The 71,689-nt window shown below is 42.2% G+C and overlaps 1 protein-coding gene and 2 long non-coding RNA genes across 3 annotated transcripts; 1 reads left to right on the top strand and 2 right to left on the bottom strand.

The window, feature by feature from the left end:
• Positions 1 to 24,643: 24,643 nt before the first annotated feature.
• LOC147653910 (uncharacterized) lies at positions 24,644 to 31,358 on the bottom strand. The gene is made up of 2 exons (XM_086879655.1): positions 29,168 to 31,358; positions 24,644 to 24,937 (listed from the first exon to the last, which is right to left on the bottom strand). The coding sequence occupies exons 1-2, from the start codon at positions 29,864 to 29,866 to the stop codon at positions 24,644 to 24,646; spliced, it is 993 nt and encodes a 330-aa protein (XP_086735781.1). The 5' UTR covers positions 29,867 to 31,358.
• A 14,280-nt stretch (positions 31,359 to 45,638) lies between these two features.
• Positions 45,639 to 52,314, top strand: LOC147653909 (uncharacterized). The gene is made up of 3 exons (XR_015284048.1): positions 45,639 to 48,167; positions 48,775 to 48,879; positions 49,023 to 52,314. It is a non-coding gene; the product is annotated as an uncharacterized LOC147653909 (long non-coding RNA).
• A 10,849-nt stretch (positions 52,315 to 63,163) lies between these two features.
• LOC147653908 (uncharacterized) lies at positions 63,164 to 68,052 on the bottom strand. Its single transcript, XR_015284047.1, has 2 exons — positions 67,972 to 68,052; positions 63,164 to 66,345 (listed from the first exon to the last, which is right to left on the bottom strand). It is a non-coding gene; the product is annotated as an uncharacterized LOC147653908 (long non-coding RNA).
• Positions 68,053 to 71,689: the final 3,637 nt, after the last annotated feature.

Genomic DNA, 71,689 nt, shown 5'->3' with positions numbered 1-71,689 from the left:
TGTTTTGTGTGGCTTATGTTTATTATTGGCCCCTTAAATGATAATGAAATGGCCAAACAGGAAGGGAAGGATACCCAAAGCTTGGAGCTCGCTGTGGAGGTGCTGCCAGTCCTGCTGTCTGTCTGGGAAGCAGCACAGCTGCATCTTTGCTGGTGAAAATCTAATAGCTTGAGTTTGGGGCTTGCCCAGGTGGGGCTAAGCTGTTAAAGCTGTTTGATTTGCACCACTGCAAGCTCAGGGCCCGCTGAATCACTGAGTTGCAAAATAAAGACAATTGCAAGGTTTTTGTTTCCTCTAACAATGAAGGTTTCAATGGTTAGCTCTTCTGAACCTTTCCTGGTGGGCTCCCACCTTGTTGCAGAGGAACAAGAGAAGAGCTCAGCTGTGAGCTCCAGTGGGAGGATTGTGTTCTGCCAGAGTTCTTTAATTCCCCTGCTCTCCAGGGAGAGCTGCTGCTTCATTTTGAGATCTTTCAGGCCTGGGGCTGGGCACCATGCTGTATTTTCTGTATTTCTGCTTTCAAATAAATTAGTTTTACATAGTTGAGAAAAGAAAATAGTGGTAAAATTTCACTTTGGTAGCTTTTAGTAGCAGTTCTTTTATGCAGACAACAAATACTGATTTCATCCTCTGCCTGTGTACCAACATTTGTCTCTGAAACACTTCAGCTACAGCACCAGAAATGGTGTTTCAGTGTTAACCAAGGCCCACCAGTGCAGTTGTGAGCCTCTGCTTCACAACACTGCTAAAAATACAAACGTTTGTGGTGCATACGTACTTTGTTTATAATCTCATCACTTCGGCTACAGCTTCCATTGCAAACTGTGGGATATATCATTCTGTCTCTTACAGTGTAGAAATAGTGTATAAAAATCAGATTGAGCCCTTTATTTATAGTTGTCAAGAACCAGATGACAGAAAACATCTTCTGCCTGGAGAAGGATTACTGCTGGTGCTTCCTGGGTACACTCCCCATCAAACAGTGGGAATGTTCCTTGTCTTTAGCATCACATCTGCAATGCTAGAGCCAAGAAAATGTCAATAACTCTGTTATTATGAATCCCTGCTTTCAAGGATTAATAATTTCACACTTACTCACACACAGGCAAAAGCATCGGAAACTGAAATTTGGCACAAACATTTGTAATCCAAGAGCAAAGCTTAATTCTGCAAAACGATCTCTGCAGTTTTGAGTCTGAGAGAATTCTCAAGGTGCCTGCATTTTATTTTTTTTCTTTGAGTCAGTTGTTTGGAAATGATACAATCTCACTTGCTATCTGGCACTAACTCATTTGTATGCCTGAAGCTCTCAGTAGGGAAAAAATTGTGGTTTACTTTGTCATGCTTTCTTGCTTTTCTAATGGAGTTTTTTCTAGATGCCAAGGAAAGGGAGATGCTGAAGTCCAATTGGTACAGTGAAATGCCTCCCTCCCTTCTAAATTTGTCCATTAAATATTCCAGCCTCCCCTCATTGTTAAAAAATCCCTTTATATGTAGCTGAGTAATATGTGTAAAGAATTTTATGCAGGAAAATGTAATTGCATAAAGAAACCAAAACCCCAAGTATCTCCCCAAGCATTGGAATAAAGACAGTCTGGTTACCATGGGTTTTGTTTGAATTTGATCAACTTCAGTTTTTCTAAGATATGAACTGCAACTGAAGTTTTCCCTTACAGATAGTCATTTATAATCTCTCCATTTATAGTCTCTCTTATTCTTTCTCTCCTTCTTGATCTTTCCTTTCTCTCATGTAGATTTTAATTAGCTTTTTTCTCTCTGTTTAAGTGAATTTGGCTGAAATTTGTATCCTTGACAACTTTTCCCCTCTTCCTGTTAGATTTTTTTTTCTTTTAAATAGGTGAACAGGTTCAAAAAGCATTGCCAGGTCTCAGTTGCACATAATAAAAATATACATACACTGGAAACAGATAAACCTCATTAGCTTAGAAAAGTGGGTTTAAAAAAGCCCTCTGGCTCTCTCAGCTTTTGTGTGACATTATCTCAGTTGTCCAAGAATGACTAATAATCCAAGAACCTGCAGCAATAGTGTGAATTTCTCATCAGTCATTGCCCAATGATCTTTGGGCACCTTTGCAAAATGTAAATAAGCCAAAGTGCCAAGCGTAAGGCAACGTGCCCAGTTTGGTTTTATTATGCAACTGGCAAGTTGCTAAATTACAGAAGTGTTGGTGAAGAAAATTTGAACAGATGTTTTTTTCTAGTGATGCACAATTTCATGTCAAAACCCAAGACTTGGTGGCATTCAGAACACCCACGCTGGTATTGCTGATGACAAGGGAATACAGTCCAGTTTAGCATCTTCCAGAGACTTGACATCCCTCCTTTGCATTTCTGGACTGCTGGCTTAAATAATTCACTCATTCTGAAACCATGCACTTGCTTCCTCCCTCAGTCACCAATCCAAAGCATGAACAAACTTCCTGAAGTTATCACTTCATATTTCATCTTGTAAAACATGGCATTTCAGGCCTTTTGCACAAGCTGCCTTGGCTGCCGCTCCTGCTGTGGGCCCAGGGCATGACTGGTGCCTGGAATCCAAACTTCAAGTGGAGGAAGTGTCAGGCATTTGATCCTCCTGTCCTTGCACGTAGCGCTGCAATGATCGTCAGTGGAGTGGAATATTAAACATTGCAGGCGAGACAGCCTGAGTGGGAAGCCTGTGGTTTCATGAGGAGTGCTCCTCATTCTCTTGTTAAAGTGATGCAACTGGGTCAGAAACTCCCAGTGTCACTTTGTGATCAATGTGTTAAGGGCAGCCTACTCTAACTCTGGCAGAGAAGTTACCTTTCTCCACTTGAGGGAAAGGGCTGATTAAGTTCTTGAGTAATCTGTACATAGAACTCTTCTCTTCTCTTCTCTTCTCTTCTCTTCTCTTCTCTTCTCTTCTCTTCTCTTCTCTTCTCTTCTCTTCTCTTCTCTTCTCTTCTCTTCTCTTCTCTTCTCTTCTCTTCTCTTCTCTTCTCTTCTCTTCTCTTCTCTTCTCTTCTCTTCTCTTCTCTTCTCTTCTCTTCTCTTCTCTTCTCTTCTCTTCTCTTCCCCTTCCCCTTCCCCTTCCCCTTCCCCTTCCCCTTCCCCTTCCCCTTCCCCTTCCCCTTCCCCTTCCCCTTCCCCTTCCCCTTCCCCTTCCCCTTCCCCTTCCCCTTCCCCTTCCCCTTCCCCTTCCCCTTCCCCTTCCCCTTCCCCTTCCCCTTCCCCTTCCCCTTCCCCTTCCCCTTCCCCTTCCCCTTCCCCTTCCCCAGAATATCAACCTCCACAGCATCTGCCTGGTGTAGACCTGCATGCCGTGCCAGGCTGGTTCTGTGACAATACATAGAAATCAGAATGTGACATCAAAGGTGATCCCCAGATAACCTCTGGGGCAAAAGCCTGAAACAAAGACACTGATTGAACTGAGTTCCTGACTACTTTGGCTTCAGAGTATCCACATACTTAAACAAGCTGGAGTCTCCTGCTAAGTGGTGACCTTAAAAGGAAAAGACAAAATATGACATTTGAGTGCTAAGTAGGGTTCAAAACCTACAGTAGGTGCCCTATATGGCCTTTTACCTTCCCAGAGAGTGCTTTAAGGGCTATTCTGGCATTAATTGAAACCCCTCATATGCCTCATACTTTTATTCTGCTGTTAACAGGAACTCCTAATATGCCTAAGATTTTTGGTAATGACAAATCTCCTGTTATTATCAGGTCAGAGGAATTTGCCCTGTAAAAATAGCTTCTGCTGCAAGGCTGACAAGACACCTTTAGTGTAATCAAGGCAGGTAATTCTAGACCTGGACAACTGGGAGAAAGTGTAAAAAGTCAAGGCAGTTGTTTATTGGCTGATAAGTAATTTCTATGTACATCAATGAGAGATAACAGTGCTCATTTTCTCCAGGACTTTTTCAGCAGGCTATATCTCTGTTCATTCTGCAGAAATCACCCCAAAACCTGTGTGAGACATCCTGCTTGTACATTTTTCCCTGCATGAATTATAATGGTATAAAACTAATGGAATAGAGAGGAGCATCGGGACGTCTGCCATCAATGTCCATAGCAATATGACAAGCACTAAAAAGCGCCGGTTCCTCAGTAGTGCAGAGAATGAGGGCTGGGTGGATTGTATTTCTGGAACTATTATTACAGAGAGACTTGTAAGAAGGATACACGCTGTGAATGAAATGGGTATGGAATCACAGAGGCTAATGATAGAAAAAGGCCATTTATGTCAACTGCTGTATTTCCCTGCTGCTATAGGATTGTTCCCAATGAGATATGGTATATTTTTAGTGCTTTGTCCAGTCTGGTTTCATATGTAAATAATAAAGATTGTCATCCATAAAAGATCCTGAAATAGTTTTGTTCTAGTTCTGTCTTTCCTCTTCCTTCCCTTTTCCCCTCCTTAATTTCTTATTCAGGCTAAATGAGAGCAGGAAAGAAAGCCATCCATTTTTTTTCCCTTTCTGTTCTCTCTTCTTTCTACTGTTTGACCCTCTTCATAGGCAGGATTTACCTGACCTGGTTTTTAAAAGATTGCATTTGGAATGTTGAGTTTTGTATGCTCTTCTATCACAGGGCTCTTCGAAATACAGTGGCTCAGCTTGACAGGAAACAACCTTCTTGCAAAAAAACCTGGAAAACAGGTAATAAACAAGCAGTAATTTCTGCTCAGAGAGGAACTGGACTGAAGATTTTGCATTTGCTTTCTTATGTTCTGTGTCTCACATCATCTTATGAGTTGTCAAGGGTTTACTCACTGCCCACCTGTCCATTGTGCGCAGCATTCCAGCACAATGAGCCAGGATGTAGCTGAGATTGAAATCGAGTGTAGACCATGCCACAAAAAGAACAAGCAATGTGACAATGAAATAAAATCATCTTTTTGGTATAAATGACAGTTACCCTTTCGTTCTTAGGGAGACTATTTCCCTTTTTTTGACTTTGCAGCCTTAGACAGTTACATCTCAATTAGACATAAACTGGTATGGCACGGCTTTCATGCAAATGAAGTTTTTGGCTTGCAGCTGATCTGTTTTAGGAGAAAAACTTGTCCTCAGTGGTTTGTCACTGCACGTGCCAGCAAGTCAAGTGTGGAGAGGGAGGCTGAGGGAGCAGCAGCTGAGGTGCTGCTGTCTTGAGTGAATGGCCCTCAGCAAATCTTGTCTTTGATCCATATGCAGTCACTTCTCTGCTCTGAATCTGGTGAGCATTAATACCTTTGAATCAGTGAAACAGTGGACAAATTAGTTGCCTCTTTGTTCCTCCTGGGAGAAACCCATCTAAGTGGTAGCCTGAATGGGAACACAGAGAACAAAAAGATGTAGGGACTGAATTAATACCAGCTGAGTGTGCATGCCCTGTCTGCAGGAAAGGAAATAGAGAGAGATGGAAAATGAGGACATACCAGAAAATTACTTGTCATCTGCTGTTCAGATAAAGCTGTGGAGAGAGAGAGAGAGCAGGGGAAAAAAGAAGTTCTGTTATGGATTGTGTTGGCTAAAAAGAGTCTTGAAATAGAAACTGCGTCCTATTGTCTGTCCATGCTGAGTTCAGGGAAACAGGGCTCCTGACATCCTTTTTCAATAATAAGCCTTGCACAAAGCACCCAGCTCCTGCAATGGCTTCTTTTCCCAATAGAAGCAACCCTCAAGGTACCCAATATTGGCTAACTGCTGTGGTTGCTTTGAGGGAAGAAAAAATGAAAGGTGCTTTTTCTCAGAAGGAAAAGAGAGGTGAAGCTAAATGTACTTACCTAACCCATGTTATGCCCCAGTGACAGGCTGCCACATCCCATGACTTTGGGAAGTCCTCCCAGAAGCTGCTGAGAGCGAAAGAAACCTCAGCCCTTACTCACTCCATCTTATTCCTGATTTACTCCAGGGAGAGAAGAAAAAATATCCAACAGGTTCTGAATTTATAGCTGTCCTGCTCCGTATGTAGTTCCTCATATTTGTGACATTGATTTCTGTGTCCACAGTGAAATAGTCACTTTATACATTTATTTCTAATAGAAAACTCACTGGTAGTCATGTTCAGGCAATCAGAAAAATCACATCTGTGTCTTAGCAACAGAAAGCATTGCTAAATTGAAAAATGGCCAGCAACAACCTCACACTGCTGTCCTTCCACTGTCACAAGAGAAGTGAACAATATTAAAATCAGTTCAGATTTGTGAATTTTTTTTTTCATGTAATACTTACTGGCCCAACTTTTTACATAGCATGGTTTTTATTTTTCCTCATCTTCTTGTCATACTACCTTACAACCTTCCCCCTCAACTTGCTGTTGCATGTTGAACTTTCTGAGTGTGGTCTTAGGGTTTTAGCAGCGCCCTTCCCAAGAAATGTGTCTTTTGCTGCCTTCCTCCCATTGCAATTAAAGGATGCATCTTACAGGCTGAGTCCTTCAGTCTTTAAAAAAGTTCTGTCTGTAACAAGTTTTTTTTCTTTTTAAATTAATTTTTAACCATTCATTTCACAGCCCTTGTGTCCCATTTTTTCCTCTATCACACAACAATCAACATTTTGATTTCTTCATTGTACTTGTGTTTCCATGGTGAAGGGAATATGAACATCTTTTCTTGTGGCCTTAAACATTTGAATGGCATAAACTATGGATACACTTTTTAATCTTTTGAATTTTTTTTCTTGAATCCTTTGTGTTCAAGCTAAATGCATTTTATAATCAGGTGATTATTAGATATCAACACTTCAAGGCCAAGTAAGCTAGTAGTCTGACATTCAGAAAATTTCACCCAATTACCTTTACCTGGGTTCAACATCTTGTATTTGCCTAAAGCATCTCTTCCAGAAAGGCACCTGGGCTTGAGATAAAGGATTCATCTCTTCATGCAGTATTTGGAAAATAATTAGTCATTATCTTAGAACACTCTGCCTTGCTTCTCATTTGAATTTTTTTCAGATTTAACCCCCAGATATTGATTCATGTTTGGCTTCTGTTTGATTAAAGTACATAAGGTACTTATAATAAAAGAGTATTCGATCTTTCCTTTGACAGGCTAAACATATGGAGCTCTTCAAGTCTCCTGCTTGGTGCTCTTCATGAACCAAATCAGGGAAATGAATGATGCTGCACTCTGTCCTACAGGGGAAACACAGGGAGCATGTTTGGCACAGAAACACTGTGCTTCACTGGGGCTTGGAAGAGGAGGAAAAAGAGGAGGGAGTAGAGGTTAGGGCAGGGCAGGAGACAGATATTCCCAGGTGACCTGCAAAGAAAGTCATCTGGGGATGAGGCACCTGTGCGTGCCACTGCTCTGCAGCTTCTTACCTGCTCTTCTGGAAAAGTGGTGAGGACCAGTGCCTGGTCTTCAGCTGTCTGCAACAGCCTGGCTTGGACCTAACAAACCCTGAAACCCACCTGGCAGGGACAAGATCCAGATTCCTCTGCAATCATGACCAAATGATCAGACAAAATTATTTAGTCTTCATCATAATCTGCTTTATCTAGAATGAGGAGACCGTGCTAGGGAGAAAAATAAAATAGTTTTTATTTTATTCTTTTGAAAAGGATGTTTTGGCAGTTGTGTATCACAGAAGGGTTTGGGTTGGAGACCATAAAAATCATCCAGTTCCAACCCCCTGCCACGGGCAGGGACACCTTCCACTAGGCCAGGTTGCTCAAAGCCCTGTCCAACCTGGCCTGGAACACTTCCAAGGACAGAACACCCACAACTTCTCTGGGATAAAACTCATAGCATAAAACATATTTGGGAGAGTATAAAACCTCTTTCTATATCATACCAAAAAAGCTTCATTAGAAAAAAAAAAAAATTAAGTTGAAAACACTATCTCATTTCTATATTTTCTATATCTGCTTGGGTATTTTTAAGTAGGTGCATTTTGTTAATACATATTTGAGTTTTATATGCTTAAACAAGTAAAATTAATACTTATTTTTAGCTTTTAAAAATTGTATAAAAACCACAAAATTAAGGACAAGATTCATGCACAGCATATATACAGCTCCCACAGATCATTACAAAAATCTGCTTCAAAGGAAGTATATTAGGCTGATTTGGCCCATGTTACAGGTTTAAGATTACAATATTAAACTTTTAAATACCACATTGCCAGGTCTGAAATAGCTGGTGTGGGGTTAATTCTGTGTCCTTGTAGAATTTTAATGCAAAACAAAAAATGAGTTTGGTGAGCCTAGGCAAATACCTTGAAGCACATGAGATTTTTCCAAGCTGGGCCAACTTGTTTTTTCTGGGTTGTATTTTACGTCAGATGCACTGCATTAAATGTATAAATGCATGGAAAACTATAAATATTGCCAAGACTGATGTGATAATCTATTCTTCCTGACTGTTGTGAACCCTTCCCATGTCTTGCATTTTGTTAAAATGGATATATTTATTGTAAGCTCGGCGATTCGGTGCTTCAGAGGTAAAAAGCTCTTTACTCCCATCCATAGGTAAAAAAGGAAAGAACAAGCCCAGCACTGCTTTTTAAATAACTGTAAGCACAGCAATGCTTCAGAGAGGAGAGGTCTGCTATCAAGTAGTGGTGGCCAGGGCAGGACATGCAGATCCCATTTCCAGAGAGCTGCTCTCCAGACTGCACAGCGCAGAGGTGATCAGTGTCTGCTCACCCACAGCAGGTGAACCATTTTATTTTATTTTATTTTATTTTATTTTATTTTATTTTATTTTATTTTATTTTATTTTATTTTATTTTATTTTATTTTATTTTATTTTATTTTATTTTATTTTATTTTATTTTATTTTATTTTATTTTATTTATTATTGTTTGCCACCTCCAAAAACACCACCTGGCACCCTTCCTCCTTCTCTGCTCATGCCATACCCTGCCCCATTCCTGCCTGCATGGTCCTGACCCTTCATTTCTTTTCCTCAGTTAACTCAGCTCCTTCAGTTGGGAAACAGCTACACTTTTCTTTCTTTTTAACAAGTTATTTTTCTGCCTGGCCAGGGAACTGCACAATGAGTCCAACAAGCCCTGGAGCTGATGCTCTGGTGCCTTGTTACGAGTCTGGGCTCCTGACTCCCCTTTCCTAGGGAGCAGCCATGTCTCACTGCCCCTCAACACTGCAGTCCAAAATTCCACAGAGTAACAGGGCAACACTTGCTGAGCCTGCAGTCTGATCTAGGATGTGGCAATAGTTGCTTGAGGAATTTAGAAAAGCACTGGTAGCTCCTCCTGAGGATGCTACCCCACCAAAATCTCTTCATACTGGGTATAAAAAATGCATCTCAGCAGGCTTGGCCTTGGGGACTCCTATGACAGCATGGTACCTGAGGTGTCAAAAGACCTGTCTGCCAAATGAAGAAAAAAATCCCAGACAGATCCCAGACTGTAAATCTTGCAGCCAGGAGCAACAAGGAGAAAAGTGTCCTTTGCTCCCCTTGCTGGTGAATGAAGGAAAAGCCTGAATGCAGAGACCTCACACAGGCAAAGTGCAGCTCTTGGGAAACAGCACAGCTCCCAAAGGATGGCAGTGGGGTACAGAAACCTCCTGGGATGGAAGAGTTTCTTCCTAAGCTGTGGTAAGCCCGTGCAAGCTTCCTACACCCACTAAACACTGGAAGAACTGGCCTCTAGGAAGGTGCACACGAGTGGCAGAGGACCTGCTGTGCTTTTTTAGTGTGTGGAAGATGGGAAGATGCATGTGGATCATGTGTAGAAGTTGCATTCACCTGTTGGCCATCCACACATGGAGAGTGTGAAATTATTTATTAACTTAAGTAATTTAATTTAACTTAGGCTTCTGCTAAAGGTGTTCCTGGTATTCGTTTGTACAGAGTGGCTGTGCTTTCCCAAGCTGATGCTTCTCCCCCTTTAAAAGATTCTCCCCTCTTAAAAGATTTTTTCCTTGCTTGTGAAGAGGGGAAGAGCTGCTTATTCAGGACACAATGGAAGAACATCTGCCTGCAAGGCTCAGCTTGTGGAGACTGGATGGATTCTTCTCAGGAAAAACCCTCGTGTTTGACATGGTCAGGTGCTGCCTCCCACAATTTGCTGCACAATTGTGTCCTCCTACACAAGTGGGGCCTGACAATTGCTCTTCACCTTTATGAATTTAATTTGAATTACCATGTGCCAAGTTCAACAAGAGCTTAATAGATGCTTTATTGCTGGGGATTTTTGATACCAGATCAGACAGATGTCTGTTGGGTGTGGAGAGTCAAGCCCTCAGGAAAATAATAGATCAGTGATTCCTGAGGAATCATCCAGCCTTTGTTTCTGCTTTTCTTTGTTGACTTCTGAAGAGAGTAAAATCTGGAGGTAAATTATGGTAATATATAAATTCTGCCCAATAAATGTTTGATACGGTGTTTTGCAGACCTTGCACAGCTTTTCAAGACTGCTAGATGCTCTACTACTGCTATCTGGGAAAAGTTAGGTTTTCTTCATTATTTCAGTATTACCTCATTACTTCATTATTACTTCACAGTATCTCATATGTTACTTAAGAATAAACCTGAATGCATGTATACCAAAGATCAGAAATCAGACTGTTGGCACTGACTCAGTTTTCAGTACCAATTTACTCTTAGAATTAAAGTTTATGATTTCATGCTTTGGTCTTTTCATTGCCCCAAATGGAATTGTGATCAATCACCCTCCTAGTTCATTAAGAAACATTCAAAATCCCTTCCACTGAATATTCTTTTTTTTACTTCTTACTAATGTGACCCTTTAAATAGTGCTGAAATCTAAAAAGCAGAAAAAACATAATATCAAATTTTATGCCTTTTGTGCTGACCCTGTTAGAAATGTTTTGTGTATCCAAAGGCAAGTATAAGTTGCAGTCTTCAGACTGGTGCTCATTAGTGGTTTCAAAGGCCCCACTTTATTTGGCCCCACTTTATTTGGCCTGCACTTGAAAAGATACAGTCTGGGCACAATAATCACTTTATTGGGACTAAAGAGGACACCATGAGTCCCTTGTAGCACCTTCTGTTGCAGTCAGTGGATGGCGTAAGGGCTTTGCTGCCCTTTGCAAGCACGAGTGTCTTCCACATGAGGCAGCTCAAGAATTCCTCCTCAAAACACCCAGTATTGGGTATGAAAAGACCAGGTGGTAAATCCATCCCCACCAACATGACTCTTGGAGGGAAATGTGCAATGCTCCTTTGGATGAGACATACATGAATTCACTAAATTCAAGAGCTCAAACACCTTCTCCCAGTGCTCGCTCTGCTCGATTCCAGTTGGCTCCTTCAGCACGGCTTTGCAGCAAGCCAGATATTTCATTTACAACACAGAGGTGTATGCCTGAACATATTTGCAGGCCAGGAGGGGATTTTGGCTGGAGAGATTTTTATTTTTTTCTTTTGGAAGAAGGAGTCATAAAATTCCTGCCTGGAGCTGGCAGCGGTGGTTTGGTATGGGTTAAGGTGCCAATTCAGCTGTGCTCAGCCTCTGGTGGGTGTGGGCAAGAGCTTTGCTGAGAGGGTTTCTGGGTCACCTCTGAGGTGTGCCCTGCTTGTAAAGAGGCTGTATCTCCCAGGAAGAGCTGGGGATGCATGCAAGCTGCTGAATGTATGAAACCAAGCATCTGATTGAAGTGGAAGTGCCAGAATGAGAAAGGATTGTGTTCTTCTGAAATAAATTTTTCTCTGTCCTGGATATTCCTGGGATGTTTTGTTGTTTTTTGGTGTTTTTTTTTTTTCCTTAAACTGTATAGGGAATGAGAGAAGAGTGTGATGTCTTTTTTACTGATGTTAAGTTCGGCTTGTGGATGAAAAGCTGGCCCAGGTTTCAGCTTTCACAGCAGGTTTGAGAAGTCTGTATCTCATGCTATTAAAAGTGACTGAATCTTGGAGGTTTATCTCTATTTCACATAAATTTGAATAACCCAGAAATTTAAATGAAGTTGCAACAAAAATTTAAAGAGGTTTTTGATTCATGGGAAGTTCTGTTTATAGAGTCACTTCCAAGCAGATTACAGCTCATGTTGTTCAACTCTCATTTTGCAAGTATTTTTAAAGAGATTTTCCCTGCTTTTTTCCTAGTTAATAATTGCCTTTTCAGTGGAGAGAAGACCCATCTGAGAATACTGTAGACCCACAAGCTGATCCATATTATTTGAGGGCATTCAGAACTAGACATCTGTCCTGGATCATATGCAGAACAGAGATCTGAATTCAAATCTCAAGCAATCCAGAAGTCCAGAGGTGCCCATATTTATGGTTTGGATTTGTGCTGAAGTTCAGTTTTACAGGAATAGTAAATGAACTAAAGCATGGAAGGGAAGTATTACCAAAACCAACTTTCAGGAAGCCACTATTAGCTTCTTCTGTGAACAGAGCCAGGAAAAAAGATGTATTTTAAATTACCATCACTTTTCCCCTCCTTTTATCCATCACATTCCTGTATTCCTCTCTTATAATCTCTCTAAACTTATATATGACTCAAAAATAATATTTTTGTCACATTCTTTTCAACAATATTTTATTTTGAAACATGGTAAAGAGTTGTGTTGCACAATAAAAAATGTCGCTCTCTAAACACCATTTTCTAATGGGCTTTTTTATGTCCCATAAAATCTGCTAATTTTTACTTGTCCTCTCTTGTCAATGAAACAAACTATTATTTCTTTCTGCAGAACCAAACTGCAAACAAGAATGTCTGGAATATCAAGAGTAATGATGTACAAAGTCCCTTCTGGCCCCGGCTTCTATTGAAAAATAATTGGATGAATTGGTGATGCTTACATTTCATCTGGCCTGCCACTGTGAGTAATTCCATGGTGCCTTCTTGGCCAAAGTTCAGCCATTTAAGCACTTGGTGAAAATCTGTTTGGATGGACTGTGGGTAGGAACGTGACAGATAACAGCAGAGTAAGAGTGAAAGCTCTTTGGAATCGTGCTGCATATGTTGTCACAGCATCTAACCCTGAGCAAGCAGCATCCTGGTTGTGACTTCAAGTTTCTGCCACAGTGTGAATAACAAACGATGGGGATGTTAACCATAAAAGTCAAGCTGGCCTGGATACAAGCTGCAATGTGATGGGCAAGGGAATTCAGATGGTGGAATAGGCCCTTGTGTGGTATAAATTATTGTGGTACCATGTGATGCCAGGGGAGTTATGATTTACCCAAAGAACTGCCTCTTTGCCTTGCCAAGAAATCATTATATGGGCTGTCACCTCTCAGAATGGATTAATGAACCAGAGCAAAATACATGCCAGCTTGCCAATGCTCTTTTTGGGATCATCATTTGCTACAAAATTTTAATAGGAAACAATTCATAGAAAAATGATTTTGTTTTCTTCCAAATCTCTCAGACAGGTTTTCTAAAATACGTGTGTTTCTTTTTGTCTTTTAGTTCACTTGTTTTCAGTGACTTTTTCTTCTGTTCCTTTTCTTGCCTTATTCTTGATGGGTTTTGGAAGGTTTTGTCAGATTTTCCCAGACTTGAGTGGATCATCAGAGAAGAAGGAGATCTGGGAGAGGACAGGTGCTCCAGAGGTGAGAGCAGGGCTGGTTGATGCTGTGAGGTGGGGACTGCTGGGATCCCTTTGGGGGTCATTATTCCAAACCCCTTTGCACAACAAGATTTTGGGCTGATTTCTCCTGGATCTGGGCAGTTCAGGCTGCAGCCAGAGAAGGAGAGAAAAAGGGAATTACAAACAGCAGCAGTTCCCCAGGGCTCCCCACTGCATGATGAAGTGACAGGGTGAACTTTAGAAGGATTTCTCCTTGACTTCTTCCTCCTGCTCTTTGGAAGATAAAGGTGAAGAACCATGCGTGAGGTGGAACCAGCTCCTTGTTTCTCCTGAGCAGGCATTTATTTCCATGTGAATAGTTGTATTTGAACAATTTTTTTTTTTTTGGTAGCTCAGAGTTTGTTTATTTTTTAACCAACTCTCCCATAATGAAGTATCCCATGGTGACAACACATCAGGCAGCAAGTGCACCCCTCAAGGGATGTGAGGCACTGAGCTTTGCCTGTTCATGCCTAAGGTGTGCATGCAAGGCTGACAGGCACAGCCTGGTATGTGCTTTCTCAGGGCAGTCTCAGAAGACAGGGGCTTGACTTCACCCCAGCAGTGTGGTAACTACAAAAAAGGGAAGTGGGAGGGCTGGAAAGGATAAGTCTTGTTTGGAGTGGAGCTTTCTCAGACAGCCCCATGACTTCATATGAACTTGTCACAGGCCAAGTCATTATTTTGGACAGAAACACAGCCCAGGCAAAGTTGTGGTCTGAGCTCTAGACACTACTGCAACAAAATGGGTATATGAACTTTTCTCTCTACCCAAATTAATGAATTCTAAAACCAAACACACACACACAAACTGTTAACCCCAATGGTTCAGACTGGGTAATGCAGGAATTAACTAGAAGGATCTCTAGTCCTTTTATGGTGCTCCTCATCATGCTCATGAATTCAAATTATTTTCCTATTCTAGTAACTTCCAATGTAGAGGAGAACCCACACTCCATGTGACTTCAAATGCAATTAGAATCATAAAACAGCAGGTTTGAAAGGACCTCAAAGATCTCTGGTCTAACCTCTCTGGGTAAATGCACAATCTAGACAAGGTAGCCCAGCAGCCTCTCCAGCTGCATCTTGAAAGTGTCCAATTCACCACTTCCCTGGACAGATCATTCCAATGGCTGATTGCTCACATTGTAAAAATTCTTCTCTTGTTTGTAATCAAAATGTCTCCAGGAGTAACTTGTATTATTTTACCCCTTGTCTCTTCCATGTGGAAAACGGAGTTCTCATCTTCATTGCCACCCTTTAAATACTGGAACAAAATGCTTAGTGGCTGCTGCCTTTCAGTAATGTACTGAATTCTGACTGACTGAGATTCTCCTTTCTTCATAAACCATCTCTTGTTTCCTTCACTTAGTTGCAAAAACGTTTCCTGTTAAAGGCTCTTTCCCTGCAAGTCGTCTATAATAATATTATCCAGATAATAATCTCAGATGCATCTTGGGATTTCCTGAAATCTCACGATTAGATGGATTTCTGCAGTGGGTCTGAAGGACTGGGGATGATCTTTTCCTCAGGAAGAGACAAGACTTTTACCAAAAACCAGTAACTGCAAGAGCTGACCTATTTGGTGCTGAGGAGCTGCCAGAGGAGGAGACAGTTCTCACTGTTAGAAAACAGGGTGTAGAAGGATGTGTAAAGGTAGCAGCCAGGTGGTTTATGTTCTTGTTTATTCTATATGGGAGCTGTAAAGAAATGGGATAGTGTGTCTTGGCACGGAATGAATAAGGAAGCTGAAAATGTGATTTTGGGGTGGAGAAAGAGCTCGCAACAATGAGGTTGTAAAAACAACTCCCATAAAATATATCTTGGTCAAGTTCAGTTCTGCTTTTTGTGAAATTAGAGAGAGCTGATCTTACAAAAACAAGTGCTTGTTGAGGTTGCTGTTGTATGGAATTGGCGTGTGCTGTTTTTCTAGCAGACTCTCTTCACTGTCATCAGAGTGCAATTTCTCTAGAGTCGCTGTGGGATGCAACAGATTTCTTGGAAAAGAAGGCTGTGTTGACACCCACAGGCTAGTAATGTTTTCACAAGAAGGAACATGACTTTACATTTGACTCTCTTGAAAAGAGATTAGCAACACTGTGATTTATAAGAATTGCCAGGATTTGAGGTTGCTTTTTCTCCCCTCTCTCTGAATCTAAGCTCCAGCAGGTAGGTGTTAAGTGAGTGAAGCATTTCTGGCAAGATTTATGTGCCCATACAGTAGAATGGGAGTGAAATCTGACAGTCTAAAGGAGGGGGAGCAACTGACAAACAGAGGGGGTGGAAAAGGCAGATTGGCTTGGATATTTTCTTTCCTTTTCCTTTGCAGTCAAAACCCTTTGAGACTCTTCACTCTTAGGTTGAAAATTTCCTTTGCACAGACACTTCCCTCCCTTGTCCTTTTGTTCTAGCAGTGAATATGGGTCCCCAGCATGTACATGGAAAGCAGGCACAGCCAAGGCTAAATCTCTCTGAAATAATGTCTTTCCTAGAAACAGATGACAAGCATTTTCCCTAGAAATGAGATATCTCCAATGATGAAGTTCTCTTAGCAGAAAGAAGCCCTTTCTCACCATGGAGCCTTGCAGTTAAATAAACAGTACTAAAAGACAGTGTCCTCATACAGGAGGGTGTTCCAGCCTAAGCAGCAACAAAAGCCTTTGCTTTTCAGAAAGATCTTCCACCATCCTGTTTGGTTGTGTGGATCAAATGCTGCTGAGCAGCACACGATTGCTTTTGCAGGACCCTGGTGGTCAGCAGTTCCAGGACTTCTTGGATGTTAGACAGGGAGCAATCTAGAGGTGTAAGATAGTTGATATAGTTTGTAAAATCCCCAGAAGCTCAACACTTGATGAATAACAGATTACAAAAACCAAAATGAGCGGGAATAGTTCCATTTGCCCCACGGTTCCTACTGAGCGCTACTACAGGAATACAAAATAGGGATATAGTTCAGATGATAATGAAATTCTTCTGGCTGCAAAAAGGAACATTTTCAATGACTAAACTACTGAATATATACTTAAATATCAGAATTTAATCTAAAGTTTACTTCTGAAACTGCATCTGAAAGACATATCCTGAGCCATGGGTGAAAACAGAGGGAAGGAAAAGCCACACTTGCTAATTGAGCTGTGCTTCTATAGCCCATGGGAAAACACAGACACATGGGTAATGGACAATCTACTATCTGAACAAAATCCAAAAGTGCAGTTATGCCTAGGTTTGGGGTGTCCATCGGTCACAGAAACCCATCACCTCACTCATCAGAAATTTAATAAATATAAAGGACTTCAGAGGAAACACTTTGACTCATGTGGTTTCTTTTATGATGAAGGTACATCACAAAGAAATTTGCCACCAGTCCTGAAAAAAACTCATTGCTACAGCCTGTGTGTTTGTGACGTGACTGGAGTGACCTCCTGCTTGGGACTACTTCTGAGAAAAACAGTGAGTACAATTCATCTGGAATCTTTTGTATTTCTCCTCTTCTGTGACAACCTTTAAGGTTTTGAAAACATCCTGCTCCTCGGTGGGAACAACTTGAGGTTTTTTGAAGCTTCACTGGAAAATGAGAAAAACTAAAAAAAAATGTGGTTTTCCTGAACTGCCAGTCACCTAAGAATTGAGCACTGATATGAAATGGAAAAGATACCAGGACCAAGTTCAGATAACACTGACTGGTCACTCAATAAAACATCACCAGTGGGAGACCATGAACTTGCTCCATCCTAAGAGATGGTTGCTGTTATGGCACTATGAAGGATAGTTTGGCCAAGTTCAGATCCCTGTGTAGTCCAAAAGCTCAGTTTTGCTATGTCAGTGACCTAACCACTGGTGTCTTGGCTAAGCTGAGCTGTTCTCCTTCTTTGGATGCAAACAGTTTTTCTGATGAAAGCCTAAGAAAAACTGGTTTGTTTCTAGAAAAGATTTATGCTTTAACAAATCAACATCTTCCAATTAAAAAAAAAAAATGTATGTATCACTGGAAAATTCCCATTTAGCACTACTGATGAGTAAAAAGTTTTGCTTTACAGATGGAGTTAATAATAGTTTATAAGCTAAAGTGAAAAGGATTTTGGGTGAGCTTCCTAAAGAGGAAGTGAGTCACTGTCTCGGCAGGAAAGTGTTCCAGATAGGCAGGGCTGGACAAGTTACAAAACACCCCCCAACTGTGTGGAGTCACAGGGAGTGGACAAGGGATTATTGCAACCCAGATTGCAGAAAACCAGTAATTAATAGGGGGCCTTGAATACCCCCCAACCCATGTGTGTCTCTAGGTATGGTCCTCTCCTATCTCCCAGGCTCGGTGCAGCTCAACTGAGTCATCCAGGGAAGGCGTAATAGCTAAGGAAGAAGCAGGTGTTGCAGATGGGTGGGTGATTCAGTGGATGGTGTTATTCCTACTGAGTCAATGTTAAAGCAGTTTGTAAGCAGGAAGTTGGGGACACTGTGTGGCTACAAGATCTGCTTTCTAAATCCAGTGACATTCAAGGAGTCTGCGGTTCCCTCAGTATGCTTTCCACAGGGTGAGTTGCTTTTAGTTGTTCTTGGGCACAGCATTTTCAAAAGCAAAAACCAGAGAGGCATTTTTGAGGTGTCTGTCAGTGGGATTTATAATCTTGAGAGTCCAGGTCAGTTTTGATCATGATATTTCTACATTGGGAAGGCATTTTTGGAAAACAGTCCTGTATTCTTGTGACTGACTTTGCAACCCTCCCACTGGTTCCTGGAGTGTCTGGGTTGAACCTTTACATGGAATTCATTTTAATGAGAACTCTGTAGGTTTTGCATTCGGCAGAGCACCAGGAATGGTGCTGGCACTCCTCAGGTGTGCTTAGTGACCATGAAAAGCAAGTTCTCCAGGGCCACCATGTCCTTTGAGGTGCCAGTATTGTCTTACAGAAGAAAAGTGGAGCTGCTGCATCTCCTCTGACTTGCTTAACTCATTGAAAATGTTAGAGAACATGTCCTGTAATTTTCTAAAGTTCTGGAGTAATTTAACTTTTCAAAGAGGTGATATTTCACTTTCCCAAGTGTGTACACAAGCCAAAATTGCACACATTGTACAGCACAGAGGAGAAGATCCAGACCTTTGTAGTCACTGCTATTTCCTCTGTCCTTTTGCATTTGGGTGTCTCTTTTCTCTTGCTGGAAGCATTGCAGATTTGGAAGGTGGGTTATTTTTCCTTCCACTCTTCAGTAATTCAGCACTCACTCCTTCCATTTCCTTTCATTCCATGGATTTTCCACTTGGTTCTTTGAAATTTGATAGCATAATTCCCTCCAGTAAACAAAAGGGAAAATGAAAATATAATTACTGAATGGCATAAGAACATCTACAAGCTCTGGTCCATATGGTGCCTGGGAGGATGGCAGATATTTCCCTGCACCTCAGCAATGTGATGAAATGGTCCAAAGATCTGTGTTGGCAGAGGTGGCCTTCCAATTTCTTGTGCAGAGAGCAATTTCTGGGGAGACCACACTTTCTGGGGACACAAAATAACTTGGCCAACCATTCCCTCAGGCTGAAGAAAACGAAATGGGCAACTTTCCCTAACTCATGCTTGACATTGGTACTTACTGTTTTTCACCTATTTTATCAAGCACTTCTCTTGGGTTTTATTGGCTGAGCTTTTCATCCATTTCTCCTCTGCCATCTCTTCTTCCTTCACTGAGGTCTGGATGCCCACAGGAGCTCAGTGGAGTAAGATTTAGAGAGTAGATTTCAGATGGGCTTCATTTCTGGAGTGCAGTAATGACATACACTTATTGTTGCTTGCTTATTATTGTCTTTTCTAAATAGCTATTTTTGCTCTTAAAGGATTTAATTCTGTTTTTACTAAGAACAAAATCATCCAAATTGTTATGCAGGGAAAACTCACTTCACAAGATAACAGGGTAACTCTTGATGTTATGTTTCTTTTAAAAATTATACAGTTTTTTAAAACCATAGTGTTTCTAAAGCTGAAATGCTATAAATGCCACCGTTTAAGCACTGGCCTGAATGCATTTGCCTCACCAGCTTTATGCTTTTTCTTTGCATAGGTAATTTGTTCAATATTATGGAGAAAGTCTGTGTCAAAGCTTGAAACAAAACCAGTTCCCCCTGAATGTTTTGGTCACAGCATCATCCATCTGCTGCACAAACAACAGCCACATGCCAGTCCAGCCCATAAAAATGATAGTGATGAGAGCAGCTATAGCAGAGGGACTATCCAGAGCCTTCCCACTACCTTTTACTTCATCATTTTCATCACAGCCTTTCTTTCCTAAATAAAAATATACTCAATTTTTATTTCTAGAGAAGAATTTAGGCAAAATCCACGGCATTAAGTAGGAACTCAGTTCAGTTACATCTTCCCCATCTCTTTATAAGATGCAAGTCAAACCTTGGATGGGATGCAATCTTCTTCACTTCTTGTCCTCTTTTGAAACAAATCCAGAGTTGAACGACTTGGCTTGAATTTCTATCAGTTATTATTCAGAGAACACAATGAAGACTAACAGCATGTATCAATTAATTTTTCCTCATCCACATCCCAGCACTGTTTTCCAAGTGGAAGCAGTGAATACAATCTCTGCTTTCATAAGGCTTCTCTGTGGTAAAAGTGTTCCACAATTGCTTCCTACTGAGTTTAGCCCCAGTTTCTTTACTGAACACCTTTACTAGCCAGGTACAATGAGCAGAGCTGTCACTGAGAATTAGACAGGAAAGTAAACTCTAATGAAGTGATAAATCATTATTTTTAATGTCTGTAGAAATCTCATGATCCTCCCTTGTTTTCCTTAAAATGTCAATAATTTTATGCATGTTTTTGTTACAGGTCAGAAATTAAAAGATAAAAAAAAAAAAAAGAAAAAAGAAAAAAGAGAAGACTACTATTACTTGTACAACATATTAGACTGCTGGACTTGACAACCTGTTTTCTGATGCCCTAGCTTTCAACCCCTTTGAACCACTGGAAACACTGCTGGAGAGTTGGAAGAAAGAAAATAAGGCACTGATTTAAAAAATACAGAAGAACCAGGATGATCATTACTATACTTTTTACTTTAAACCATTGTAAGACAAACAGTAAACAAAAGCCCTGTGAGCACTCTGAGTCTGCAGAAAAGAAAAAAAATAAATTGAAAAAAAAATAGCTATTGTTGTTCCCAGAGCAGGGAGCAGCTTTAGGTCTTGGATCAGAAATGTCCAGCACAGTGGGGCTCTGACCCTGACTCTGCATCTCTTTAATGCTGTGACAATGTAGATATAAAAACCTGTCTCCTAAACAGGTAAATGCATCAGGACTGGTGAGAAAGAAATATCCTCAAAAGCAGGCTGTCTCCCTTGTTCCCATCCCCAGAGAGAATCAGTGACCCACAACTTTTACCTGGATTCCTCATGGAAGTGCAAAGAAATGGTTCCCATTTCCCAGGCCCTAAAAAGCAGCTCCTTGTGGGCAGCACAGGGAAGTTGTGCTACAGATTTCCAGAGAAGAGGAGTGGCCCATGAGAGAGCCTCAGGAATAGACACCCCTATTTTGGATATCTGGACTAAGCCAGACTCCAAGACCTCTTCTGCAGTGATGTGTCTGCTTTGGCATTGTTATAAACGCAAAGGCAAATTTATGATAGAAATGAAAAATAGATTTATTAATAAACAACAAAGAGAGAAACAACGATAAAAATCCACAATAAAAAGATCAGCGCAGCGCTGGGTGGACAGGGTCTACACCAAAAGGTATAGGTTTCCCAAATCCACGTCTGAGGGTCCCCAAGCCTCGGTTTTTATAGAGGTTTTGTGTCCTTAGGCTAAAATTCCAGGCAGGTTTCATTCACCAAGTGTCTCTGATTGTTCAGTGAATGAATTTCCTGCCGTAGAATGATGACATTAACTTGTGTCCGGCCAGAATCTCCTCATATGTAAAGGAGATTCTGTATGTATTTCAATTTGTGTTGTCCTGGCAGGGCGGGGGAATTCGGGCTGGTGCCGATGGATATCTTGACTGCGCCTTTCTCTTTGTTCCTCCTGATCGCTTTCTCAACACCAGGAACAGCCCTGGTCTGGCAAGGCTCAGTTTTTCGGAGCCTGTCTTTTCACTATTGATCAGATTGTTTCCACAGAAGTCTGCAGGGCGTTGCTCAGGTCCGGAGGCCGACGATTTCCCTGAGCCAGCTCCATTGTAGGTTTGACGAGCCTCGTCCTGTTTTTTTTGTTCGTGTTGATGGGCCTTGCCAAAGTTCGTTATCAAGGTGTCGTTTTGCAATCAGTTTCTCCCCAAAGGAGATTTCGGCCAGCCCCAAGAAGGGGTTTTTCTGTACATTTTATATTTTATATCCTTGCAAACACATTTGTCACATTTATACAATTTTCGAATTTTTAATACATATGGTAATTTATTACAGTCCCCCACCTAATAATTTATCACATTAAAAATTCGTGCAAACTGAAATAGTTTAACCTTTGAAAAGAGGAATATTTGTATTCCTTTTTACCCTTTTTCTTTTAGTGTCTTTCTCTATCTGTTTCTAAATCATCATTTTCAATTGACAACATGTGTTTGCTCTCAAAGTCTTTTAAAGCCTGTACTGCTTCCTCACTTTCTTTCTCCTCTTCTAATAATAATAATTTTGAGAGAAGGGCCGTTTTATTTTGTGCTTTTTCCGGTTCTACTGGGAGGGCGGCAATCTGCATCCCTTGAACCACGGAGTGAATTAATCTAATCAGGCATGGAATTAAACAGGGCAGGAAGATGACTCCGGCCGCGGAACACCCTATAAAGAATACTAGCTTTTTCCACCAAGCCCCTTGTCCAAAAATTTGGTCCCACCATGAGGCTTGCAAGATAGAATTCCATTTTTGGACAGGGACATGCGCTACCTTTTTAATTTCCGCAGCTAGACCCTTTATAGTTTCCCCGTAGTCATCTATCTCCATGCAACACTCGGATTCGTTATACCTTCCACACACTCCTCCCTCCTCGGCTAGCAAATAATCGAGAGCTAGTCTGTTCTGGTACACAAAAGCTCTCATCTGCGAATGTTGTTTTGCTAGGAGTTCCAGGGCTTCTGAAGTGTGGTTTGAGACTACTTCTACCACTGCCTGCAGTCTGATGAGTCGATTGAGGAGGTAGATGGGGGTTCTATAACCCCAACTGCCATCATTAGCCCAGGTGGCCGGACCATAATATTGTATGATCCTTTCCGCGGGCCATTCCTCCTCCTTCCACTTTTGACTGCCTCCTGCCATTGGTAGTCCCTTTTTCAAATCCCTTTTTTGTCGGGCCAGAGTTTCAAAGAGGGGAGCACCTAAAGACTTACTTTCATCTTTAGGTAGAGTAAAGAAAAATGGTCGAATGATTCCGAGTGTGCATGACCCTTTCCATTTCCGTGGTAATTCACTGTATGCTTTTTTCCCGCATACCCAGTAAATCCCATCGGGTGCTTCCCAATTTCTGCTAATTCTTGCCGGATCCTCCCAGTAGTCCCTCAGGCCTATGAATGAATGAAAGGGATTGGCCCCCAGCTTTTTGTTCCAGCAAAGCCCAATATCTTCTATCCATTCACAGTCATTTTCCCGATAGGAGTTCCAATATCCTTCGGGTGGCTCTGGTTGCCAGATTTTTGTCTTTTTGTCTGAATTTACTGCGAGAGTATTTACACAAGGGGTATACCCTACTAGGTCAGTAAATTCTTTTCCTTCCCGGCTGATACAAAATGTTCCGATTATTCTCTTGTCAATCACCCACCCTTCTGGTCTCTGGGTTGTTTTGGATAATATTAAACCTGTCCATTTTAATAATTGTTCTGGGGTCAATGCCTCTCCCTTCCAAGGCCACCTTTCGGCTGATTTCAAACCACCACATATCCAACAATTGGATAAACCCAATTCGGTGGCTATCTCTTGCATTAGATCTGCGAATAGATTTTGATTTGGATTTGGCAATTTCCAATTGTCATATTGTTTTTCCAATTGTTCATAATGTTCACTGAGAGAATTTAACCTCTCTTGTTCTAACCTCTTTCTTTTGTTTTCCATTTCTCGTCGTTTTATTTCTAATGTTAGCTGTTTTATTTTATTTTCCGGATCTAACCCTTCCCCGTCCTTCGAAAAACAAAACACCGGGTCAAACTGGAGACATACCCTTTCATCATTTGGTTCCAATAGGTCTAAAACTATTGGTTCGTTATTGAATGCCATTTTCTTTTCATGTTTCAAATTTTTCCCTTCCCAGTACAATTTATCACCCATTAAACACGGTTTTAAGTTTGCTTTGTTGTAGCAAACAGGGTTAACTCGGTGGTATGCCAAAAAGGTTGATTGTTCTCTCCCCCCGATCCAGACAGTTTTGTTACACTGTCCGCAGACCGAGATCGGGGGAATCCCTTTTATCTCTCTTTTACTCCGTAAGTGGGTCATCATAACCCCTAGTTCTTCCGAGGTCCGAATTGGTCTTTTTCTAATACTCGCTCCAGGGTTAGAACACCAGATTTTTTCTTCCAATTTGCACATTTTGAATTGCGTGTCGTTTAACCAGCATTCTCCCGAGTGTAATTCAGGTGGGCAGACAGTCAGTCCTTCGATTCCCGTGGCAATTTTACATTGCTCACACTTCCCCAGGGGACCCTCCCCTGGGGACACCTCGGACCCCATTCCTTTGGTCGAGTACGTGGCTAGGCTCAGGAGCATCAGGATTCCCCACAATTGCATCCCTCTGCCATTCCCTCCGCCCGTATAATAGCATACGGCGGGGATAACCATCTTCTCGGCAGCAAGGACTGTCTTCAGGGGCCCTTGATGTCCTGATGGCGAACCTTCGCTTGAAGGTCGCCCACCGAGAAGCCTTGACTGTATCAAACCGGCACGGTACTTGCACGGTTCTACGACACTCTATTTTCAGGGGCTCTGCCTTACAATCAAGTTGACCCCTTATTCCTTTTCGGTAAAACAGGAACCACTCCGGAGAGTCGAGTTCCAAAAGGCCCGCCCGGGTAGCGAGTATTAGAAACTTATTGGTCTGTTCTAATTCCCTTTCGTAGCACCTAGTGCACAGTCCCCTTGGCCTATACCCCCTTAAGCAATGAGTTACCCAAGTCTGCTTACAATAAGCACACTTAAAATGTACAAAGGGAAAACAATAGCAATCGCGGATTTCGCAACTTATCCTTTCGTTATTGTTCATTTGCGATGTCTCCGTAGTTTGATCTTCAGCTCTCCCGGCGGGGTGGTGACTTTCCACTCAGTGGCGCTGCAGTCCGGAACTTTCTTTGCTCGAGAGTGATGTGTCCACCCTTTCTCGGCTGTCCGTACTGCAGTATCGGTTGTCAGAAGAACGAGATAAGGGCCTTCCCAATGTGGGCCGAGGGGTAGCTCTTTCCAGACTTTGATTAATACTTTATCTCCCGGTTGAATTTTGTGGATTGGAAATCCCAAGGTGACACTTTGGGGAATCAATCCTCTCTTCCTGAGCTCCTGTAAATTTTTATTTACAGAGATGAGATATGGTTGTAATTGTGCATCCTCTGCTTGAGGATGTGACACGGGCATCCCGTGCTGATATGGCATTCCATACAGCATCTCAAAAGGGGACAAACCCGTTTCTGAATGGGGCATGGTCCGAATGTTTAACAACGCCAGAGGGAGACACCGAACCCAGGTTAATTTTGTCTCTATTATTAATTTAGATAATTGTGATTTTAGTGTTTGGTTCATCCTTTCCACTTGCCCAGAGCTTTTAGGGTGCCAAGGGGTGTGATATTGCCACCGGATTCCTAATGCTTCTGATAATTGTTTGATGATTTTCGATGTGAAGTGCGTGCCTTGATCCGAATCGATATGGTCCACTATCCCATATCTCGGAATTATCTCCTCTAACAGAATTTTGGATACGGTCTGGGCTGTGGCTTTTGCTCTAGGAAAAGCCTCCACCCAATGTGTTAATTTGTCTACTATTACTAGCAGATACTTGTTTCTTCCAATTTTTGGTAGTTCAGTGAAATCTACCTGAATTCTTTCGAAAGGTCGATATGAAAGTGGCCGACCCCCCAATTTTGTTTGTTTCGAATTTGATCGGTTGACTTTCTGGCATACCACGCACCCTTGTACCTCTTGCTTGGCAAGTTCGAAGATTCCCTTACACCCAAAAAATTTCAAAAATTGTTCTGCCAATGCTCTGGTTCCCCAATGTGTTTGTTCATGCAGTCTCCGGAGTATTCCCCTTGCTATGCTTTTGGGAACTAGTTCCCTCCCATCAGGTAACCACCATTTTTTGTCTTTAAATTGCCCCCCTACCTTTTTGAAGTCTTCCAGCTCCTTCTCCGATGGGAGCGCGGACACCTCTGGTGATTCCTTGTGACTAACCTCGGGAATACTTACCGTTAACAATGCCGCTCGTTTTGCCTCCTTGTCTGCCCAATTGTTTCCTCTGGTTTGAAATTGCCACCCAGTTTGGTGTCCCCTTACATGGACAACCGACACCTCCAGTGGCTCCCTGACTGCCTCTAAAATTTGCTTAATGATCTCTCCGTGTATTAATCCTTTACCTTTCGTATTTATTAGTCCTCGTTCTTCCCATATTTTTCCGAAAGTATGCACTACCCCAAATGCATACTTTGAGTCTGTGTAAATGGTTCCCCTTTTTCCTTTCAAGCCTTTGAGGGCTTTTAGGAGAGCAAATAGCTCACAGGCCTGGGCCGACCAGTTTGCCTGCAGGGGACCTGATTCTATGGTTTGTCCCGTCATACCATTTATGATGGCATAACCCGATTTTCTTTTACCTTCTACCATTTTCGATGATCCATCAATGAACCATTTTTCTCCACCTTCTAACTCCTGGTCTTCCAAGTCTGGTCTTATCTTAGTTTGCAGCTCTACTGCTTCGATGCAATTATGGAGTAGCTCGCCTGTTGGTTCCCCGAATAAAAACTGCGCTGGATTTTGGGCAGTGGTTGTTCTCAGCTCGAGACCCGGCGAACTGATTAACATCGCTTCATATTTCAGAAGCCTCGAATCAGTCAGCCATTTCTCGGCTTTTTGTTGTAAGACATTTCTTACATCATGTGGGGTATATACTGTTAAAGGGGCTCCAAAGGTTATCCTTTTTGCTTCCCCGACCAACAGAGCTACCGCAACAATTGCCTGCAAGCAAGTAGGCCAACCTCGGCTGACCGGATCTAGGATTTTCGATAGAAATCCTATTGGTTTTTTCTTTTCTGCCCACTCCTGGGTCAGAACTCCTTGGGCTGTTTGTCCACTGACGTCGACAAACAATTGGAACTCTTTATTCGTGTCAGGTAAAGTTAGAACCGGAGCAGTAATAAGTGCATTTTTCAGCTCCTGGAACTTACTTTCATCCTGCGCTGTCCATTTTAGTCGGTCCGTATTTAATCTTTCATACAAAAATTTTACCTTTTCGCTAAATCCTTCAATCCACTGCCGGCAGTATCCCAAAAGTCCTAAAAACTGTCTTATTTGTCTTTTCGTTTTAGGGGCAGGAAGTATGAGAATTCCTGCTACCCTGTCAGGATCTAACTTCTTTTTACCCTGTGATATCCAATGCCCTAGATACTTTACCTCGGGCTCTGTGAACTGCAGCTTAGATTTGGACACCTTCAAGCCCTTCTGTCCTAGGAAATTTAACAACGAAATTGTGCTCCTTTTAACTTGTTCCTCAGTCGTCCCAGCAATTAATAAATCATCTACGTATTGTAATAGTTTTGTCCCTTCCTCCGGATGAAATTGTGTGAGTAGTTGTTCCAATGCTTGTCCGAACAAGTTTGGTGATTCCACAAAGCCTTGTGGGAGGACAGTCCACCTTAACTGTTGATTTCTGTTCGTGTCAGGATCCTCCCATTGAAATGCAAAGAAATTTCTACTCCCTTCATCCAAAGGACAGGTCCAGAATGCATCCTTTAAGTCAATCACACTGTACCAAACATCCTCAGGCGAGAGTCTGTTTAGTAAAGTATAGGGGTTGGCTACGACTGGGAACCTGGTTCGGGTCCGAGCATTTACTGCTCTCAGATCCTGAACCAGTCGGAAACTCCCATCTGCTTTCTTTACGGCCAGGATGGGGGTGTTATGTTGGGACATGCACGGCTCGAGAGTTCCTCCTTTGAGGAGGTCGTCAATTACTAGTTTTAAACCCCTTCTCCCTTCTATAGGGATGGGATATTGCTTGATCCTGATTGGATCATCCGGGTTTTCTATCTCAATTTTGATGGGGGGAATATTCAATTTCCCCACCTCTCCCTTGGAATGCCACACCTGAGGATCAATTTCTTTCTCATCTTTTGGCGTTAAATGGAATATTTTTATTACTAATTCGGAATCTTTCACCACAATGTTTATCCCTAATGCAATAATCATATCTCTCCCTAATAAATTATAATCCGCTTCCTCTACTAACAACAAATTTCCTAAACAAACTTTATTTTCAGATTCAATTTCTACATCTTTTATTACAGAGACCTTAAAAGGGTCTCCCTTTGCGCCAATTACAACCACCTTTTCTTTGCTTGTGAGGCATCCCTTGGGTAATTTCTGTAGGGTGCTTCTTTCAGCTCCCGTGTCGACTAAAAATTCAATTTCCTGGCGATGGGGACCTACTTTAAGTTTTATCAAGGGCTCCGTTGCTGTTAATGTCCCCATCTGAAAGAGCCCAAGACCTCCCTAGTCTTCTTGAAATATTTTCTCATCTTTTTGTTTCTGCCGGCAATCCCGTTGGAAGTGCCCTACCTTTTTGCAATAAAAACATTCTGGAGGATTTTTTCGGGGAGCCGGGTTGTCCTTTTGCGACCCCTGTGGCTTTTTCGGTAATGTCTTACCTTGTTTCTGTTCTTGTTTTTGAACTTCTTTTACTGCGGCCACTAGGATTTTGGCCTGCAGTTTCTGTTTTTCGTCTTCCCTTCGCATATATACTTTTTGAGCTTCTCTTAGAAGCTCTTGTAAACTTTTCTCTTGCCACCCATCAACCTTCTCTAATTTCCTTCTTATGTCCTCCCATGATTTTGCTACGAACTGTGTTTTTAGCAAAACCTCTCCCACTGGAGAGCTGGGGTCCGTTCCAGAATATATCTGTAAACTTCGCCTCAGTCTTTCTAACCACTCTGTGGGAGATTCTTCCTTTCCTTGGCATTCCCCGAATACTTTACTGATATTTTGTCCTCGGGGAACTGCTTCCCTTATTCCTTGTACAATCATGTTTCTTAAATCAATCATGTTCCTTCTTCCTTCTTCTGTTTGGGCACTCCAACTCGGGTTTACGCCGGGCCATTTTTGGCTTCCTGGCGTCCCCTGCGGGTTTCGCCGCTCCCAGTCTCTGATACCTGCCTGTTTGATCATTTCCCTTTCCTCCTGGCTGAACAACGATCTCAATATAGACATGAGATCCTCATAAGTGTAAATACTACTTCCTAGAAATTCGTCTAACTTCTCCGCTACCCCAAACGGGTCGTCTAACAATCGCCCCATCTCCTTTTTGAATGCCCGCACGTCCCCTGAATTAAGGGGTACATTTACAAATCCAATAACTCCTGGGGCGGTAGGCACTTCTCTGAGGGGAAACATTCGATGCCTACTTTCGTTTTCTCCCCAATCCTCATGCATCGATCTCGCTTTGTAGCGAGTTCGACTTGAGGGAGGGGAACTAAGATTCTCAAACATTGGTTCTCTTATTGTTTGCGGATATTCCGCTGTACCCACCTTATCAAATGGGGTACTTTCTGTTGTTTTTGAGGGTCCCGGCAGTGGTGGTTGGACTGGCAACGGGGGATAAGGTGTTTTCCAGCCTTGCATTCCCCTGGCCCCTGAGAGGGCTGTGGTTGCCGTGGTTTCAGTTGGCGGGGACATCGGGGGAGCCGCCGGAGCCGTTACCGGCGCCGTCTCCCTTATCTGTGGGGTGTGTCCACCAGCCGGTTGTCCAGGGGAACCCGTGGGTGCTGATGGCACCACTTGATCTGCCGCAGGAAGCCCCGCTGGCCCGTTGTATGGTGGGGGCAGGTGATCCAGGGGTTCCCAACTTTCTGTTTTTATTTCATTTTTCTGTTTCACTGGGAACAGCCCGACCTTGGGAGCTAACCAAAGTCGGGCGTATTCTTTTTCCTCGGAGTCCGAGGAGGCTTTACGCTCCACGTGAGAGATTAACTCGTTACATGTCCACTTCTCAAATGTACCTAGTACTGGCCAGATGAGGTAATTTCGCAACTCTTGCCCACCCCAAACCTCAGCACAGTAATAGATCATCTTTGCCTTGGACTTCCTTTTTCTTTCGGGACACTTTTCCCAATTTCTCAACATCCACCCCAAAGGACTTTCTGGGGGAATGTCTAACAATTCCTTCGTTCTTTCAGAAGGGTCCTTTTCCTTAATTTCTTTTTGTACCTTACTTTTTCTCTGCCCCATAGTGAAGAGAGAAAATTCTTACCTGTTCTCTGCGTTGTGTTCTTTCGGTTATACTTGGGAAGTCAAAAAGACTGCCAATACTCACCTTCGCGGTTTGCTGCACCGGGGTTTTTCTTGGCGCTCTGACCTTTCCCTCGGAACCCTCCCTGGGTTCTCTTTTGGGTTGAAAGAGTTTACTAATTCCCGAGCTCGATGGGACGTCCTCTTCCCCTTTCAACCCCCTTTGCGATCGGTCCTCCGGGACTCCCTTTAGCCCCGGGATTGACAAATGTGGCAGAGAGTCTCACACGGAATCGCTTCCTTCGCGGCCGGCCAATTCCCTCGCGGGAGGATGGAAACGCGGCCTTGAAGTCCACACTCGCTCCGTGATCAGATCACGTCTCACACACACTTGCCCAATCGCCTGCTCAACCTCACAATACTTACAGCAACTTTTCTTGCAAGGATGTCTTTGTGCACTTCAGACTTTTTACAAGCTACCAAGCCTCGGCTTTTCCTGAAGGCCCCGTGCCTTCCCGAGCTCTCTGGATCCGTTTCTTTTTATTGTGGTTTTTACCTTTCTCAAATTTGGTTCGGATGTTGGGGTGGGCTGCGGAGGTTCTCGACTTCCCAGGCCGCCGAAATCGGCGGGGGTACCCCCCTGGACAGCGAGATTCTCCCACAGCTGTTCCCAATCCGAGTCACGGCACCAATCTGTTATAAACGCAAAGGCAAATTTATGATAGAAATGAAAAATAGATTTATTAATAAACAACAAAGAGAGAAACAACGATAAAAATCCACAATAAAAAGATCAGCGCAGCGCTGGGTGGACAGGGTCTACACCAAAAGGTATAGGTTTCCCAAATCCACGTCTGAGGGTCCCCAAGCCTCGGTTTTTATAGAGGTTTTGTGTCCTTAGGCTAAAATTCCAGGCAGGTTTCATTCACCAAGTGTCTCTGATTGTTCAGTGAATGAATTTCCTGCCGTAGAATGATGACATTAACTTGTGTCCGGCCAGAATCTCCTCATATGTAAAGGAGATTCTGTATGTATTTCAATTTGTGTTGTCCTGGCAGGGCGGGGGAATTCGGGCTGGTGCCGATGGATATCTTGACTGCGCCTTTCTCTTTGTTCCTCCTGATCGCTTTCTCAACACCAGGAACAGCCCTGGTCTGGCAAGGCTCAGTTTTTCGGAGCCTGTCTTTTCACTATTGATCAGATTGTTTCCACAGAAGTCTGCAGGGCGTTGCTCAGGTCCGGAGGCCGACGATTTCCCTGAGCCAGCTCCATTGTAGGTTTGACGAGCCTCGTCCTGTTTTTTTTGTTCGTGTTGATGGGCCTTGCCAAAGTTCGTTATCAAGGTGTCGTTTTGCAATCAGTTTCTCCCCAAAGGAGATTTCGGCCAGCCCCAAGAAGGGGTTTTTCTGTACATTTTATATTTTATATCCTTGCAAACACATTTGTCACATTTATACAATTTTCGAATTTTTAATACATATGGTAATTTATTACAGCATCCTCTTCAAAATTAATGTGACCAACCAGAGGGAGTTCAAAAAGCCTTGGAAATGTGGAAAAATTTGCTTCACAAAGGCAGAGTTGAAGCTCCGTGTGTTTAACTTACTGATGAAGTCAGCAGATGGCTTGTTCATAGTTTATTAGCTCTTATGTTAAGAGAAGGTATTTGATAGTGAAAAGTGATGTAAGCAAGGCTGGACTTTTTTATTTTTTGCCTTGAGGAACAGATTTTACTTTAAACAGAAGTTACTTAGCTCTGGAGAGTTCATTCACTTAAGAGGGAACAGCAATTCCCTTAGGGGTATTAAGGGATTGAGCGGGTGAAAAACTGCAGATGATGGTGATGGTAACTCCTGGCCTTGAACCCTGAGTGCTCCATAAAACTTCTGGGTGGAGGGATCATAGCAGAATGCACCACGGGATTTCAGAGATGTGTATAAAATCCTGCCTCAGCATTCTCTCCGTGTGCCTGGAACAAGCCCTGAGCTATCCCACGCATTCAGATCTGGCTTAAGAACTTTAAAGTGGTCATAAAGCTAAATGACAAACTAACAGAGCACAGGAGGGGTGGCTGGTGAGGTGTAAAGGGTGCTGGAGATCCATACAAGCAATTGTGAGCAGGAGACAAACAACTTGCTTCTTAATCACAGTGTGCCACACTCAGAGGAAAGGCAAATGTCATTGCAGAATAACAAGTCATCTGGCAGCACAAAATAACCTGCTTGTAGGGCTTTCAAAGGTTAGTTCAAAGCTTGCAGTCAGAATGTTATCAGGATCTCAAGTTGCAATATTTGTGTTAAGCCATGATGTCAAAAAAAAACCTCAAAACATTTTTAAGGTGGAGTTTGAGCAGGTTTTTGAAGATAATTCTGGGATGCAGTCACCTGTGGAGTCAGCTGAGGAGGGGGAACGGTGGTTCAGGAGGTCTTTTCTCATTCCATACCTCTAAAATGTAATAATTAAATAAAGAGGATTGTTATACAAGGGGGCAGCAAGCTGATAGAAAGATACCAAAACCCAAGCTTTTACAAGAATTGGAGCTAATCTGTGTTCCTATGCCTTCTCCATGCCTGTGCAAACTGGAGTTACAACCTGTACACGGAGCAGCACTGATTTCACAGCTCCCCAGCTGCAAAGAGCTCAGAAGGTTGGACCCATGAAAGGGACAGTGCCACCACCCTGCCATGCCTGCTGGCTGCCCCAAACCATTGAGGACCTCGAGTCCTGTGTCCAGCTCTGGTCCCCCACTTCAAGAAGGACGTTTTGGTGCTGGAGTGAGCCCAGAGAAGGGCAGTGAAGCAGGTGAAGGGTCTGGAGCACAAATCCTGGAGGAGCTGGTGGTGTTTAGCCTGAAGAAAAGGAGGCTCAGGAGAGACCTTGTCACTCTCTACAGCTCCCTGAAAGGACAAAAATATGTTGCCAGGTGGGGGTTGGTGTCTTCTCCCAGGTAACAAGTGTCAGGACAAGAGAACATGGTCTTAAACTGTGTCAAGGGAGGTTTAGGTTGGACATTGGGAGGAATTTTTTCACAGAAAGGGTGATTAGACATTAAAGTGGGCTGCCCAAGGAGGGAGTGCAGTCACCATTCCTGGAAGTGTTTAAGGAAAACTGGACTCACTGGCACTCAGTGCCATGGGTGACACGGTGGTGATCGGTCATAGGTTGGACTCGATGCTCTCAGAGGTCTTTTCCAACTTAATTGATTCTGTGATCCCTTTGATCCTTATCACTGCCCAGGGATCATTGTAACATGCTGCCACTGAAATATCACAGAGCAGTTTGGGCACTAAGGGACAGTGTTGCAGAAGAATTGTTAGTGGTCCATGGTTGTGCCCAGTACTCCTGCTGCCAGGCCTTTAACCAATCCACAGATGAAACCCCATGCATTAAGATATAACATTTTAAGTGAAGTCTCAGAATACTGCACTAAGTATTTTCCACACTTGCCAGATTATTATTAAATTTCTGCCTTGTAGGAATTCTGAAAGTCTTTTTGTTTTAAATGTGAACAGTTTCAAGTGGCAAAATTCCCTTTGGTTTTCAGCTAGTTCAATAAGGCAGCAGCACTGTCTCACAGAAAGGGGAAGATAGGTCACCTTGAGAAGTGAGACTGACTTAAAGCTACTCCTCTCACTTTCTGGTCCTTTCTTCCTTACACCTGAGGATTTTTTCAGATGAAGAAGTGACAAGCCTTCCCTGCAATGCATGCAGCTTTTACCTCATCCCAGTAAAAGAGACAACATTTAGGATCATGCCAGTTCATTTCCAGGAGGATGCTGTTTTGACACTGATACTTCGAGACAAATATTTATTTGGGGTAACCCTATTTATTTATTCTGCTTTGTTTTTCTTCCTGGACCAGTGGGAACAATCAACAAGTTCATTTCCATGCTGGGAAATGATGGCTGGACTCGTCAGTAAGCTCTCTAACCAAAAGAAGTTTTGGGTTCTGGTTTCTACCCAGGGCCACACTTTTTTTTTACTTTATGGCTGCTTTCTCTTTGTTTTCACTCTCTGGCTGATTTTTAATAGAGCTTCAGTCAAGCAGCAGTCCAATATCTTGACCTGCAACTTATCCCCAAGGAAACCCCATGGGATACATCTCATGACATGTGGTCAGTGGCCTGGGGATGGTCACCCATCACCAAAGAAAGAAAATTATTTCATTATTGAATGCAGGATATTTCTCCCAGCATCAGCCTTTACAAAGTCTGTGATTTACAGCAGCAGTACGGTATGAAAGCTTCTCTTGGCAGATAATGTTTATATGTTGCCCTGCCTTGCCTATTTTCTATTTACATTTCAAAGATTATTGGTTAAAATGGTCAAAGGTGCCATTACCATAACACATCAATCACATGCTTTTTGCTAGAAAGTTGTGATCTTTCTTCAATTTAGACAGAGGTTCACATGTCTGCACAGGCCAAGGAAAGGGGTAACTTTTATTTTCATGTGAAGTCTGTATAATTCAAGAACTGAAGAGAAAGAAGTCCAGAAAAATAAAGGTTATTGTGTAAATAGAGCTGAGAGGAAAAGAAAATTATCTTGAAAAAAATGTGACGTTTACATGGCACATTTAGGAAAAAAATCTTTCTCATTTCCAGGTCATTTTAATTGCAAGAGGGCACCTGTTTATTAAACCATATCACTTGAAGATTCTTGGGAAGTATAAAGATCACAGATTATGGCTTTGGCTACTGTTCAGCATATGAAATCAAGGAGAGGAGGAATTTAACAAGTGTGAGAGTGTTGTAAAAGCTGTCACCCAGCAGTGGTTGTGCTGGGAGAGCCAGTAGGCTTCGTGCAGCTCTGGCACTTGGTTGTCTGCGTGTGCAGTCCCTGCAGTGCCCCTTTGATGGGGTCAGAAGTGACAGTGCTTGGCCTCCTGGAGCCCACCAGCACAGGGACAGTGGGAACAGCCTCTGGAGCAAGTGGTGTGAGAGCCTGTGGGTGAGCAGCGTGTTAAAAACACTCAAAGGGTCTTTGATTTAAGGGCTGAAGTGTCTCAGTGCTTTAGGGAGTGGAGCTGGCTGTAGACAGAGAGGAAAAGTAGCAAAAGAAGAGACGAGAAAGTGCAAACCAGAATTTTTGGAAAACACTTGTTCTACCCCGCCTTTGTTAAAAATTAAAACAAATACCCACCAGCTGAAAAATTATATTGAATAATTGCACTTCAGATACTGTGCCAACAAAACACACATGGGCCCTGGTGATAAAACATTTTCTCCCAGTGGAACAAATCACTTATCAGGCTATGATACAAAGTAAGGAAACATTTCAGTACAAGTGAACTTTAGCTTCACAATAGTTGCAATAAGGGAATGCTGACTTTCAGCTGCCTTATTTGGAGGAGCCTACCCACAGCCTTTACTTATCTGCTATTGTGTAATTTTTAATGTCATATCTGCTTATCCATGCCCTATAATTATTTTCCACTAGAGACATGTACAGTTACTATTTTGCTGCCTCACACGTTTCCTTTAAATTTGCATCTCCCTCTTTTCTCAGCCACTTTGTTTCTCACTTTCCTTCCATACCATGACCATTTCCTCTCTTTCATTCATTTCCATATTATTTCTTCCCTTTCTTCAGTCTCTTTTTCCTTTCCCATCTTTCATATTCTGTGTGACACAAAGACTGTAGACTGTCATTTTTGCTTTTCCCTATTTTCTCCTCCATGGTGTTTTTGTCAAACTTGAGAAGAGAGAGAAAAATTTTGAGCAGCTTTTTCATTTATCCTGAGCTCTCTATGCCCTTTCTCCATGTGAGGAAACGAGCAGTTTGTCCAGAAGAGTTTATCAGAGCCACATCTGTACTGTGCTTTGGGGTGCCAGGAACTGGCACAAGACATGGGGTTGCAATGTAGAGTAGTGGTCAGAAACAGCACCAAAATTTTTCATTATCCTGATATGAAGAAGAAGCTGAGATTCCCCTAAGAATCACAATTGAGCTGATTTGAAAAGCCTTGTGAAAAAGGAGACTGCAAAGGTGGTGTAACAGAAAGGTTTTGCTGCAAGGTCAAGGCATTTGTTTGCAGTGTGTTATTCCAAGGGCTGCTTCTGCCTGTTGTTGATGATACTTTAAATTTTCATCACCATGGATAGTCTTAATATATGAAAATCACTTATGAAAGTGAAAAAAGGAAAGGAAAGGAAAGGAAAGGAAAGGAAAGGAAAGGAAAGGAAAGGAAAGGAAAGGAAAGGAAAGGAAAGGAAAGGAAAGGAAAGGAAAGGAAAGGAAAGGAAAGGAAAGGAAAGGAAAGGAAAGGAAAGGAAAGGAAAGGAAAGGAAAGGAAAGGAAAGGAAAGGAAAGGAAAGGAAAGGAAAGGAAAGGAAAGGAAAGGAAAGGAAAGGAAAGGAAAGGAAAGGAAAGGAAAGGAAAGGAAAGGAAAGGAAAGGAAAGGAAAGGAAAGAAAAGAAAAGAAAAGAAAAGAAAAGAAAAGAAAAGAAAAGAAAAGAAAAGGAAGCCCTCCAAGCTCAGCAGGTGATACCACACTGGTTATTATTTAGAGTTGTTCCTCATTTTTAATCTGGGGGTTTTTTTTTTGTTTATTTGTTTTTATTTTTGTTTTACAAATACTGGAGAAATGAAGGGAACATCCAAATTCCACCTGAGGAGATATACTTTTTTTTATGTTCAATACGTATACTTTATACTATATACTATACATTATACTTTTTTATGTTCAATACATAATTTCCATATTATTCTTCATATTTAGAAAACATCCACAACTTCACAGGAGGTAAAGCAATCCCAAAAGCACAACTCTGCTCTTTTATTAAGGAGGCTGGGAGACACCATATGTGTTTTAGCAGTCGGGTGTGTACAAAACAACAAATCTTGCAGGAAAAGGGTGCATCAGCTCTTCTTAAATACAGTGCCCATTTTCTGTGAGCATTTCATGGCTAGAGAGAACTTGTAGATGCAGAAGGTCTGTTAGCCTAAGCCAGGACTGTTGCATTTTCCTTCTTTTCTCTCCTCAGCAAAGCAAAGGGGTTGTTATGGACCAGGCTGCTCCATGTTGGAAGCAGCAAGTAGTGCCACGTATGACCTTTTGTTGCTTTGACATGCTACCTTGTAAGCTGGTAGCTTTAAGAAATGCAAGGCAGAAAAATTTAATCTCCTGGAACATGATGTAAAGCCATTTAATTATTTTCAAGACATTCTTTGGGAATGACTGGGTTGGCTGCTTGAGGTGGGGCGTGTGCGTGTGACTAAAGGTTTGCACTTCACCAAAAAAGGCCTCCCGGGTGTCCCAGGGCTGCTCAGTCAGGCTGTTTCCTGGGCTGGCCTGTAAACTCTGGGCACTTGGAGATCATGGATGCTTTCCAACCAGGCTGCCAATTTTCAGACCAGGCTGGGTAATTCTCAGGCTCACCCACTGCTGCCCACGAGCTGCAGTTTCCATGCCCCTGACACTGCTTTTCTTTGGCTGTGCTCCCACCAAGCACCCACAGCATGACTCCAGCCCTGCCACTGCAAGAGATGGAGGCTCCTGAGTATTAAGGATGGGTGAGAGATGGATGTTTTTGGTGCACAGGGAATGCAGTGGGTTTGAAAAAGTCTTCTTTCTCAGAACTAAAAAAAAAAAAAGAACTGATAAATTTTCCTCAAATTTCCTGTGAGGCCAAACCAGATCCCTCTCACTCTTAAAACCCCCTTTTTGAACTCCTCTCAAAGTTTCATTTTGATAAAAACTTGTCTCATTCTTACTCCACCTTGAAAAATATTTTTTTTCCATGTACTATAAAATGAAAGTCAAACCCCGGTAAGCCATCATTTCATGCTGAAAAACTAAAACATTTGCTTTCAGAAAGTTCAGGCAAGACCTTTGAAGACTTTCTCTAAGATATTATTTTTTATCAAATGAGGTGTTTGGTTTTTTTTAATTCTTTTAATTTTAGAGAAAACCCTTTATTTTTAACAAATTGGCACATTTTTAGCTTTTTGTTTGTTTTTTTGATTTTGGTTTTTGTTTTGCTTTTTTTTTCTGGTGGGAAAGGTGTTTCATGGAAGATTTCCATGCAGCTCTGTAGTGAGCTGGCCCATGGAGATACTGTGAATGATTTTACCAATCAGTGGTAGAGAAGAGAAACATTTGCAACAAAACTTGACCTAGGGTCTCCTCAGCTTCTCCTCTCCAGTGTTTTACCTGCTTCTCTTCCCTGTATCCTTGCACAAACCAACCACTCACCTAACCTACACTACAGGCACAACTGGAGATTAGAAAAAAAGGGCTTCAGACACTGAAAGAAGCTGAAAAGCTACTCTAACCAGGTATACAGATCTTCACAGGTCTATGGACAGAAATGTGGGAAGATCTAATTCCCATCTCCAGTGGCTGAGATTCAGTGCTCTTCTCCCTCGATACTTGATTTTTTCCTAGGAGAATTGTCTCCAAGGACTGAATCCAAAGATCATTGAAGCCAGCTGAGAAGATCCCTTATAATGAATTTTTCCATAACTTTGAAAATCCTGACATTTCTATTTCTTTAATTATTTTTTTTTCTAAATTAATTTTGAAGGAGGAAGAGCTGCTATTATTTATGCTCTCTTCTTTGCCAGCTATGGTAGTATTAGGTTTTGAACTGAGCTCTAAACCTTAATTACTGTACCAGCACTGCAAAAAAGCCATTCTAATTCCGGGAATACAAACATTCCATTGTCTCTCAAAGTCTCAGCTAGAATAAAATGTCTTTCAAAAAGCACTTAACTTTTAAAACCAACTGCTCTGCTCTTCTTATCACCTTCAGCCTCTAGTCCTAGAAGTAAATTTCATCACTTTCCTTATACAAAACCTAACCTAAAAGAACCAAAGGAGGGCTGTGGGTACAGAGATGTTTCTCCTCCCAAGGTGGGTGGAAGAATACATAGCACTGCTTTGTTAGAGAAAGGTTTTCCATCCATTCTCAGCCAAGGGAGACACATTTTGAGTTCACATTTCAGCTGACCAGACAGGGCTACATGGCTCTCAAGGAGTTTCTGTGGCAATAGATGAAAATATTTGTATCTGGATTTGTCTTCTGCTGTTTTTGTCAACACCAGAAAAGGTCAATGTTTTTCCTTGGTCAGGGAAAGAAGATGTCTAGATTTACAGCAGCATGAAAGCTGAAAGAAGAAAATCAAGAAGTAGTTTTGGCTAGTGGCAGATCCTTCAGTGTCCAGGAGCCATTAACCTATTAAAATGAAACTGTTTCTTTTTCTGTCTTCAGGACAACTTCAGTCATTCCATAAACTCAGATCCTTCCAAGCAACTCGGAGAGAGGCGAGTGCAGAAGCAAAGCTCCCCAAAAGGTCCCTGCTCATCTCTTCAAGCAGACACTGCAGAGAGAAAGAAACAGCCTCATCGAGCCATAATGTCAAGAAAATAACTAAACTAGTTCTCTTTTCCTCTTGCTAGCCCCAGCATTTAACTTTTGACTTTTAGAATCTAAACATAGCAACATGGCACTGAACAGAAGGCTTCCTAAATTTGGGGAATCTCAAGTCTTGTGTTTAAAGTCTAAAAGAATTATAATGCTTATTCTGCATATTTTCAAAGTAAATCAACAACTAAGCATGATTCCTATCCTAGTGTTGGAATGAGAAGCTAGATTCACAAAATGTTACATTGTGGAAATCTAGAGTAAGAGTGCATTAAATCTGAGTCTTGCCCAGCGCAGCGTCACTTTTCTGTCAGGTTCCCATCTCTACAACCTCTTTTTTACACTGTTTATTTCAAATGCAGATCCCCTACATGTTTTGACTAGGAAATGAATATATGCAAGACCCCAGACCCCAGCAGCATGAGGAAGCAGACATTTAAAAACACATTTATCATTTCAAGGAAGCCATTCCAGGTTGCTTTTTCAGAAAGTGATTGAAAGCAGTTTAGGAAATGTAGAACACTAAAATAAGAAGGTGGAGACACAAATATTGGTATGCTCTCAGATTTGTTCAAGGAGATCAGGATTCTCAAGCATATAAGAGTAATTTCCACAAAGTGTAGTTTCAAATCAAAATTCTTGGTTTTCCTCAACTAAGGCAGCAAAAAGTTGTCAAGTGGCATGTTTCAGGGTTAACAAAGCACTGGCTATTGCTCATGCCCACTGTTGGATGTAAGTGAATACAGAAATAACTCATCAATGGTTTGAATTGGCATTGGATTTTTAAATCTGGTGGTTCTGATTTTAATTTAACATATCCTGTGGTGCTGTGTGTGAAATATGTACTTAACCCAGATTGTTGTGAGATGAAAGCACACTCGTGTTTATTTTACATTATTTGCTGTAGTTTGTTGAAAGCCAACATTCCTGGGCAGTGAATGCAGCAGGGATGAATCATTTGAACTAGGTGAGGGGTTAGCAGCTGGAAGAAAATGAAAGTTAAATAACTACATTAAATTTCAGCAAAATGGGTTAAAAAATGTAATGCTAGAGAAACTTTTATCTCCATTCTGAGAGAAGGTATTATGGTACTTATTTCTATGGATTTTCCACCAGCACTTTTAATGTCAGCTGTGATTAGAGGTAATTAATATCACACATTTCCTAACTTCAGAACTGAGGTGCTGAAGCATAGTTAAATACAAATTGCTACCAAGAGCTGTAGAAAATGCACCAAATGACAATATAGCACCAGGGAATCAATCCTAATGATTCATATCACCTTAGGAATCTTAATCAAGGACCAGGACATCACCAGATTGAGTATTGAATAGCGAAGGGAAAAAGATGGGCCCTGCACTAGAGAGCTTAGCACTGAGCCAAAGGGGAATGACAAAGTAGGCAAAGAGAATGGAAGGCAGAACAAAATGATGGAACAGCAGCACCAGAAATGCACAGGGGCAGTCCACAGTAAAGATTTTCTGAGAGCTTGCAGCAGTGATTTTGACAGAAGACGAGAGAGTGGCTGCGTGGGTGTTTGTGGTGGGCCCGTCTCACACCTTAGTGGTGGGAGTGATGGGCAGAGGTGCCTGCCTGAAAATCTATCAAGTGGGAAAGATGGGCTAGATGAGGGCAGAAATCATATCTGGCTAGTGAATGATGTACTTGAGCCTTGAAAGCAGAAGGAAGGGGCTTCTCCTGAGCATATCAGGGCAGAGGAAGGGGGCCAGAGAAGCAGCAGCAGAGCAAAAGCCTCCCCTGAGAAAAGGATGCTCATAGCAATGTTTGAGCTGGGTACAAGTTGGATGAGACAGTGCTTTTCAAGGCCAGAAAGAAAAAGAGGTGGGAGTAGCTGAGATTCGAAATGCCAGAAGCCTGCACAGGATTTTTAGCTGCAAGGAGACGAAAGGCCACAAAGTAAAGATGGTATTGAGAAAAAAAAAAAAAAATTAAAAAAAACCACTGAGGATGCGAGAAGTCTGAGACAAAGATGTCTCGTAGGATGCCTGTGGGACAGGCAGCATGCTCCTGAGGCCATGGGGTGGCTCCCAGAGCTGTCAGCTGAGCAGCTCTGCTCCCACCACGCTGGGCTGCAGCTGACAGGGAGTTGTCTTTTGGGTGGTGTTAGAGGGAGAGGCCTCAGCTGGGAGAGATGGAGCAGGGAAGCAGATCTGTAAATCACAAGGGACTGGGATAGGGAATTTGAATTTGGGTCTGTAGGTGAGGTTGCACAAAGACAATACAAAGACACAGAAAGAAGCAGAAGAGGGAAGCAGATGCAGAAGTCCCTGGAGAGTGGGGCAGTGAAGAGGAACATCTGCAGAAGAAGACTTGAGCAAGGAAGAGAAGCCAGTGGGTCACCAAGAGAGGATGGTGGTTCCATGGGTGCCTGGCCAGTGAAAGACTCAGGTGGTGCCCTCAGGGCTGTGTGCTTCTCCTTGTGATTTCACAGGCTGCTCTGCAGAGGTCTCTTGCTGGTCTCTGACTTCCTTGGTCTTCAGCTGCTCTGCTCTCCTTGCTCAGGTGTGAACAAACACCAAGCAGACAGAGGACAGGCTGGGACATCCTGAATTATCTTCCATCATCTGAAAGATCAGCATTGCTGAAACCCAGAAGTGTTGAAAGGTGTCAGAGTCAGGGAATCAGTTGGGCAGGTGCACTGAGGAGTGCAGAGAGCTGGGAAAGAAGGGGCAGAACAGCAAGAGGCTTTCCCTGGGCTATCAAACACTTGAGATGCACAGCTACAGGGTTCATCATCACCCTGCTCCCCCGATTTTAGTTTTCAGAGACAGCATGGTTTTAGTCCTTCATCATGCTGTCAGTCTGGTCCAGATGGCAGAGACTCAGAGCAAAGCAGTTATTCACCAAGAGAGGGATTGGAAAAGGACAGTCTTTGTCTAAAAGCAGTAAAGTGAGTATAGTACAGTGAAGGCTGTACTATATCTAAGAGTAGTAAGGGCTAGACTGATGTAAAGTGAAGGTGGTCTTGTAACTTTGGTTATTCTCTGCATTTTATGTATATCTTCCATAACTCTGAATAATACAAATTTTTGTTTGGCATAGGTTCTTGTGCTTCAAAAATCATGGGAATACTTTATCTGTCTAGATAAATGTTTCCTGGTTGCTCTTTCCATTAATTCTTTCAGTCTTTATTGAAGGGCAGAAAGATAGGGATGCTTAAATTTCTAGAATCATTAAACTTGGAAAAGACCTGTGAGCTCACTGAGTCCAACCCAGCACTTTCACATCCACTACTAAACCATGTCCCCACCTGCCATATCTTGATGGCTTCTGAACATTTCCAGGGGTGGTGATTCCACCACTTCCCGGGGCAGCCTGCTCCAACACCTGATCCCCTTTTTAGCGCAGAAATGTTCCCAGATATCCAACCTAACCATCCCCTGGTGCAATTTCTAAAACTTCCTTTGGAGATGCTCACTTAAATTCAGCGCACAGGTACCTGCTTGAGCTCTGGGCTGATCTCTGAGGTTGTCAGCACAGGTGCTGCTGCTGAAAGCCCTTTTTGCCTCGCTTCTTTGCCAGGAGAACCGGCGCCCTGAAGTTGAGGAGCCGGTGGCGGATGGATGTGGCTGTGACAGAGAGCGGCTGGCTGCGGGCTGGCTGCGGGCTGGCTGCTCCCGGGAGGCCCCGGAGCGCTGCCGTGGGGACCCGCGGGGCTCGGGGGGCGCTCCGGGAGGGGAGCGGCGGCTGCAGCGCGGGGCCGCGGCCGCCCGGGGGAGCGCAGGCACCGCCGGCACCGCGGGGCTCCGCGGAGCGCTCCGAGCGCAGCGCCCGCTGACACCCCATTCCCAACAAAACACTTCCCCCCTTCCGTGCCTTGCATAAACTCACCCCCCCCCTTTTTTTTTTTTCCCCTCTCTCTGTCTCTCCTTTTTTTTTTTTTTTTTTTTTTTTTTTTTTTTCCCCATTATCGAAGCTCTCAAATATTCCGAGAGAGGTTACAAAATGTGTTTACTTACAAATTTGGAAGTAGCGACAAGACGCAATGCAGTGAATTTGTCATCTGCTCATGACTAGCAGATGGTCCTCCTTCTTTGCAAGCAAGCTGCGTGAGTCACATCTTGCCTGGTTTGTAGGATCGAGCCCAGGAGCTCTCTGGCACCAGGGTGGACAGAGTCGCCCATCCTGATCCTGCCCACACAGCCAGTGGGCTCTCTGGCACTGGCTGGATCTCCCCGTGCCTTTTGGAAAGGTTCCTCATCCCTCCTGCTTCCAGGGCAGGTTAATCCAGGCTCACTCCTGTCTGTAGACGCTGCTTCACGTGGCTCTTGCGGTGCAAAGGGATCTTTAAATGGGAACATATTGCATTAAGGTTTTACAGATGAGCTGAAAGAGATAACTGTGAGTTATGCTTAAGCAAACTCATTTTTCAGCTGTGGATGAAGCCAAAGTGGGAAATGCAAAAAAGCCTGATGAGACCCTTTTGCTTGGAATCAGTGCTGCTGCAGACCAGGGCTGCTGTGAAAACACAGATCCCTGCATCAAGGCAAGATATGTTGAAGCTGGCTCTGAGCTGTGCTCTTAGTGATAATACAAAATTAAAGAAGTGCAGCTCTGCATTGGTTAGAGGTCTGTGCAGAGCTTGCAGAACTGGAGTTGCTTGTCCTGGTAAACAGAAAAGGCTCAATTTTATTACAGGTATGTTAGAAAGTTGTTTTACAAGACTAAAGTCAGCTAACATTCTCTCCTGCCTTCCCTCTCTGGTTTGAATTGATTTCTCTTGATAGTTTTTACTCAGTTGTGACACATTTCTGGTTTTGTCATATCATGTAAATCTGCATGATTGGTTTTCCTCTAGATTTGTGTCTGTGTGTGCATATTCTTCACAGCAGAGCAAGAGGGAGCAAGTTTTAATGATACAAAAACGAGATATTAAGAGAGATGAGGAAAATTCAGGGAAGACATCAACCTTAAAATATTTTGAAATGTTTTTTTTTTTGCAAAGAGGACAGGTTTCAGGTTGACAGACTCTTTTAGAATGAATTCATTTCCAAAGCTGTCACTTATTTATATGGCATAATGCTTGTTGCTCTTTGCTGGATGCAAGAGTTCCACTTGCTCACAGCAGCCATGGGTAAGTTGTACACTCCCAAGAGATGCTCACATGTTTGCACAATGTGAGACACACAAATGGTGCTCGACATTCTGTAGGTAGCAGAGTCCATGTGAATAATGTAAAGGAAGTGCTGTGTTTCCTTGCCTTTCAGTTTCTTCTGGAGTGTTTTCTTGGCTGGTTTTCATAGAAGAGCACTCCAGATAAAGGCACTCTTCATAGGTAAGAATAGAGAAACAATCCTCTTGTTTTCTGAAAGAAATACTAAAACCTGTGGAGGACAGTGAGGAAACTCATGTTAACCTGGTAACTAATCCAAGTCTGGCACCAGGAACTCAGATTTGGAGATCCTGGAGGTGTAACCAACCTGAGAGCACCTTGGCACAGCCACAGTCCATCACTGACATTTCTTCCAAAGTCTTCTGTTTCAGAGGCCAGATGCTGCACTGGGAACTGCCTCCCTGCAAGGAGACGGAGTTTGAGCTGTGTGAGCTCGGTCTGAGCTCCTCACCTGTAACTGTGAAGGTGCTGGTGCTGAATTCTCATCCAGAATGTGGGAATGAGAGAGAAAGAGGAATTGAGGGCTGGTTGTAATGAAAACATGAGGGGGTTGCTTGCAGAGGTGGATGGTCTCCAGGTTTGGGGTGACATTCATGGGGGCCGTGTGGACTCCAGTGCATCTAACCAACATCAGGAAAGTCCTCCAAAGTGCCAAGAATAAGTTTGTCCTCTTGGTCCCTGAAATGAGCCCCCTCTCTCCTCTCATTGCTGCCAATAAATCCAGGATTAGGAAGCTGACAGCCTCCTACATGCTCTGGAAGAATACAGTGACCACATACAAAATTTATAGCCTACAATATTGCCGTAGGTGGGGATATAAAATACTTTTGTGGGGTTTTTAGGCTTGGGATTCCCCTGTGGGTGCTGGCAGTGACAGACCTATCCTGATACTTCATCCCCCCGGAGTAAGGCACACAGGAAGGGGCTGGTGTGCCCCAGGTCAGTGCAGAGTCCCAGGGATAGATGCTGTCCCAGGTGCTCTGGCAGGGTGCAGGTTACACCTTTGTTTGATGCACCTCGAGACTTGGCTTTTGTTCCTCAGTCAGATCCACTTTGCCTCAGGTCAAGGCTGTTTTCTTTTTACTCTGTCAAAACCCTACAGCCCTGGCTGGTTGCCCTCTTGGACAGCCTCATTCACCACCTAAGACCCTCCCTTAGGGCCTCAGCAGAGAACTGCTTGGATGGGGAGCATGGGCTTTCTAAATCATGGGCACCACAGCTGGTCAGCATTAGCCTGGTGGGTTTTCCTTGCTAACAGCATGCACTGCTTGCCCCTGATTACTGCTGCCTCACCAGCTTTGGTGACCCCATGCTCACAGAGGGGAAGGAGACAAAAAGGAATGCTTGAAAAGGTCCATGGGAGGCCCAAGTGTGAAGTGTGCATGGGGAAAATTAATTCAACAGAAGCTGTGAATAAAAAGGAGTGGTATAGTGAGCTCACACAGGCTTGACATTCCTTGGTTTCTACAATGTCTGGGATCTGGATCTGAAAATCCTGGGTGAAGCCATCTAAGGAAGATGAGGTGGTAAAGGCTCTCACTTGTGTCTTCTTTGTTGCTGTTGGAAGTGGAGGATCACAACTGTGAAATTTAGATGTTATGAAGGACTGCTAGGCAGCCAGCATCTGTGAGGTTTCACCTCTGAGCTGAAGCTGACCTGCAGTGGGCAAGCTTCTCATTACATTTGGGTTTGCTTTTGGGTTTACTGGGATGAATACAAAATATAATTCATTCCAGCAAAAGAAGAGCTGCACCTCCATTGGAGGTGCTTTGGGTAAGTGGGAATCTCTGAGATACATATTCTGTAACTCATCGTGAGACTTTAAAGAGGGTACCTGGGAAACTGAGAAATGAGAAGCCACTGGAAAACCCATCATCTCAGTGTTGGATTTTCACAAGGCAAGAGGCTTGGAAGTAAATTTAAATTTAAACTTAAATTTAAATTTAAGGCCCCTTCCAGCCCAAGCCATCCTGTGATTCTGTGATATTTGGGAAAGGGCAGAAACCCGGATGCAGAAACCCAACAAAGTTATCATACTTCTAAGTTATTTAGTTTAAAGCTCATGGAAACCAGATAAGCCTATGGATAAAATATTAAAGAAAAACTTCAAAACTTGCTGTTAAGTAACTATAACAAAGCAGACAGATGTCCTGGCTGTACTAATACATGACAGTATCCAGTCCCTACACCTTATCCATGCCTGAGCTGCCAGCATAAAATCATGAGTGTATTCAGCTATTTCAAAAAGACCTTGCCAAGATCAACTGTTTAATGCATGCTTTGTGTATCTGGGGTGAAGAAGACACAATAGAATGGCAAATCTTACCCAGAAACAGCATTGCATTTCTGGATTTCCAACCTATCTTAGCCTCAAGCAAGGGAGAAGTTTGTACAGCAGCTAAGATGATTAACCATGACTGACGCCACATGTATCCTAGGCTGGAAGAACTGCTAAATCTCCAAATTTTGCCCAGTCATGTCACTGAAAGTGATTCCATACACCTGAAGAAGATTGCTACACCCAAATGTTTATTTTTCTGGTGATACTGGCTGACCTACTTTTGCCTACCAGGGGAAGTACAAACTGTTCCTATCCAAATGTCCTGAAATCATCCCAGATGAGCTCTCAGATCTGTTTGAAGTTATATTCTGGGTCCAGCCTGACAGAAAGCTGAGATCAACACCTTGCACTCCCTTTTCCAGCAGCCTTTGCGTGCCTGGCTGCGGCTCTGAATGAAAACAATCTCTCCCAAAAAGTAACGCAAGGATTTGACTTTGTCAGGAAAGAAGATGTGATAAGAATGTGGCTGTCTTCCAGGGCACATAAGGGAGAGCTTCTGGTCCTGCTGCAAGGCAGATCTCCTGCTGGGAAGTCCTGTGGGAGGAAGGAGTGTAATTTTGTGGGACCGGCATTAAGGATGAACTCAGCATTCACTACTGGATGTGAAATAGCCCCTTGAAGCTGAATCCAGCTCTTCTCAATCTCTAAAAGAAAGAACTGTAGATTTGCTAAGGAAAACTAAGCCTGTGGTCTCAGGGGATATGAGATACAATTTTATTGTTAATTTGTGTATTTGCCTTGCTGCAAATGTCATCTAAAGCTGTGTAGGAGGAACGTATCGAGAGGTGTTTTTTTCAAACTTGTTTTATTTGGTGTAGACACACTCTGAAATAAACCTGAAGCCTGGGAGGGTTAGGAGGCATGGAGGCTGTGCTTGAACCTTAACCCCATGAGTGTTCTTCTCATCCCCATGGGCTCTGGCTGCACAGCCCACACAGGGCTCCCCAAATTATCCCAAAGTGGTAGGGATCGATGTGGCTTGTAACTTCTTCCTTAACTTCCTCACTATTGATGTTTTCTAACAAGAAATCCAAACTGTGACAGGGGAAATGAGTGAAGAAAGACCTTTCGAAAGAGGAGCAAAATGGGAGCTGATTCAAGCGTCTGTAATTAGCTAATGGCTGTGAATATTTATGAAATCTCCCAGCAGTGGCAGTGAAGTGCTGATCCTAGAGAAGTGGACGCCCTCTTCCTTGATGTCTTTAATCCTTGCAGTCCCAGCTGCCATGGCTCGACTCTTGGAAAACCCCACCCTCTTTTTGGCCTCTGATCAAAATCAATATTTCAGAGGGAAATCAGAATGGCAAAGGAGTTAAACAAAAGTTCAGATAAGCATAACAAATACTGGAAAGATGAGATCCTCCAAGCAGAGTGCTCTAGAAAGCACTCCCGTTAATCTGGGCAAGGCTCTCATCAATTGCTCTGTGCAGGAAGAGCTATTCTTGGACTCATAAGGAGGTAAGGGATTTATTTCCTCAGCTGCATGGAGTCATGCTATGAGATATCATTAAGTAAGAATAATTAAGATTCACACTTTCGACATACAAGATTTGTAGGTTTTCCTGTGTTCCCAGTCCTTTCCAGATATACCTTTCCTAAGTGGTAGTCAGGATTTCTGTACCATTTAACTATATAATCCTTACAAGTAACTTTTTTATGTCTGTGTGGTAAGTGGCTGTGTTGATCTGCGCTAGAGCATCTGTAGATGAATTTGGTAATTAATTCTTTGGTATGATAACAAAATAAAATATTGAAGTGTATTTTAATTCCAGCAGTTCAGTGGTGATCCAGCAATGTGGATTTCATTTTCCTGGCAATACCTTGACTGCAGTTAAGACATATCCCAGAAAGAAATGACGGTAAAATCCAGAATGGTCACATCAGGTTAATTGGTTTCAATGGCAATATGAGGAGCTTGCACTAACACACAGAGCTGAATTTTCAGGGTGTGGGAAGCAAGTGTGCAAAGGGTCTGATGATTAACTTTCTGGCACCAGTTGCTTTTCTGTGACACTGCAATCATTACTTCAGGCAAAAACAAATCATTTTGTTGCTTCATCGGCAGAAAAAAACCCTGTGCAGCTCCATCTTCTGCCAAGCCTGAGCCTTCTCCTTCTTTCTGTGCATATGGAGGGACTGTGGCAGCACTGTGGAAGAGACCAGAGTGAAGGTGCCAGGAGAGCAGAGATCCCAGTGCCCAGCTGAGGTTTTTGTGATGGGGTGGAGCCCAGGAACAATCCATTCCACCGTAACTTTTGAGATCTACTGAGGTGTTTGGTTTTACAGAGAAACAGATTTTTTTTTCATTTTCAGAGCCCCACTCTGGATTTCTTGTGAAGCTGGGTGTTGTTCGTGCCTGGACCATTGCTGATTGTTGCTAATTTTGATGCAGAGTTTGACTTTCCCTGCAGAGCAAAGGGTTTCATGCTTTTCTTCAAAGGCAGTGCAGATGGTTTATTGTGTGTCAGAGATCCAAGGAAGCTTAAATAGATAAATTTAAAAATGAGGTCCAGGACTTAGAGAGACTGGTTGATTCCTAGTAGGTAAAGCCAAGTTAGAAGATGGCCACTGCCAAAGTGACTGTGGGACCAAACAGGTTTGGGATCTTACAACTTCTGCCTATTCCCTCACACCTTTTTACTGAATAGTGGCTGGGCTGGCACTCATTTAGGCTTCCATTGATGCTACTGCTATTGAACAGAAAAACCACCATACACTTCATTTTAAGGTTTCTGAATCAGGAAGATATAATCATTAAAGGAATGATTTATACAAAACTGCTAATTGATGAGCCAAGGGAGAGCAGAACTTCTTTCCTAAAGAGCAACAGTTCATGTCAGAAAGGAGTACAATGTCACTGCTGTGAGATGACTGTTTTTAAATGTGGTTGTTTTACTGCCATTCAGAGCCATAGGATGGTTTGGTTTGGAGGGGACCCTGAAGATCACCCAGTCCCAACTCCCTGCCGTGGGCATGGACACCTTCCACTAGAGCAGGTAGAAGAGGGGGTAAAAAAACAGAACCCCTGTGGGAAGGCAGGTGTGTGGTACAGTGTGACAGGAAAGGTGGTGCTGAGCAGTCCTGAAAGTACAGGAAGTCACAGGAATGGGAAGATCCAAGGGGGAAAGGGTGGGAAAAATACTCGCTTTAAGCAGATGAAGAAGTTGCAGCAGATTTCCCTTCACCTGAGTAATTCCATGCCAAGGTGCTTACCCAGCAGTGCACCCCTGAGTGTGCTACAGAAACATAACTACACATTCTTCCCCAAAATTTTCCCAAAAATTGCAATGGTGCAGAATAAAAAATTGCAGCTATTACAAAATTAATATTGCTCTGTATCACATCTGCATCTCTTAAATGCATGCCATTCAAAATTCTTGCTGGTTTTGTCAGTCACGTGCTCTTTCAACACTTTCAATGCACTAAGAAGAACAGTAAAAACTCTAAATCAGGTGTTTAAATCTTCACAACCATGCTAACTTGAAAGAAATTCAACCTCCCAGGCTAAGAGCCAGGTTTTGCTATTGCGAAAAATGGTTCTCCTGCATGTGCTAAGGGATTAGATGTTCCTGATGTTCTAGACAAAGGCACTGTAGGTTTTCCAATGGTGATAAAATGCAAATTTCACCCATGAGTCTTTCTGTTGTCAGGGAGGAGAACAATCTACCCGTGTGTGTATGTATGTGTATGCTTAAAAATTTTAAAAATTTAAATCTGCTGATAAAGGGAGTGTAAAAGGGTATGACTTCTCCAGAATTATTTTTTTTTTTGAGACAAATATACTGAATTGCAATGAAAATATAGCTAATCTATAAGTAACTTAATCTTTAATATTTAAGTAACTTAAACTGTAGTGTTTAATATTAATATGGACATGTAGCCTGTGGCTTATCAAAGTATAGGGACCATACTGACAAGTGAAGTATTGGATCAACAAATAAATTTTGCAGGATCAGAAACAGTCACCACACAAACAAAATAAAGAATGTCCAATAACAGGAAAGGCAGAGCATCTGTACTAGTTATGACTGATTTTCCATTGCCCTAAATCCTTGGTAGCAATTAGGTGTGGCTATAAAATGTTGTTAAAAGTCTAAATTGAATATCTGGTTTGCAGTGACTTGGCTGAACGTTTGAGCTGCTCATGGTGGATTAAACTGTGTAGTCACAGAGGGATAAATTTGCCATTTGCAACCAAGAACATTCATATTTTAGTGAATCAACACGAGAAAATTGACTTTTATTACTGAAATTCCAAATGTATCCTAGCCCTAGGGCACATGAAGTCCAGAATGCCCTTACTTACAGTCTGCACCTGAACTGTCTTTCACAGGACAGGATGCTGGTTTGGCAGCATTCACCATTGCTGACAAGTGCTCTTTGAAAACCTGGGCACGATAGTCTGAAAGGTGATGCACAGACCAAGTTAATCCCCTTCAGCAGAATTGGTTCTCTGCCCTCACCTGTGGTTTTATCAAAAACTAACAGGGGGTTTAAAACATATTTTGAACTTGTGTCAGAGAAATGAGATGAGTTCAAGAGCTCCTGGAGCTCTCTGCCCGTCTGCCTGCAACGGGAGTGAAGCTCCACATGGCAAATCCCACCTGCACATGGATGTTGAGCCTCTATTTCCCTTTTCAAGGTGGTGTCCACCTGCTTCAGATGGAGATTTAGGCAGCTTTTAGCCAGAGGGACCCTGCCATGGTGCTGGCTGGAGGGAAATCCAAAACAGAAGTGTTTAATCATGGATAGATTCTTCACTTTACTCAAAATGTGTTGTGACACATTATCTCTTCACCATGTAGCAAAGTGTACTTTGCAGCGATTGAAGAAATTCAGTTAAATCCAGCCTGTACTTGTGCTCGGGCTCGTTATTTATAGCAAGTGTGGGAGTGTGTTGGCCCCTTCTGACAGCATATCATGGCCATCTTAAATCCTGAAAGCACTTTTTTTGTTGTTGTTGCCACGGTAAATCTTTAAGAAGTTTAATCTTAAATTTATGAGTGATTTGGAGACCAGTCTGTTCATGACACATTAACAAAATTAGACCAGGAAATGTTTTGCTGAACAAACTCTGGTGCTTTTATAAGGAGTGAGGTTGTTGGGAGTGTGCTCCCTGCTGTGTGTGCTGCCAAGGCATGGCCTCCACAGCCCACAGGGATGAGTGTGGATGTGTTTGCCCCATGGTATTTCAAGAAAAAACATTTACTGAACCAGTCTAAGAGATTTAGCAAATCAAATCTCAAGGTGTTAGAAAGGACACTTAGCATGGTATGAATTGGAGTTTCAACAGTGAGCAAAAGAGTTAATTTTGCTTCAAGAAGACATAGAAATAATTTTTTTTTTTCTTGCTAATTAAATATGAAACACACTAACTGTATGCAAGTGTAATTTTCTTATCTTATTAGCCATGTTCATTTCTGAAGTGAATAACTACTAGCACTGGTACAGTATATGGGCAGAATAATAGTCAAACTGATTTTTACTTTAATCTCTGAATACAATTAGCATAATTTAAACTGTTATAAGATACAGCAGATAGAAATCACATTATAGAGACTGTAGGTGGAGAGGTGGGTGGTCACATGCAGAGGGAAAACTGGAAGAGCACTTAAAATACAGCCGAATAATAAGCATTCAGGAGAATGTAAAGCTACATGGAGTTGAAAGGCACATTATTTCAAGAGATGGGGGAAGAAAAGTGGGAAATCATGAGCAAGGTTCAAGGACTTCTGTTACTGCGGGGCCTGATCCCAAGAAATGCTGTCATAAGAGATGTAGCTCATACAACTGTTTTATGGGGCATGAATCCCAAATTCCACTTTCTTCAGAGGAGAGAACAGCCCAGTGGAGACAGACAGATCACATCTTGCCTGACCAGATGGAAAGAGAAGCACTCAAGATATGATGGGGGAAGCAAAGAGGCAGTTCAGATGGGGAACCAGAGAGATGGACCATGGGTGTAAAGTGTGTGTTTGAGTGAGTCGTGCAGGAGAGCAAGGATAGAAGGAGGAAAAATAAGAGAGAAAGAACAGGGCTGAATGAGGAGACTGGGTCTGGGAATCCTGAATTGTAGGCTGGGGCTGACTGAACAGTCAGCACCCATGAGTGTGGGAAGGAAGTGACATGAACAAGGAGAGGAGAGAGGGACAAGCTGGTGAAGATAAACCCAGGCTTGAGGGGAGTGGAAAGAAGGTGCCGCCTGACAACAGAAGGTGCGTCCTGAAGCCTGGGATGCTCACATCATCCTACTCCTCTGCTGTCAGCAAATATCCATACAGCCTCTGAGAAGCCATTATAAATCACCTGCCACTGCAGCTGCTCCATGGAAAAGAAAGGATTACAGCTGAAAACTCGGGAAACCTTCTGAACTCTTTTTCCTTTCAAATGCTTGTTTGCCTTCTCCATATACATCCTGCACCAGTTTCTGCTGTGTTTTTTAAGCAAGTAACAAAATTTAGGCCAGGAATCTAGCCTATTTAACCAGTAATAATCTGATGTTGACCATAACTGAATCTCTGTGGCCCCTTTTTAATTGCTGCAAGGAAATCCACAAGATTTGTTATTTAGTACAGAGTGGTCTGAAATGTTACCAAACTGTACAGCATGTATTAATCATGGGGTAAATTTTATCTATATCCTGACAATTTACCCAGAGCATGTTGTTTGAAAAGAACTAGAAATGTTCTTCATCACAGTATGAGTGAGGGTATTCTGTGGCCAGGACTTACTGCTGGAGTACAGAACACGACTTTGACGTATTTTTCACATCAAATTGATAGATTTCCTATCATAAAGACTTTTCTGAAGTATAGAGCATGGACCTCACTTCTGAGTGGCTGTTCCTTTGTTGCAGTGCTCTCTGCTCTTTGAAACATCCTCCTACAAAAAAAAATAAAAAAATAAAAAAAAAAGCAATCTCCAGACTTAATTCACTGCTACATAATAGAAGGTGTTGTCAGCAAATGGCACTTGCAAAAGCAGCCTTCCAGCTGGGTGGATGTCAGACTGGAAGTCCAGTGATTTGGTCCCAGGCTGCCCAGAGAGCTCCTACAGAGCTTCCATACAGAGGTGAAAATATTCTGCTTTTTTTGGATCAGCCCTAATTGCATTTTTACAATGAATTAAGCACATCTACACTGAGGTATGAGCTGTACTCTGTGTTTGTGTGTGATCAGAGATTGGCCAGAAAATCTTAGAATCATTAATTAAATCAATGTATATCACCTGCAGAACTGAGCAGTGTTTGTAGATGAGCAGTACATGTAAAGATCCATACATGCTGTGCAGATGTACTTTTGGCAAAGATGACAGATAATGATACTTCCTGAGAAGACTTTCAAGGTTTCAATCTTTTCAAGCTTTTTGTTTACTCAGTTAATATTGGCTGTATTTAATGCACCAAGAAAAAGCATTCCAATTGTTCTGAAGCACTCTGTTGCAAAAAAAAATAAAAAAAAATCAGCAAAACCAGTTCAGTAATTGTTTGATAGGAATTTTTTTCAGTTTTTCTTGTAAATTTTGTACTTCATAGACTTTTAAATGAGATTAACCTTTAATGTCTAGAAAATAGGTAGTGATATCTGTCTGAGAAAGAGACTTACAAATACACAAGTGTTTGTATTTCTAAAGATGACAATGAAGGCAGCAAGTAAATTGTGTTAGTGTATATTTAACACTCTCTAGTTCTGCTATTTGATTTAGAAAAAAAAGTTATGAAAGACTACGAAGTGCTAACGAGGACAGCCCTCACCAAGCCCAAACTCTTAAGAAATAGCAGCAGTCCTGCAGCATTGCATTTGTCTCTCAGTGCCAGGGCTCTATATTTAACAAGCTTTCCCCAGCTCCCACACCCAGATGAATTCATTGGAATGCAGTAGGAAAGCAAGAGCTCATCTGACTCATTAGGAAGCTCATATGCAATTACCATCAATTAAAAATTCCTTCTAGAGCCACCGTGTGAATTTGGGTATGCTGAAAGAAATGAAATCATCAGGATCTCTGTAAGCAGGACTTAGTTTTGCATAGAGCTCAGGACAAATGCAGAGTTGATTAATCTGCAAAAATAATTAGCTGATGTGCCGAGTAACGTGTGGGATCCTCAGAGAACTTGTGTCGGATGGAGTTTTACATCTTCCACTTCACCGTCTGTGGCTTGCAAGCAACAGAGCCAGAGAAAAGCTTCTCTATATTGGGAATGTATTGAAAAAAAAAAACCCAAACTGTTGTAACAACATGTTTTGTTGATATGAAATTATTTTCTCTTTCTTTTCACCAGCCGCTAGCAAGGAAAAAAGTTTAGAGGTGGAAATGTAATGACAAATGATTTACAGATGGATTCCATTTTCACTATATTTCTATTAAGATGGGTTGTAAACACTTTCCTTTCTTAGTCCAAGATCTTTCTCAGAATCTGTTCTGTTTAGGTTTAAGTTGTTAGATTTGGAATAAGCTCTTCAAACGACTGAGCAGCTCTTGAGCCAACCCAACAGAATCGAGGTGCCTCTGTCATAAATTTTCATTGAAAAATTTTATTTTAACTTGAAATTTACCTGTGCATCTGATGTTTTAACACTATTGAAAGTTTACATCCTGTTAATTAAACCTTTTATAAAAACTTTTGAAAAAATACAACAGAGCAATTAAAAGTATATGTACATATAATTTCACAGGCATTTTTGAAGTCTATCCAATAAAACAAGCATGTGCTTAAGCTATACTTATTTGTATTCACTATTCATAAGAAGCAGAAAATTCTACTTTTATCTGTAAGACAGAGCAATACCTGAATATCTAGGATTTTTGTATTGTTTCTTTCTGAAAAATAAAAATGGTGAAAACCCCCAAACTTTAACTGTGAGTACTTCAAAGCAGGAACTGCCATTTCTGTCACTATTTATGTTCTAGTGGTGCCAAGAGGATTTTTATGTTTAGGTCTTTAAAAGTCTATAATGACACAGAATTTCCACACGTGGAAAGCACCCAGACCTCCACCAAAACCTATAGGAGCTGCACAAAAAATAAACAGCCCTGGAGTGCAGACACTGATCTCAGAATAAAGATCATTCTACTTCCTGCACAGTGTGCCTTAGGAGAAACAAGACAGCCCAAACAAATCCTTTTGGTTTTGTGAGGGTATTTTTTTTTAAAATAAATGCAAGGTGGTACAAAAACTTTGGTCTGAGTTTGAATGTTGGGTCTCCCTCTCGGGACATCGTGTAGAAATTTTGATGGAGAGAAAAAATAATCCAAATCTCTATGTATTTTTACAAAGATCGTAATGTAATTTCTTTCATGCCTGCAGTAGTAGTTATTCTATGGGGACAAGCAGGACTGGGATACTCAAAAAACCCTAAAGCTGATATTTACACCTGCTCATGTACTGAGACCTAACAATTAACCAACTAAACATGGCAGAGGTCTCAAAGAAAACATTTGAAGTTAGTATAATATAGAAACATGTATATTCTTATACAAAGGAAGAGTAAGGAAGAGGAACTTACAGTGGGAGAACAAATCTGGTCTCATATAACTCAGTTTTTTACCTGTACATTTTAACATTTTTCAGTGTATAGGTTTTTGTCCCATAAGTTATCTACAAATCAACCTATACTGATTTTGCTTTTACATTAAAATCCCTCCAGGTAACAGGAACAATCCAACTGAAAACCAGAAGTCAAAAATCTTTTTTCACTTACATAAACTAAACACAGACTGATATTTTCCCTACTATTTCCCTTTTTTATTGTTTCTCAATAAAAAGGGTGACAAGCTAGGAAATGTGTCAGCAAAGTGCAGAGGTGATTTTATCAACAGTATGCATGCTGCTTTTTTAGAAACAAATCTGGAATATTTACTTCCTGGTGTCTGCTCTGAACCTGTGTGATTTGCAGAAGAAAGTGGAGCTGAGGGGTGGGAGAGAAGCTATTTATCAAAAACATTTGAGAACGGTAACCACGGTGAAAGAAACAGAAGACAAAAGATCCATTAATTTAATCATCTTTGATCATTTGCAGGCTTTGTTTGGATGTGTTTGTATCTTGCAAAACTAAAGAGTGTGCAGATGATGCCAATCAGAAAGGCACTCTCCCCCCAGATCAATTTGATTGAATTCACATGAGAGGGAAAATAAGTGAAGCCAAAATCAGTGTGACACCACTGATGTTCCAGGGGGAGCTGAAGTCTCTATATCCATACACTGAATGTGTTCTAGGTAAAAAAAAAGATAGATAAAGCCAACAAATCAGATATTTGCAGCCAGTCTAGAAAAGACTGGAAGCATTTTAAGAAAGGGTGATTTCCACTAAGGCATCCAATACCACATGGAAGAACCAAATAGGAAATAATATCATTGCCATCAGTGCTTGCAACAGGGATTTCAGAAGGGAAAAACTTCTAGAAACTTGGTTATTTCCTAGCAAGCTCTGCAGGCTTCTGACCAGCTTTTGGACAAAGCTCTTGGTTTAAATTATGTTAATCTTCACAGGGCAGGGATAAGCAACTTTCTGATTACATGAACAAAATAAGAAAATACTTGGACAAAGTCTCTGTGGACATAAATCAGTGCAATACCCTTGAAAGCCAACACACAACAGACAATTTCATTTGCTATCCAGCCTGTTCTAAAACAGGGAAAGAATGTTAAAATTCTTCTTTTTGTGCTGAGATTAAATCCTGCAAATTTGCCATGGAAACCATTTCTTCTTTTTTTTTTTTTTTCCCTCCTTTTCACAGTAATAACAATTCTTTCAGAAATGGGAGGTTGGGAGGTTCGAGCATTGTAGTTTGGGATGGGTTTTTTTTGGGAGGTGGGCTGAAGGGAAAAATGGGGAGCTGTGGAGGGGAAGAGGCCAGAATATGTTAAGTCTCAAAAATGAGTTCACATCCCCAAGGTCCTGGTGTTGAGTGCCAGCAAAGGACAGATGCTTCTAACAGTTGGAGCATTGCAGCACGGAGGAGGGAGTCATCCTCCAGAAGCCAAGGAGCCACCCTGGGAAGCAGGCAGGCCTGGGATGACCCATTTCACTGAGTGCCCACGTGGGGCTGGCAGGAGATGGAGCTCCCCTGGCTCCAAGGGCTGACTCACTGGCCCTGTTTGATCCCACAGCAGCACAAAGGGAACGCCAGGACAGCAGCCCTGAGTGTGGATAAGGCCAGAGTAGGGAGGTGGGGAGGGAGGGCTGGAACCAAGGTCATCCCACATCTGTCACCCACCCTCCCTGCCACCAACCAGAGTGTTCAGCCAGGCTCCTGAGCTCCTCACAGAAATGGGCAGAGTCTACCTAGGTTCTCATTTTGGAGGAAAAACATGATTTTTACAGCATGCCTACGCTGCTGTTTCCAAAGCATGGCTTGCTTTTATCCCTATGTTCAAATTCACCTGTTGCACCGTATCTCAATGGGTAATCCAAAGGTTTTAATACAAAAAGGCAAAGAGAAGGACATGGGGAAAAGGTAAAAGAAAAGGCAGCCAGGGTGGATTTGGTTCCCCACTGAATTACCCCATATGCAAGTTTGCTTATAGAATAATTTAGACTGGAGATGATTGAGTCCAACCATTGACCCAGCACTGCCAAGTTCAGCACTAAACCATATCCCCAAGCACCATATCTGCACATCTTTTAAATGCCTGCAGGGATGGAAATTTCACCACTTCCCTGGGCAGCCTGTTCTAGAGCTTGACAAACCTTCTAGTGACTAAATTTTTCCTAATGTCCAGTCTAAACTCCCTGGTACAACTTGAGACATTTTTCCTCTTGTACTATCATTTGTTAGTCAGGAGAAGAGGCTCATTCCCACCTCCCTATAAGCTCCTTTTACAAGTAAACTGAAGGTCCATTTTCATGGCATGCAAAACTGGAATCAATTCCATCCAGTTTTAATTCAGTGAGGACTTTGTGTGACAGAATTGCCAGAGCAAATTGCCAGAGTCAGGCTGCCCCTTACCAGCCCTCTAACAGAACATTTGGGTCCATCTGCCTCTGTTCCCCATTTCTTGCTGTTTCCATTTCTTCCATCTTTTTCTTTCAGGTGGACTTTCTGTGTCCTTTTCTCCTGATGGAGCATTTCTTCATACTTCTGTTGGCATAATGTCATGTCTGTTTGTTTGTACTAAACATGAGGAGTTTTTATGGCGCCTCATCAACCACATTGAATTTTCAGAATGATGTGTTCCTTCTTACTTCTTTTACTTACTCATACAGTAGACTTGTTCCTGATAGAAATGAGACATTTCAAGGATGATTACATGCTGTTGCAGCCTAGCACAAAATTACATCTTTCTGACCTGCTGTGTTTTAATGTGGTACCTTAGTGACTTCCACAGTTCTCAGCAGTTCACCTTTTCCCCTGAGGATTTCCACAAAATACACAGAGCGTATTCATTCTTAGACACAACCTCAGCAAAACTTCAGAGACAGGATGTTCTAACCAGGGTCTACAAAGTTTACAAAATTCAGCATTTGAATGTTATTAAGTCTGCATTTAGTTTCAATGTTATTGGTTTGCAAACCCTTGGTGTCCTGGAGCTCAAGTCACAGGATCTTACTGAGGGCAGCTTCTATACACAGACTCATTTATACCCCAAAGATCACCTCGTTTCAAGCATAAAATTTCTGTCTGGGAATGGGTTTCTCCCTCCAATGAGGAATATAGGTACTTCTAGAGCACATGCTGGGCACTTACAGTGTTATGGCTCAAAAGATGAGATGTTTAGAGTTCACCAGTTTTCTTCCCATATTTACTGTCTCAAAGCACCTATACTCAAAGCACTTACACTCTTATGGGGAGCTTCATTTACTGCTTTTTGTTTACTGCTTTATATTCCTTATTCTTGCACAAGTGACTGAAATACATAAACCAACATGATATTTTTCTGCAGCAAAGTCCAAAACAAACAAAAGCCTCCACACAAACCTCCCCCCCTCCAAAAAATCTCAGAAGTTTCAAGCAGTTTTCTCACTTGCAAATGGACTATCTTTATTCCTCCAAAGAAGCTTTCAGGTTCATCAAACTGTTTGTTCCAACCCTCCATCGCTCTGATTGCTCCTCATGTGCTTTGCACTGGTGTTAAATTTTGTATGTCTACTTCTGTGAGTTCTGCACAGCATTGAAATGACTGCTGATTCAGAAGGTAACGGGGATTTTTTTTTTCCAGGTCAGTAAATATAAGCTTAGGATTCAGCATACAGGCTGGTGATGTTGAAAGACCAGCTTTACAGTTTCTAACCTAAACAGGAAAGTCAGTCTATTATCTGAAAGGAGCAGAAAACAGGGGATTGGGAGGTAAAGCAGTGGTCAGGCATACCTTCAATAAACTTTTGAAAGACTCACTTGCATTTGGAGTTTGGGAGACACAAGATTCCAGCTTTGTCAAGCCTTTTTTGTTTCAAGCTTTTTATGTTGAAGTACAGAATCAAAATGATATTTATTTCCCATAAACATAGATGTGTTTGAATTGTTTCCTCCTTCTGAAGCTTTAAAAAAAGACTCTTGAACTCAGGCAGCTGCTGACTGTCAAGTCTTATAGGATGATGATAAAAATATATTTTTATAACTGAATTCATAAAGGTGCATGCATACATATGGGCACACATATAGGTATATTTGTGTAAATGTAATTTATGACAGGAATGCAGGTTTTTAGTTCATGTCTACAAATGATTCAGACTCTGGCTCCATGATCATAGATGGGGAGTTTGGAATATGTGTTATATTCATGCAGTTTGAGTTGGAGACCAAAGACTGTGGGATCCCTGCTGTCCTCCACAAGAAAGGAATAGTGTGGGGATGTAAAGCATGGTACCCACACTGCAGAACTATTCAAAAGGCACATTTTTGTCAAATATCTGTTCTCCAGGTCATTTAAAGCTCATCCAGCCATAATGCTTGTGTGCAACACTAGGAAACCACTGTTAGCTGAACCCAGCAAGAAATTGGGAATCTTTCCAGCAAGTCCCTGTCACAAGCTGGCAGTTCTGTCTCTCCACAGCACTCAGGGTGACAGCAGAGCATCTCCCAGGTATTTTGTACTCCCAGAACCAGGGTGAAATATGAAAATGCTCTGTAGAGATAGGGACAGGGCATGGTGATAACACAACCCCCCAGCCACATGAGAAGCTCAGAGCACATCTCTGAAGGCCTGGACTGCAGCCCTACCCACAGGAGTATCCGTCTTCTGCATAAATAAGGGATCTTGTTGGTTGGAATAAAGCTTCATGAGAAATGTAAATTTGGGAGAAACTGCCTAATTTCTATGCAGCTGAGGCTTTCTGTGCAGTAGCACCAGATGACAAAAAAGAAGCAAGAGGAAAGTGCAAACCCAGACCTGCTTCTCAACAACAAAGAAAGAGAGTAAGGCCTTTCCTGTCACCATCTCATGCTCAGGGCAGCTTTGATCCCAGGGACAGCAGCAAAGGAAAGGCAGCACCGCTGTGTTTGAGACACATCTTATGCACCCACTTAATCTTCACAAAAACTGAGAGATACCACTCAAAATTTATAAATAAAAACACCCAAACCAAGCAACCAAGCAGCCAACCAAAAAATACCCCAACCGAACACAAGAACCAACCAAAAACTCTCCACAAAAACAAAATAAAGAAACCACCACAAAAAAACAATCAATCAATCAAACAAACAAACAAAGTGTCCCTAACTACTCTTAATATGGAAAGTATAAGTGCCTGTGACTCCTTCCTCATTTCCCTTTAGTGGCAAAAAATGCCAGGAAAAAGACAAACCGAAGTAGGAAAGCTGGAGGTCTCCAGGTTGATATATTTTTTAGTCAGTTCTTGCTGATGCTCTTGTGAGTGCCCATTTCTGAACATTCTGCTCCTGAATTTGGCCCTTCTTTTTGGTGACAGTCTGTCTGCCAGGCACAACGTGGTGTAATCCATAAGGAGAAACACTTGGAGGCAGAAACAGGCATATGGATGAGACCCAGCAGAGTCTGAACGGGGGAAGCCAAGTACCAGCCCAGTCCCAGGTGAAGACCACCCTGGCAGGTGGCTCAGGGGAGGAGGAACTGATGGATTCACAGATTCTGGCAGCGTTGTCTTCCCAGTTTGCAAGGATCAGCAGAGGGAATTGCACAAGTGCTGGGATCAGGCACAGGAATGGAGGAACTGACCCTGCTGCAGGGGTTCTGTCTGGGTAACACAGTCAGAGCTGGACAGCAAAGCCTTGCTGAGGTAATTGAAGGAAGGTGGATGTGGAGGGAGAAGGTGAGCCAAGAACATGGAGGGGTGAAGGAAATCAATACAATTTACTCACCAGCTACCTTCTGAACCAGAGGAAGCATAGCTTGCAAGCACTGATGCTGGAAAAGAGTAGTGGAGACATGAGGGGACCAGAAAAATCTATAATGTTCTGGCAGTGCTACTGGAAAAAGGCATTTGCTTCTTGGAAATTTTTATACAGTAAAAAAAATATATTTTATTTCTGTATAGAGGACACATTTGTACCTTTCTCCATCCTTATTGTTGTTGATAATTGGCTGAATTTTAAAATTAAGAAGTTAAAGAAGAAAGAAAGGCTTATGTTAAAATTGCTTAAAATCTTTTAAGAGCATGTGGAAATTGGGGGGTTTCTTCTTCTGTATTTTAACTGGACATTCTAACAAAACCTATGTGGAAAATGTTGGTCCATTATACAGCATTTCCCAGCCAGGATTAGTGGGATTTTAAATCAATACCTTCAGGTCTAAGGGATGAGCACCTTTCATTTGAAATAAAGCAATAGCTGCTGGTATTATCTGTTGTAGTAAATGGTTTATGTTGGCCACTTCCTTGAGCATGAGAAAGATTGATACACTGACAATTAGGCAACACTAGGGGAAGCAGATATTTCCCACTGCCTGGCACAAGGCTGTCATCCATGCAAAATGAAACACTTATTATAATCATTAATGAATGATTAGTCATTTTTTATTATAGTCATTCCATAATAATCATTACTGTGAATTAATACTGCCTCAGGGAGCACATGAGCTATGAGGAACTTCTCTGTGCTCCTCAGATTATAGGAACAGACTTCCCTGCAATACAGACTTCCCTGCAATACATGGAGGTGTTTGGTTACCTGAGCTGCAGCCTTTGCCCTTTGTTATGGCATAGAAATGGCACCCAAAATTAATGTTAGGACTGATACAAAGATATGGAACCTGTTAATTCCCTATACCTTGTGTAATTTTTTTCTTTAATTGTACTCCAAAATCAGATTACTAGCCGAAGACTTTTTTTTTTTTGTGCCTCATATGTGCATAGGAAATCCTTTCCATTAATCTCTCCTTCCTGTGTGTGAGCACAAAGCTAACAGAGCACCCTGTCCCCAGCTTTCACACAGCAGCAGCACGCACGTAGGCAGGTAATGCTGTGCTGAGCCTGGGGTACTGCTAGGATGTGATTTCCTGTCGTTTTTGAAACATCCCTAAGTCCCCATCAAGACGTACCTCATGCAATATTTGTTTAGATCAGGGAATGCAGAATTGCCCTGACTTGCATGAGAGGCTGGGAACTGCTCCCACATAGCTGAGACAGGGGGAGGACCTTGTCAAGGTACAAAGCAGCTTTGCACAGGTGACCTGTTTGGATTTCAACCAATTTCAGACCTTTTTTTTTTTATTTTTGTACTATATAAGGTATAAAGGAAAGAGCAGATCAAAGAACGCGAGGCCCAGATCTGAAAATGGACATCCATTCACTCTAGGGAAAAAAAGCCTTACATTTTCCTTACATTTTCCTTCTGTACAGACTACCTGGAACACTTCCCAAACAGTAATTTATGGGTTTTAAGAGTGTTCACAACTCAGGATTTTTAACAGTGAAAACCACCTAAGATTGTTGGCAATTTGCCTGTCTTTATGTTTGCTGTTTTTCGTCTGATGATCCATGATTCTATGAATTAAAAAGGGGATGTTATTGAGCATGGGGGAGAACATAAAACATCCAAATAAATACAGTGTTACTTTTGAAAAGAAAAAGTATGGAAAAAAATTCCATGTTTATTGTTACAGAATTTGATTGGGCTTTTCCCCCTAAAAAGAGGATTTTAAATTTCACTTTGTTCAGTTGTTTTGAATTTGAATATAAAATATATTTTGAGAAAATTATTCCACGATGAAATGTCTTGTTTTATAATTGAATATGATTTATATGATTATTGTATATGATGAAGTACATTGTTATAAAATAAAAAGCATTTACTGAGCATCTGATATTTTAGTTCTTTTTGAAATTATTGTGTTTATAATTTCTCAATTGTGCGAGATTAAAACATACTCATTAAACATTTATTTTTCAAAGAGCTATAAATATTTTTTACCTCTCATACTGAATAGTCTCTATGATAGATTCTAGTGATTTATATCAAAAGGAAAACTGACCCTTAATGATATGTTGGTATCTGATGTAATCTGTTATCAAAAATTGTTTGGACTGGAATATAGCCTCTTAAAATATCATATATATTTTGGAAGAGATAAATTATTTAACTAAATAATAGAACTACATAAATTATCTTTCCATCTTATCACATTTTTATGTTAAGAGTGAAGTTTTCCTATCAAAGTAAGAAATTATTTTTTCTCTATATATTCTAATAGTCTCTTAATACTCTACTGATTTGATGGAGATTGAAATAAAGCTGTAATTCTGAAAAGTTATTAGTCCATTTGCAGTGCTTTAAAAAAATGGAAGAATAATTATAGATTTTTATTGGGAGGTTAAAGTATATTTTATGTTTTGCAGTTTTCTCAGTCACTATTTCATTGTCAGTTTGCATGGGTTCAGTTTGAGTTTTACAAGCTACTAAGGAATCAAGGAATATAGCTGAAATTACCATTTCTTGAGGTTTCATTCTGAAATATTTTAAATCATGAACTCGTCTTTTATCAAGGTCCTGACAAAATATAAAAGTCAAGGTTTTGAGGCAAAATTCTAAAAAATACTTTCAGACATTCAGGATTTTCTCTTGTTGGCTGGAAGAAAATGTTACATGCTTGAAAATTATTTTGCAATTGTAGTTCAGACACCTTTTCCTAACAGATTAACAATTAATCCTTTTTCAGAAGTATATTATGATCCATTTCTGCAAGCACTTAAACCAATACCACAAATAATTTCAGACTCTGGGCTTGAAATACTTCTGGAAAAGATTTAATGGTTGTGTCTGACCTGCAAGCATAAATTGAAGTTGCCAAATCCAGGATCAAATATTTCTGTGATTGCAAATTGAATTCAGGTTCCACAGAGTTCATTAAAAGTAGGGTTTCAGGTTGATATTCGGTTCAGTTAGTGCTATTAAAAAAAAAAAGAAAAAAAAGGCAGTTTTAGGAAAAAGGTGGAGGGTATGTTGGTTCCATATTTTCATTTTTAGGAAGCCTATACATAAGATAAAATACTACAAAGGAGTAGAAAAGTCACTTCTTACAAAACCATCCTCTTATAGAAATTCTTGAAATTCTTTTTAGGCATCTGTTCTCCACGGGGTTTGTTGTATGGTCTTTTTCTGTGATTTTGCTATTTTCAATACAAATTGTTTTGCATCTTTTGAGTGAGGAGATTCTTTTATTCCCCTGATCTCATTCAGGTTTTCAGGCTGGGAACTTTGGGATGCAATTTTTGACTTTTTTACCAAAAAAATTCTGCCAGTTCCGAGGCTTTGAGTCTTGTGAACATTTTTCACAGAGAAGGTGTAGGAGCAGATCTGGAGTATCTCCTAACTAGTTCTTGAGTTCTCAGCAAAGCTCTACTGCCTTCAACAGCAGCAGCATTGAAATCCCCCTGCTCTTTCAGTGCTTTCAGCCCAGGGCACAGAGCTCTTGCTCAGGGCAGCAGCACCCTGTGTTCCCAGCTGCAGGGCTCGGGATGGGAGCGGATGGGAGCCAGCCAGGGTGTCCCTGCTCCGGCCAGATTTGGTGTTCAGGACATTTGTATCCACAGTCTGCAAGTTTGCTATGAGTCTGACTTCTGCTTCACCTCAGAATATGTCTAGAATGACTTTCCTTTTTTTTTCCCCTTTTTAATTGGAAAATGGCTAAAAGTTCTCCCTGACCTTTTTATCTTGCCGGCAATGCCCCTGCCTTTCTATTAATAACAGGCTTTGGGGAGTGTTTCGTCTGTGCTGGCAGCAGAACTGCTATTTCTTACTCAGTTTGGTATCTACAATTACAGTACTTCTCTGAAGTGCAAAAGACATCTACAAAAATCAAACCCATTTCCCTGCTTAGCACCAGGCAGTTCACTGCTGCTTCCAGCTTACATTAGGTTTTCCATCTTTTCATTTCCATCTTTTCATTGGAATTCTGCAGCGATGGTCGGCAAACGCTTGCTGTCAGGTGAAGGAGCCTCAGTGAAGTGGCAGGAATAATGTACATCATTGGAGAGAACACTTGGCTGGGGTGTTTACTGATGTCTTGGTTAAGACATTCAGCTCCTTACAGTGCCCTGCATTTCCAAAATATCTGTATAGAGAGAGCTCACCCTTGAAGGCAGTGCTGGTGGGAAGCTGGAGGAGGAAGGCTCTTCATTTCCTAGGCCCTAATTTCTTCCTTTTGGATGGACTGTACTGCTGAGGCTGATTTCCTGTACCAGCTCTCCTTGTGCTCTGCAAGGCTCTCAAGAGGTCACTTGATGTCCTGGAGTGTCCCAAAGACAAATAAGTGTTAATGGGGTGGCTTAAAATGCAAGAAGCTGTTGTTGGTGCATCAGGGAGCATCTGCAGTTCTGGGGTACTCTCTGAGAGGATCAGTGATATTCTCACTGTGCTCTCTTGATTCAGGTTTAGAAAAACTGCCGCTGGTCACAACTGGTTGCATTTCTTGCCAGGCCCACCACTGAATGACCTTCTTGCATGGAAAGTTTTAGGCTGTCAAAACATTACAAGCCCATTTCTTTCATCCAGTTTCTCTCTCTCTCTCTTCCCAGAGGATCTTTCTTTCCAGTTCACCCATGGGGGAACCCATCTATTCATTCATGAACAAAACTTGCACCATGTCCTGTCATTGTGGGGTTATTTTGATCGTGTAGGTCCACAGTGGCTTTTATGGGAACAGAGAGTTTCTGAACAGCCCTCATAGGGGGAACCCAATGTATTTGTTCTTATCCCACCCCCAGACAGTCCTGTGATGGGAGCAAAGGTGCATTTACAGGTCCCCAAGATCCCAGGTCCTCCTGCCCAGCACTTCACTCAGGGGACTCTGTCCATCCTTGGGTTCTCCCCCAGCCTCAGAGCAACCCCTTTCCCCAAACCATGCAGAGAGTGGACTTCTACTTCCACCCCAGAGCTGGTCCCATCTCCAGCACCACTGCAGCATCCCCAGCCTTTAATGCCATGTGGGAGAGGCTGGAGCCCACTGCCCTCCCACCTGCTGCTGCTGGCAGACAGGCAAACCCCACGAGGGAAGAGTTAGGGATGCAGTCGCTGCAATAAGCAGTGAATTGACTGTGAACCTGCTCTGACTGAGCCATCTGCCTGCTGATAATCTGCACAGAGACTTTGTTTTCTTTGGGTTTGTGTTTTCCACCAGCCTCTTGTTTTCTTCCATGAATTCTATATTACCTCTTGTGTTTTACCTTTCCTAGCAAAACTGTTTCTCCTCATGACACACAGCTCTCCCCCAGGGCCGGTTATGTAAGGCATTGCTGCTTGGTGTTTGTACAACCCTACATCTTGATCCCCTGTAGAGAGCACATTGTGTATCCTACTGGCAGCAAACAAAAGCAGTTTCCTATATAAAATACACAAGTCTTGCCTCTGTGCTTGCATGTTTAGGCAAACACCCTCCTGCGTTTTGGGACACAAAGGAAGAACGCGATCGGTACCTGCTGTCCTGGTGAAGTGTGGCTCCAAATGGAAAAAAAAAAAAGAAAAAAAGAAATAAATCCTCCTAATAAGGAAAGGCTGCTCTTCTCTAGTCTATGTTGTATATATAGCTTTCACACTTCACATTCTCATACCATTTTAAATGCAAACAACTCTTCCAGCCAGCAGTGTCACAGTTGTTTCAAGGACAAACACATTTGTTTTGTCTTTAAATGAATGTATTCATCCTGAGTGGCAGTGGAGGGGCTACCTCTTTCTCAGGAGGCTCCTTGAGTTTCAGCTAGTGAGACAGAGTAACACTTCCATTAAAATGGAAAGAGCCAGGCAAAAATTTCACCTCCCAACCCCCCAGTTCTAACTGATCCGAGTGTTTGATACACTCCTGTTGTTGTGGGTAAGGTGTAGGTGTCCTTGCAGTGGAAAACAAAATTATAAATACCTGCTTTCCTCATTATTTCTTCCTTTCTGTGCCTGGGTGATTTGTGTCTTCCCTTCTCCTGCCTCCAGCCTTCCCCTAGACACAAGCTATATTTTATGTAGCTGCATTGCACTTTGGTCATACAGATGGACTAAGCCCCATCAACTAAGCCAGAACCGCAGCTGTTCTCACTCTGACTCTTGGGGTGGGCTGGGTTGTGTTTCTGAGGGCAAGAGGTGTGTTTATGCTGCAATATGCAGTGTGCTCAATGCTGGTGACTACCTGCATGTCAGCCAGGGTGGCCACAGTGTCTTGGAGCAGCTTGGCTGCATCCCCTTGGGATGAGCATCCCTGGGAGCCCTTGGGCTGCCCAAGCACAGAGTGCATCAGCTTCTGCCTAGACCAGCCTAATCTGATAAAGGCCACTTGTAGGATATCCTGCTGCTTTCTTCAGTTTTCCAGGGCCAGAAGAAGAAGAATAAAGGGGTTTCTGAGCCCAGATGGAACAGATGTCAGGGATGTGAGGCTTTCTGGGTGATGTGGCAGTACATGCTCAGTGTCGAGGTCAAGGGAAGGCCTGGCTTTGAGGCTGGAGCAGTGGTTTGCCCTGGGGGAAGGAAAAAAGGAGTGGTCCTGCCTGCTTGGATAGAGGTTTGTTGTCTCTTAAACAGGGGATTTCTAAGTGAACAGAAGCTGGGTTGTACAGAGGTGAAGGAGTGTGGTAAAGCTCTGAACATGTGGGGAAGGCCAAGGCTGGCAAGGATATGTGCAAAGGAAATAATTAATCCTTAATGAACATGTGAGTGGGAGGCTTGAGGGGATGGCTGAGGAGGGATGGAGCAATACCAGAGAGGGAGAGGTTGGGAATTCAATGAAATAGAAAAAGAGTTGCACAGAGTAAAACACAAAACAAATGAAACAATACAAAACAAAACAAAACTTTCTCTTGCCATTACTGCAGATTGCTCCATTTTTTTCCTACCCTGTCAAACTAAAACACTCCCTGTAACAGCCTCCAGCTCCTCGCCTACCTTCCAGTTTCTATCCTACAGCAATGTTTCCCAAACTGCAAGGTGCACCCCCTCCAGGGGAGGAAGGGGGAGCAGAGCCCAGAGAGAGAATGAGAGATGCAAGAAGCCTGTGAGTACATGATTCATTCATTTTGCAACCTCATTCAGGCTCCCTCTCTCTGAAATCAAGGCCCTCATAGGAAAAATTCCAAACCATTCATTTTCATTCTCTATCTAAAACCAAACACATAACAAAACAAAGCAAAAAAAAAAACCAACCAAAAACCAACCAACCAACAACAACAACAAATTACATATATATATATATATTTATATGTATTTTTTTTTATGCAGGCAGTTAGAAGCCCTTCTGGCCAGCCCAGTTCCTACAGGTGCTGAAAGGTGTCACAGCACCTGTGCTGTACTGGGGATCACCTGAGTGCCTCTGAGCCACACAGCCATGCTGGTGGTGTGGCTTCTTTAGCAGGCACCTGTCAGCAAAGCACTGTCCTCTCCCATCTGCAGTCACTCTCCTGAAGGTGATTTTGGCTCTCCTGGTCACCCCAAAGTTGGGGTTTTTCTTCATGTTTAAATCACAATCCCCTCTCCATCTCATGTGACAAGATTAGATCAACAACCTTTACTCCTTCATTTTTCTACCTTCATGTTATAAACCTGTTAAAAATGTCTTACATGTTTCATTGTGTTGGGAGTATGGGATTGTTAAATTTCTACTATCCTGCACTGCTTGAGAAACTGGAATTTTGAATACATCAAAGGTATCAGACTCAGTTACTGTCAGGAGCAAGATCTGTGTCCTTTTTCACCAGCACTCAGTGCTTACAGACATGGAGTGAAGTGTGGCTTACATTTCTCCCACTTGTCTCCCATATTTTTGGAGTGTCAGATCTGATAGACCCTTCAGTCGTTCTGCTTTTCCACTTATTTTCCTCTTTAAATTCAGTGCAATCCTGGCATTGAGACATTCAGTGGGCTTGGTGGGAGCACAGCACATCTGAAACGTTCTCTCCGTTCAGCGCCCGCTTCCATCTGCCTCTGCTGAAAGGAAAACGTCCCTCCACATGTTCTCCACCTCCATGGAGCCACGAGAAGGGGTGGCACTGAATGCTGCTCCCTCCTGCCCTGGCTGCAGCAATGCTCAGGGGGAGCAGGGACCTGCAGAGCCGCAGCTCGTGGCAGGCGGCTGCTGCTGCTCTGCAGCGCGCTCCAGGGCAGGCTGTGCTGCTTCACACAACCAAAATCTGCCTGAAGGAGGAAAAAACCCATAACTTTGCATAAGTGCTACTGGGAACAAACCCAGAATTGGAAACCAACCAGCTCTGTTCCATTGCAGATTTTCTTTTTTTTTTTTTAAATATATAAATTTTCTGCAGAACTGCGTGTGATCTCCCACCTGCTAATCACATATTTCTTACATGGGTGGAAGGCAGATTTCAGTTCTATCAGCATTAATCTGGAGCAACTGTATTGATTATTTTACAGGGAAGGTTGATTTAGGTTTGTTTTCTTTCTTGCCGTGCATCTCAAATGTCATCTTAAATGGAAATTTCTTTGTATATTTAGGATATTTTTTCAGTACTTCCAAGAGAATTCTGGGGATTTTTTATCTCCTCTTCCACTCAGATTCTATTTGCTTTACTAGTAATAATCAGTCTGTAAATTCTCTAAAAGGTGATTTTGTCTTTTTTCTTCTTTTTTTTCCCCCAAGATGTGAGACAGAGGTAAAGTTTTGGTCTGGAACATCACTTGTAGCTGATCCAGTGGCTACCCACATTCAAACACCAGGATTGAATGGGAGATGAGACTCCTCCATGGTCATGGAAAGCTTGGATGTGGATCAGGCTTCTAGATCCACCTATAATAAGGTTTATTTGCTGCATTTTCCCAAAATACTGCCCTTGACAAGTGAGACAGAAGTAGAACTTCACAGCACAGGCTCCCTCACCTGCTGTTAGCACCAGTTACTGCCAGCTGGGCACCTCCCAGTTACACTCAGGTGTCTGAGACATCCTTTTCCCACCCATCCTGCTTCTCTGTGTCTCTGAGAATGGGCAGCAGCAGCAGCTCCAGAGCCCTGGAGTGACCATGGTGATTTTGTGGAAGCTGAATGTCAGGTTTTCTTTCCCAGGCACTGGCAACTTGGCCAGAGATCACAGTGGATTAAAAGCAAAGGACTTTTTTCTCCTGCCCCCATCCTTAACAATCAGCAAGAGACACACACACTGCTTTCTCACCTCTGGTATTGCATAGTTCCTTAGAGTTTCTAGTAATTACTGATTTCCTCTGCCAGTAGTGGCAGATGGGAGGCTGTGGATCCAGTGATGGACTGTGGGAGTGTTTCACTGATATCGTGGGAGAATAATTGCTTTCCCTAAGTTATGGTCGTTATTGTAAATTTTTTTCTATTTTTTCTTTCAGATATTCACTAAAGAGCAGCCAATGGGAGGAAAAGACAGAACAGAAGGCATATGGTATTTTCCTGCAGTTTCAAGTGTATCTTAAACAATTTGTGTGGCTGTAGGAAGCCCCATGGGCCACAGGTTGCCTGTTTTTAAAAAGGGCATCATAACACTTAACAAGACCAAATCACCATGAGCAGCTTGGGTGGGAAGCACTTTAAGGCTGTGCAATGGACAGCTGCAACATTTGCCTCAGAAAGAGGCCATATGTTGTCCTCTCTGCTCTGCACTATGCAGCTCTGGCCATGG

Source organism: Cyanistes caeruleus, chromosome 3 (assembly GCF_971803275.1).
Source record: "Cyanistes caeruleus chromosome 3, bCyaCae1.hap1.1, whole genome shotgun sequence".
Taxonomy (NCBI): domain Eukaryota; kingdom Metazoa; phylum Chordata; class Aves; order Passeriformes; family Paridae; genus Cyanistes; species Cyanistes caeruleus.
The sequence above is the reverse complement of the archived record's forward strand: the minus strand, read 5'-3'. Positions and strand labels throughout refer to the sequence as shown.

Coding starts and splice junctions, on each gene's coding strand:
- LOC147653910 (XM_086879655.1), bottom strand. CDS start 29,866: ATGGGGCAGAGAAAAAGTAAGGTACAAAAAGAAATTAAGGAAAAGGAC. Junction 24,938..29,167: donor AAAGTACCCCATTTGATAAG/GTGGGTACAGCG, acceptor AAAAATTTACAG/GAGCTCAGGAAGAGAGGATT.